The following is a 72,089-nucleotide window of genomic DNA, read 5'->3' as shown; positions in this document are numbered from 1 at the left end:
ATCATGTTTATAAGGTCCCTGTACATTGTCAAATAATCGATTGGAGAATCGGTCCCCTCCCACACACTTATTGTCATATTGCAACAGATAGGGAATTGCGTACCTTTTTTTTTCTGTTTCCATATATCTTCTTTTTATTTTTTGTAAGAAACCCACTTGCATAATTTTATATTGCTGTGTGTCCTCTGTTAGGGATTTGTTTTTTTTATCAAATTCATATGCTAATTCAATTTTTCATATAAAGTACTATATAACTGAAATACAAGCTGTTATTTGGTTAATGATGGTATTCTAGGTTAAGAGGAAAACCTCAGAGGTCCTGCAAAGTGATAGCTTTGAAAATAATCAGTTCTAGAATAGTAATGAGCGTGTGATATACAGTCGCGTCCCAAAATATTGGCTTGTTTTTAATTGCGTTTTGTTCCAAATACTCAAGATTTCCTCTAAAGGTAAGTTGAAATTAACAGCAGCAGATATACAGATCCTTTGGGGGTGTTTTATTCAGAATTTAATACTGGGTATCCTTTTAAATTAGAAGATGAAAAGAAATGGCAATGTCAAAATTATTGACACCTGTAAGGACTCAGACTTTTCTGAGACCTAATATAACAAATTATCCTCTAATATGTGAGGAAACTTCTCACTAACTTTAACCTCTCCCAAACCACACTTGTGACTTGGAAGCTACTGTAAGGGACCACACAGGATTCCAAAGCTCAAGTTTATACTCTCCTATAAGCTACAGATCTAACTGGATCCCTTGCCAACACACACTCACTTCCACACACACCTATTGCTGCCACTATCTACTGTATAAGGCCATTAGAAACCTGTAATTTAATTACTCAAACGCTCTGATACCAAAAAGTGTTGATACAGGAATTCCATGCAGATGCTTTCATTGACATAAGGTAAATTCTTGAGAATGCATAGAGCTATTTCATGCAAGATACAGCAAGCAAACGGACTTGCGTCTGAACATAAGTCAGACCCATAATGCTTTAAGCGATGTTCTGATGAGATGATTTGTTTCATCAAGACGTGTTCCATTGTCACACCAGTTATTTAGTTGTCCAAATGCTGCTTACATATGATCATGCTTGACTTGGCTGTACTCAACTAATTTGTGTTGCTGCTTGCATTCTAAAGCTCTGATTGGCTGCAAGTTGAATGACTACAATAAGTACTCTGACCCTAACAGACACACAAAAAATAAATAATAAACCTCCCATTGAGAGACTCGTGCTTTATATTTTTCAAGGCATAAAAGATAAAAATATAAACTTCTCTTAAGTTGCTGACAAGGTTGTTGACAATGTTTATATATATTTTAATGCAAAATTATTGTTTTGGCAAGTTTTTCTGTTCCATTAATCAAGATACTCAAATACAATGCAATGTTGTTTGATGTAGAACATGTAGTGATCCAAGAATATTTTGTGGTCACATTTGTTAACAACTAATTATTTTTGTTAAAAAATATTTTTAATTACATTTGTGGCCTAAATCTATGTTTGTAAAAATAATTTCCAGAGGGACAAAATCTAGCACATTGCTGTATATTAATTAAACCAGTTTTCACTTCAGTGGAAATGTATTGCGTATTGCGTTCCAGGCATATTAAATGGCATTCGTGAAATTCTGAGCAATCAATCAGTTCCGAATGAAGTACATGAAAAGTTCTACATATCTGATCACAAGCAATTCTATTTTTCACAAATGTTTACACAAGATTTAAATTTGAAAATAGAACTGGTAATAATAACCTGGGTTTAATCTAAGTGGCTCTCTAAAATGTAAATAAAGTTTTTTGTTTTATTGAATTACATTGTCTAAATATATGTAAATTTATAAAGCAGAGGAACCGATCAGTGGAGCACACGTGTGTTTTGCATGGGATGGGTGTCTTAAGAGTTGAGTCTAGTCAGCGCTACATTGTCTGTTACCAGCACTTGTATTTTACAATGCCGGGAGGTACTGACAAATGTCATATACAAAGTCTAATAGAATGGAAAATTAGATAATGTATACTGATAAGGGGTCACCTCCTAATTAGAAAAAACACAATGTTCAGTACTCTTCAATTCTTGTTAGATGTTATTTTGGGCCCTGCCCTCTCTTGGCCACAGTCTTCAAAAATGGATTTATTCCACCAAGTCCCTTGCATCTGATTGGTTTGCAGTGTGCCAAAAATATAAGTCAAAGCAAAATTCAGAAGCTGGCAAAAGAAGAACAAAGATGGTGGAAAGTGTTGGTTGAAAATATGTTGAAGAAATGCAGAGGTTTTAAGAAGTTGTGGAGTGTTAATTATGTTGTTACCATTATGATTTAGTTATTTTGGTTTTGTGATAGGCAAGTATCTTATGGTCTAATCGCTTGTTACATTGGGTGCGTGGTATAGTTGCCCCCGCCGATGATCCTCTTGTTCCCTAATCAACACTGTGGCTAGCATTGATATAAAGAGCCACTACAATTTTTAGCAATGGAACTGCTTGTGATTAAAGAGTTTACTTATTAACTTTCGATATCAGATTTATAAAGATTTTCTATGGTCTCTTATCGCAGTAATAATTGTGGCGAGAGAAAATTTTCTATTAAAACTACTCACCGAGGATGCTGGTTGACAGTGTTAAAGCTGAACATACTGCTTCACCACGCTGCGTCAGAGGCTTGCCGATTCATTCATGTACAGTGCAACTGGAAATCTGTACTTACGCTTCCTGTTCCACTTTCGTTAAAAATGGAAAACAATAATAAATTGAAAAGTATTTATATTTTTATATATTTAAAATATGAAAAAATGCTTTATTTTAAATAATGAAGTATTTTTCTTCGGCTAGCCTCTGCTATCGCCATCCAGAGATGGCGATAGCAGTAGGAGACTGTTGTCCTTGTTAAATATGTAAATATATGTAAAGCACGGAAATGCCGTCAATAGAGAGCGTGGACACCATCTAACACTGACCCGCGAGCTTTGATAGACGGAGAAGCCGTGTCACCGGCCCAAAAGCAAAGGGCTTCTCTCCCTATTGTAAGTAGTCCCCTAACAGAGTAATGCACCCTAATTCTACGTTTATTTTTGGTCCCTTTTATTAAAAACAAGCAGTTATGTGCTGATCATCTCAGATTCTATTTGTCACAATTAGCAAGAATCTCTATGAACTCACACTAATCATAGGTTGGGACATCTTGTTACTGATGTTAAATTGTAAAGGGATTGTTGCATGCTGCTCCCTTTTTAATTATTAAAATGTCAATGAGACTGTTCATGGTAATGGTAAAGGAGTGCTGTTCATTTACATTTTTTAAGTAAAGAACTGATGTGTGTAAAGCCTGAAAATGAATTCAATCAATTTGAAAGTGATACTTAGTGCACCAAAGAAATATATATTTGGAAAATGATTTGTAAATCATTCGTGTATCAAATATTAAAAAAGTTCCCCTTCATAATCTCTACTTAATCCACAGTTTTTAATATATTGTGTGCCTAATGCTTTCTTTTCTGTAATAACCAGGAAGCAGCACATCACTATTCTGTACCTGTAGCTACAATTCTCACCTGCCATGAACTTGGATCGGGAAGTGGTGGATTTTTAGGGTCAACCAAGATTAGTGCTGGTAGTAATCTTGGTTCTGCTTTTCTGTTGCGCTCTCTTGTGTAACTGACCTCAGCTAGTTTTAACTTCCCATCTGATATTTGATTGAGCCTACGCATCCTTTACCATCCAGTCCTTCACTCCAGGCAAATCCCTGAGTGTTGTGACCTGCGGACCTCGTGCAGCTAAGCCCAAACTTCTTTGCAAAGGTCCCTGGTGAATATCTGAGGGTTTGTTGGACGCTGCACTCATAGTGACCACTGAGGGTATATTAAACATATTAAAACTGTAAAATAATGAATACTCCTTTTAACAAAAGTGATCTATTTTCTACTATCCTCTTACCAGGTTATTTATGATAAATATTTATGATATTTACCTTATAGCTGAGCCAACTATCCCATGCATGGCATTATTATTAGATCCATGATAGTTTGGTTACTGTTACTCCATTTACATTAAATCTATTGACGCTAAAGAAACCCATTTGACTCTGCTGACTTGTTAAAAATAAAAAGTAGAAGAAACAATAACAGTTAAAAAAAACATTCTCTTTTTCTGCCCTTATAACTCCTACAGACCTTATGCAAAAGTATAATTTTAGGTATCCCTATACTGAGGCAAGTACATTTCTTAAATTGTATGTGATTGCTCTAATTATATTAAAGTAACTATAAGAATAGCAATAAGAAAAATATTTGTTTCATTTCATGTCTATTTTTCCTTATCAGTTTCCTACTAAACGAAAGCTCTATAAGGCCCATAATAAAAATAATTAAAAGCCAACAAGTGCAGCACGTAATTGTAAAAATAGGATTTAAATTAGAGGTTTAAGCCACTTTTGGCCTAAAAGTTAAATGAACCTTGTAATCAGTTATTTGACCTCTAATGTGAGCTCAGCAGCCAATTTAAATAACTCCAGTCAAGATTAATGTTTTAAAAAATATATTTAGATAAAAATAATTTATCTATTGGTGAGTGGTTTCCATTTCTTTCCTTGGAACTTTAAGAATAAGGTGCACAGTATTCCATTTCAAACTGCTTTCATCACTTGTACTGTAGGCTATTTGTATCAACGGACCTGATTCATTAAGTAAAGTTAAGCAAAAAATTGAGTAGATTTTCTTACTCAAGATTTCTGGACAAAACCATGTTGCAATGCAAGGGGTGCAAATGAGTTTCTTTTGCACATAAGGAAATACTGTCTGTTTTTTCATGTAGCACACACATACTTGATAGCTTATTTGTACACTGAAATTTAAAGTTTATCTAGGAAATGCCCTACCCCAACTATAAATCTGTCATCACATTTTAAATCCTCCCCCCCCCTCCTCCAATGCAACATGGTTTTGCCTTATTTGCTTGCTTTTGCTTAACTTTCCTTCATGAATCAGGGCCAACGAAGCTACATCCCATCATGTTTCATCAGGTGTGCTCGGAGTTTAATTTATCAGCTGCAGAGTACATAACAACAAGAAGCAAATGTGACAGGGTCAGCAGCTTGTGCCTTTCTGAAGTCAGTGACAATTGTGAAAAGAAGTAATAGTGAAACCAAGAAGAACGGGTGTGAGACATACACTACATAGCCAAATGTATGTGGACACCGCTTCTAATTAGTGTGTTTTGACCACACCCATTACTATCAGGTGCACAAAATCAAGCATACAGCCGTGCAATCTCTATAGTTAAACTTCAGCAGTAGAACAATGAGTTGTCCTGAAGAGCTCAATGACTTTTAATGTGGAACTGTGATAGGATACCATCTTTCCAACATCTCAGTTCATCAATCTCTGCCCTGCTCCTATTAGAGCTGCCCCAGTAAACTGTAAGTGCAATTACTGTGAATGTGTAGGAGCAACAACAGAAAAACACAAGCTTGCAGAACAGGACGACTGAGTGCAGAAGCATATGGTGCAAAAACAATTGTTTGTACTTGTGACAGGATGGACCACCTATGCCACCCTGTCTGTTGTCGCTGGGAACCAGCTGGGCTTACTTTGTCACAGCTCTCTTTAGTTATCCCAAATGTGCCCTCTCACCGCAGTAGGAGGGGCTTACAAATGCTGCCACCACTGGACTCCTTTAGCGGCATCCAGAAGCGGGTTTCCTCTGGATAACTGACGCTGCTAATGTACCTTGTTACTGGTGTACCTGGGCTGGTACTCCTGACCTCTTCCTATGGATCAGGGTTGCTGTGGATGGATCCCTCCTGGCCTATCACACTAGCCAGTGCTGCTGGGTAGCGGGCAGAGCGGTGGCACTGGATGCTGGGTCCAAACCTCAGAAACAGCCGCAAACGGATTACATTTTGGGTCTAATCTGTAGGTCACAGGAATAGAGAAGCTTCCAAGCAGGTCTTTGAAGCAAGTGATGTTTATTTCCTCATCCTGGTTGAAGGTACCGGGAAGCAGGTCAGATGAAACATGAACAACAATTTTCAATACAAGACGGTGCTTTTTCACAAATTTGAACACATCCTCACTGGGTAAGCCAGCACCCTTGAGGTCTGAGCTATTTTTAGAATCAGGATGCAATTTGTTTACCTAAACATGGGATTTACATGCAATGCAAAGCTAATAATATTTACACTTATCTGTTGTATCCCAAAACTTGCTGTGATTTCCTGCATGTTGTGCTGTGTACAATGTTCAGACAGGTTCTAACACTCTGGACAAAAGGCCACACAGTAACGACCCCCTGCTGGGCCTTCGGCCAGAGCAGGCATTTGACACTTCATCTCAAAAGACTTAGTTACTATTTCCTGCAATCAGACTACCTCCCCTCATATGCCTAATACATACAATATCAAAAATAAGTACATTTGCAATTATATGAATAAGCTCCCTGCGCTATTTCCGTTAAATAAATTTATACCATAAGCTACTTATAAGTGATCCATTCATTCCAACTGCTCATCAGCTGCTTCATGGACTGGATTTGGATGCATCTAGGCAGCTGCACACAAGCCTATGTGTGTATGTTAGGGGATTTAGATTGTAAGCTCCAATGGGGCAGGGACTGATGTGAATGAGTTCTCTGTACAGCGCTGCAGACTTAGTGGCGCTATATAAATAAATGATGATGATGATGATGTAACTGCATGAGCTGTTTATTAGATATAGAAGGTTTTGAAAGACTTCTATATCTAAAAGTCAAAGATGTTCTCAATTGTGAATTTTTCTTTCTGTGATTCCTGATAAGCTGAAACTGCTATTGCTGGAAAGATAACATTTCACTTCCATTGCGACTTGAATCACCAAACCAGCACAGTATCTTGAGCTGACTATACGGATGGATGCTGGTAAAATCATAGGAATATTGGCAATTCCATCTTTCATCTGCCACATTGATCGGGATTTCACATGCTCAACAGCATACCCGCTTTTATAAGTGATTAATTATGTGAACTGCGTAGTGGATTTATATTTTCTTAGGTGAACAGAAAAACGAAAGTGTTATTTATACCTTCCAGTCTTTCAAGCAAAACATGATATAATTACATTCATGCATTGTGGCTTTAACTAATTTATGAGCTGCCTTGTGCTCCTCATACAAAGTAACAAACATTAGCACATCATGTTTCTTTAAACTAGCACCATCGCTACATATTACTCATTAATGATATTGAAATATTGCTGTGGTGGGATTTATTATTTTCATTAAGTTTTATAATCATTATTAATAAATATTTTAGGATTTTTTTCTCTACTAAATCAAAGTCTTTTGTTCATAATTAATTGTAACAAATGGCTGGATTAAATTTATCGGGTACTTTGTGTTGATTAGTTGGCATAAATTTGAAATAAATCCATCATGGTGCCATGTTGCAATACAGCAAAATGTGAACAAGTACAAGGGGGTGAATACTGTTTATAGCCCTGTAGATAATACTATAAATGGAAATACATATGTATCGCCTCATACAGTACACAAAATATATTACAGCATTAATAACACTATACTATATGTTTAAGGTGTCTCAACTTTTCATTCACATGGGACATATCCTCCTCGTGGTTATTGTGGCTGTATTTAGATACAGTAGCCAGGGGCACTTTGGATGTTGGGTGGGGGCTGGTGGGCAGTGTCTGCACCTGGGCAGTTTGCAGAAGCCCGTGGGCCCCCAGAGATGGAGCAACCATAGATACAGTAACATAATTATTCTACCCTGAAAGGGGCAGATAAGTTATTAGAAAAGGCTGCTAACTCAACCAATCAGCATTTGGGAATCCACCAGCGGATCACATTTGAGTGTGGTAGGTTCTGGGCAATGGGAAACCACTCATCTGCCCTGGGAACTTCTATGCTTAAGGGTTCCCATAGTTGCATCATAAAGACATCAGCAGATTGTCATCTAATTAATTATAAAACACTTCTGCATTGAAAACATATCATTTTGGGAGCCTGGAAATGAATCCACTGGTAACTGCTCCCTTTCTGGGTCCTTAGGCTTTGGTTGAATGACAACTTGAGTCCAGAGATTCTATAGTACTGTGCACAAAGCCCATACATAACATCACACTAGACGATCCTCAAGTGGTTAATACTCTGTCACACTAATCAATAGCCCACCGAGTAAATGACACAGAATAGTTATACAATGGTAATTAACAGTCATCCAGTCATTCAGCTTATTGCCTTGAATCACCTAAGGGATTAAATCTTAAAATTACACTAACACCTGGAAATTTAATTCCATGTTGTGGGTTTAAATCGCTTCATCATTCCCCAGCCTGCGTAAACAGCAGAACAAAATCATTTTGCAAATGTATAGTGTACAGACCTTTAATGAGCGCATTACGCTGCAGGAGAAAATGTAATTCACAGAATGCAGCTGAAACTGGGCTTTGCAGACACAAATAATTTTGTTGACATCCGTCAAGTAACTGTCCAGACTACTTTCTTATTATGCCTTTCAGCACTTGCTAATAAATGTAATTGTGTTATATTTGTGCAGTTTTGTATACCTACAGTATTGATCAGGAACAGTTGCATATATAACTTGAAAAGAAGATTGATGTAATTATTTATCAAGTTTATTAAAATATTATACCATTATATCCTTAATGACTGGGACTGTTTAAACTGAAGAAAACAGGCAACATATTTCCACACAATCCCCTTAAGTTAGCCCAAATTTTTTCAGCTTCTTACAACTAAGTATAGTAATACCAAGGGTTTTTTTTTTATTAAAAGGAGATAACAGAAGGATCTGGCATATCTTTTTATTTATTTATTAATATTATTATCTTTTCTTCAAAACACCTGATTACATTAGCCTTTAAGATGGGAATTTTAATGGACAGCTCCATTGATGGGCAGATAAAAGGGAGCCGATTTCAAGCAATTGAGTGTTATCTTTTTTTTGTCTTACATTCAGATATTTGTTCAAGTTCATTGCAAAATGCACCAGTATCACACATATTATGTGATACTAAGGAAAAGTGGAAACACAAAGAGCATATACTCTTTGTCATATCATACACCCTCCTTCTGGAGAGTACTTCTATTTCTAAGGTAAGCACATTGATGTGTGGGCCACACTTGATTTTCCTATCACTTTTGAGATGGCTGAGATCTGGTCTTATCTTATATTTTTAAGGAAGTTGTCTATTCTTGGACAATACTTTTTTTAAAAAGCATATCCCCTACGTATAGCAAACCTGCATGGAAGTGCCCTTATTAACTTAAGCCAGAAATAATGTTACACAAAATGTGTGCCCTATAATGTCCTCAGCTCTACTTTTGTGAGTTATGGATGGACTTAGAAACTAGGGGGGTTTTCGAAGGACCACTGTTATTTACTGTATGGATGAGTCATGTTTTTATGAGAAGGATTGTCCAGATGTGGACAATTCTTTGAATGGGACTTGTCTGAGTTCCACTTTTGTGGAAAAACATATATTTAGGCACACTTCCACCAATTTAACCAAAACATTCAACACACAAAAATAACGTATCTAATAAGACAATCCCAAAGTCCCCGCTCTCAAACTTAAAATACATAAATTGAGCTAATCCAGTCAGTTATTTTGTAGAAAAATAGAGCATTTTAATAAATGAAGGGCTTTGTCCTACACAGGTGGCCTTGGGCATAGGCAGCATGGTGGCAAAGTGGTTAGCACTTCTGCCTCACAGCGCTGGGGTCATCAGTTCAATTCCCAACCATGGCCTTTTCTGTGTGGAGTTTGTATGTTCTCCCCGTGTTTGCGTGGGTTTCCTCTGGGTGCTCCGGTTTCCTCCCACACTCCAAAAACATACTAGTAGGTTAATTGGCTGCTATCAAAATTGACCCTGGTCTCTCTCTCTCTCTCTGTCTGTCTGTATGTATTTGTTAGGGATTTAGACTGTAAGCTCCAATGGGACAGGGACTGATGTGAATGAAGAAAGAATTTGTCAAGACACACCACTACCAACATCTTCTAGACTATAAAGTACAGACATTGACTCAAAATTGGGTTTCAGAGTACTAAAGTGCACATTACATGAATATCAGACTCACCAAGACGTGCTTTTGAAAAAGAAATACAGTATTAGTGTCTGATAACATTATTTTGTATGATTCTGCATGGATAGAGGAGACCAAGAAAATGTTTATATAGGATAGGCATGCACACCATGGGTCCCCAATCTGACCAAAGAAGTCTAGATATTCCTTGCTGAATATTCTTTAGAAAAATGGAAGTAATCCAAATTGGAAGGGTCTGGAATACATAAAGAAGCCTTTGGAGGACATTCATCTTAGTGGAAGTTTTGTTCTTGGCATGGATCAGAGCTAATGCTTTTTAGGAGATATCCACCGCTTGCTAGCCTGGTATAAAACTTACTTGATTTGGGTGCACAAGGAAAGTGATGACTAAAGTTAACCTGTTAGCTAATATATTGAAAAATAATTTAAGATCAATATGTAACAATGAGATCGACCATAAGTGGCCCATAGAGATGGGTCACATCCTTCTTTTGGGATCACAACAATCTGAACCCTGGTTGTGGCCTCAACAAATTTTCTTCCCCTAAGTATTGAATTAAAAAGTCTAAACAATAATGAGGAAAATACAAGCCCAAATTGTTTATAGTAGATAACTGAAAAGCCTTCAGCTACAGCGGCCGCTGCTTCCTTGATTGCCTGAGGTAACTCTTCTGCTGATATCTCTTTATCAGGTCTCTTAGATTGAGAAGATGTTAGTCGAGGGAGATGGAAGCATCTAAATAGTGTTTGCTCTTACCAGGAAATTGAGTTGGGGCGGTTCCATAAGGATGTAGGTCATCAAGGGAGGAACTACACACATTAAATAGTCAACAATCCTTTGATGAGGGCATTTGTGGAGACTTTAATTACTTGCATTCTATTTATTGTTTGTTTAGCCCTTAACTTATGAGCCTGGATGGTGTGTGCCTTATCACCCCATTCATAGAATTTTTCTGCCGCCATTTGCTGAGTCCTGTTCTCTTTGGTAGAGTGCAACTAGTTGAGCTGACCCTTAAGAGCCAAGAGCTTACTATATATTTTTTTTTGCTTTGGAAACCACTGATGTAGAACCATGAAGGATGCTATGCATGTATCTAGTACTGCTACTAATTGATGTGCAGCCCTATTGTCTATCAAGGCCAAACTAATAAATACTTGGTACAATATTATCTAAAGCTGGGTACACACTACAGAAATTTCAACCAACTTTTTATGCCGAGCGATTTTACATGAGATCGATGGTCCGATCGCTCGGTCCATGGACTGCATACACACTAGCCTTGTTTAGGACGATAAAGGGAAGAGCGGACGTCCCTTTTGTGACTTTTTACAGCCATGTTGTCGTGAGCAATGATTTTAATTTCGTACTCACTGCAGCGACATTTGCGGGACATGTAACGAGATACCAAAGACATTAGCATAAAGGGGCAGAGCTTTCGCTATAGTTAACTCCCAAAACAGCATAAAAACAGAAGGCTACACTGTCTCTTCATTCATTCCTATTTGTAAACCTACAATGGCTACAGTAGTACAAGAACAAGCAACTGCACTTCTCCTGCTTGCTGTGGCAAGAAGACTGCAGGTATGGTACCAAAGAGAAAGACGGAGAAAGAGTAGATCTTGTTGGAGCAAAGACTGGTTCAAGAGGAGAGACACGTTCTCTCATATGCCCCTGCTACAGGAGATACGGGACAACAACAACAACAACAACATGGTAAAATTTTGCTGTGTACTATGTCACCCTGTATGGTCTCCTGTTTGTATTATGTACGGCGCTGCGGAAACCTTGTGGCGCCTAACAAATAAATGATAATAATAATAATAATAATAATAATAATAACAACCCAGATGACTTTAAGAATTTTCTTCGTATGAATGATTCAACTTTTCAGGAACTGCTCCAACTAGTAACCCCTCTCATCCAGAGGGAGAACACCCAATTAAGGAGATCCATACCGCCAGAGCAACGACTGGTGGCAACACTACGATTTTTGGCAACAGGGAGAACACTTTCAGATCTTAAATACAGCACGGCTATTTCACCTCAAGCTCTTGGCATGATAATACCTGACACCTGTGATGCTATCATCGAAGCTCTCAGTGAGCAGTTTATGAAGGTTGGTGAAAAGCAATAGTATTTATTGTAAAAATAGCGGTTTATTAACATACATATTACCATATATAACATTGTAAAAATACATTTAACTTGTAACGTGCAATGCATACATTATTTGGACCAGAGCAACAGTTTATAATTGTTGGTAGTGCAAAATTTCGCTTGTGTCCATTCCTGATGTGTCCCCTGAGTAATGTGGCATCCTTCCTGATGCTATTCATGTGGCTGTCATACAAGGTTGAGACATTACGCTTTGTCCACCCATGGTACCATGCTGCAACTGTGCTGTGTGAAATGTGTATAATTGTATGTGTCTGTGGTTAGATGGGGAAATAAAAGTGTCCGGCCACAAATCTTCAGTGGTTGCCCTACACATGAGGTCGCACAGCAGCCGCTCCATTTCAGCTTGTATGCGCTTGCTACTACTTCTCATTTTGCTAGCTATTGTTGCTCCCAGGAAATCAAATGTGTCCAGTTCCTTTGTTTATGTTATCAAAGTGTTTGCGCAATCAATCATCTTTTCTGCTAGTGCATCAGTTTCTTGTATTTCCTTTATTCTGCGTCTCTTTCGCTTCTGATTGTTTTTTGCTAGCGAACCAGCTTGGGTCACGTCCTGGTTGTTAGCAGTTCCCTGGCTTTCACGTGCAGTGCTATTAATTGTTGTACCATCCTGGTCTTCAACATCCAGCAAGAACCCATCAGACAGTAGTGCAGGCTGAAAAAAAGCAAATGAATGAGGGAATGCAATTGCATGCATGTTCAAATGTTAACTATTTACACATCTTTATGTTTCAGTTTCCATCGACAGAGGAAGACTGGAAAGTGATAGGCCAATGTGGAAAATAATGCAGAGGACATGGAGGTAGTGGACTTGACACCATTAGAGTGGGGACACTCTAAAAATAGTAGTACTTTGGCAAAATGAAATCGGGAAGCGTACCTTACGTATTTCAACGGTGATGGTGTCTTGCCATGGCAGAATGATTGCTTATGACAACTGTTTTTATACATGTTATGTATTGTTATTGTGTTGTTGATTTTTTGAACATGAATAAATTTGTTACATGGCAACATCATAATGTACTGTAGTTACTGTGCTGCTTGTAGGTATATTGTATGCTTGCTTTACTTCTGTGGATGAACTGCTGTCTGTGGGCATGCTGCTAGTGGACGTACGTAGTGTTTCTTGGTCCCTCACAAAGTGTAACAGATCAAAGTACCATAGCTTTGGCACATACACGTCTTCAGCTGCAGCTCCGGATTTTTTGGGTGCTTCAACTTTATTTAATTCTTTTTTATACACAGTCCTAAGGTTCTGGATCTTGCTTTTTGCCCATTCAACAGTTGCTCCAGGGTGATATGGCAGACACAGCTCTTGCATCGCCATGTTTTGCATCATTCTGTTCGAATACTCTTTGGATTTGGCTTTCCACAAACATGGGTGAGCCCTGTAGGTCTCAATAAAATCCTTCATTAAGTCAGCATTTCTTTCGTAAGCCATTGTGTTCTGTTTGGGTATAATAAAAATAAACATATGTCCCATCTGTGCTGTACAATAAACAGATTCAAACACACATGTATGCACCAATCAGAAATAACTTACCGTATATGTGAACGGATCAGAATCAGAAGAATCGTTAAATCCCTTCTTATGTAATGGTGATGAACGGGTTAAAGTTATAGAAACAAAATTCCATACACGAGGTTATTATACACGAATAGGCATCACCCACAATGCTCCATTCTCTGCGGGTATCATCACTGATTGGTACACAGCATAAACAAACTGAGTGTAAAAAATTATAGAATAGCCTGACAGGTGCAGAGGAACGTGAGAAGATGGCAAATGAAGAGAAGATGTTACTGGGGGTTGAGGCAATGGAGATGGAGACGCAGTCACAAATGGTGCTGGAAGGGCCAACAAATTCCAAGTCCAGAAGAGGTGGTCGGACCTTAAAAATAAAGAGGCAAGGAGACTAGAGCGAATCCGTAGAAACATTAAAAAAAGTGAGTAGCCCGTGTAGTCGTGTAGTGTACCTGTTTGAAGGACTTAATGTATTTCATTCTACTGTCACATGAACCAATGCAAAAGTATGATTATTGTTTTTCAGAAGCAAGAATTAACGGTGAGAAGGCCACTGTAGATACCACTGATGTAATAACACCTGTTATCAAACAAGAAAAAAAAAATGTGCCAGTGGGACCACAACACAAACTGATCTCGAGTAGTGTGCAAGGTGAGCACATTTCAGGTGTTGGATTAAAACTTTTATAAACTTTATTACAGATATAGAACTGTAATGGTAAACATTTTTTATTTTCTTGCTTCATAGATACCATCGTCATATCCGATGAAAGTTTGGAAGAAGAAAAAAATGTTGCCAAGCTCAACGATTATTTTAAAGAAATGAAAGGAAATATTGCCAACATCAAGAAAAAAATTAAAAACCTTGATAATACTTTTGATGACATGTATATGCTGTTTGCAACTGTTGTGCCACAAACCAGTTTTCACGTGTCATATTGTACTATACAAATTTTATATTGTATTTTTTTTATCTGCAATAAAACTGTTGCATTAACACTGTGTGGTTTATTCAGAGTATTTTACAAATATTAGTTAATAAAGGTTAATATGACTTTATAACTTTAATAGTTTTTAAACTTTCTAAAGGTTAAATGAGAAATGATTGCCAACATAGACGCAAAGGGTAATAACACACATGCTTTATACACGTGTAATGGTCTGCAGCCAGACAGGTGCAATACACATCGATACAAAACACAAGTCAGTGATGTGCGGATTCCGCACCACGTGGGACTGGGACAGACATCAAAAATTTACATACACGCCCCCCAGGTCGAGGAAGTATCGCAGGATTTTAGTGGATCGGTCGTAAGTTTATACACACTACACAACGGAAACAAGATTGTAACAAAAATATTAGGTGGTACGACCAACCAAATGAGGCGACAATCGTCCATTTGGGCAGACTTTCGACCATTGTGTCACTACACACACTGACCCGACTTTTGAACGAGCGGTCGTATGTCGGCTGATTGAGACGATTATTGGACGAAAACCGTGTAGTGTGTACCTAGCTTTACTTGCCTCGCATTTGAGAGCATGAATTGTGTTTTCTGGTTCGTTATATTCTTGGACTTTAATAACTACTTGGGAGATTTTATCTATGTTTTCTCTATTAATAAGAAGAGTATTGTTTAATCTTCAGCAGCATAGGGTGCCTGAGATGAGGCAATTTCCATCTTCAGAACTGTCAGACCAAAACACAGGATAGATCTTGGAAGCCAGAATGAGCCTGTTAGTGCTGTGATCAATGTAAAGCATGTCAATCCGTGAAAATAATTTGTGGGGGCAGAATAACGTGAATAGCATAATAAGCTTAATTGTTTCCCTAGGTTATCCTACAAAGATTTTGGAGGGCCAAACAACAAAGCAGATAATGAAACAGATTAAGAGCAGCAGGCTGGGGGCCGTAGGTGAAGGCTCATCAGGCCGCTGGTGGCCTGAGTGACTCCTTTTGCTTACCACTGATCTAAGAGTATTTTGGAACACTTCATATAGAAGGTAGTGGAAAAACAATTGTAGATGGTGTTGGGGTAAGTGTGCGTGGCTACTATATGTCAGAAGCATTAATAGCCACCAATATTAAGTCAGCACTTTTGTGCAGCTGCTGGTGGTGTCTTACAATATATTATATGTTATACATATATCATAGATTATTTTGTTAAATCTATATTATAACTAAGAAAAAACAATAGTGCATTAAGTTTTTGAACATACTTTTTTTTCTTATTTTATAGTGCATAGGTTTTAAAACTTCACAGGTTTATTCTTTGTACACTATAAATATACACAGTGGGGTTGATTCAGAGTGAGACATACTCCTGCTAGTGTATGTATAGCGTATCTTAGGGGGGTATTCAATTGACGGCGGGATCGCCGCAAAGCCCGCGCTCGAAAAATATTACCGTTAATACGGTAATATCTCGCTGGATTTCAGCTCGCAGCTCCTCAGTCTCACTCTCACCTATTCCTTAGGCTACAGATTTAGCCGGTCCCTTTCCCATCACAGGCCCACACTTCTACACCTCTGTGCAACCGCCAACAGCTATGTATAAGGCCTGTAGCAAACCTATGACTTACTTATCCAATTGCGTACACTCTGCGCTAAGATAGCTAAAAGAGTTAACACTTCCCACACTGGTATTTAAAAGGTTAACACAGCCAAGCACTCAATCTCTTCTAAACAGAAAGAGCATAAGGACAGCACTTAGTACATTTTCAATTTAATATACAAAAAGTACAATGCTTACAGGTTATAAAAATAATTAATAAAAGATGACATAGGACACACGGAAAACATTTAAAATAAAAGGATAAAGTTTAAGAGTATAAACTTACGAGTTGTATAATCTGCACCAAGAGAAATTGGCTTGGAAGTTGGACAGCTTATCAATGTTGATTGATTTCACAAAACAGAGATGTGCATTTATCTTTTTTTATATATGTGATTAAATCATTGGTATATAATCTCCAGATTCTCTTTTGGTTGTTTTACTTGGAGATTATTGTATTGACTGACATCTTATCTATGATGTTTGTCTTGGTCTGAGATTTTCCCAGCGCTGTCTCCACTTTTTGTACCATATAATGATTTCACAAAAGACTGACAATCTGCCCCTTCACATGCAGGCTTTTTAAGTAACTGAAATGGGCCGGTATTCAGAGGGGCAGTGTAGATGCTAATGTAGGGGCGGAAATGTCCCCTGGGGGTCAACTATAGTTTGCCCAAAAATATTCCAAAAGTTTTGACCTTACTTAACTTTTCTCAGATATATCACAGAGACATAACTCCCCCTTCAATGAACTCGTACATTTAAATACCATATCAGGTGCGAAAGACATGTGAGTTGGTATCTATGTTTTACAACCCTTGTGGGGCTTTTGTTCCGGAGTAGGGAGTGGCACACTAATATCCCAAAATATGAAATATGAAGGCATGTTCTCTGAAGTTCATATTTCTATATACCTGCATAGATAGCCCTCCCTATCCCTAATTTACACTTCACACCTAGCGGTTACTTTATTTTTACGCTGCCTAATTAGACAGTCTCCTCTAAGCAGGAAATACAGAATCAATGACAAGGCATGGCTGTGATCTGCATATGTTAAGCTAGCGTCCTGACAGAATGTTTGCTGAACCTAATTACCTCCCACTGGGCTAATTGACCAAATGTTTTAAAGAAAAAAACTTTTATCTTAGGGGCATTTACATTTCAATTTATCAATTAAATATTGTATTTGGGGCCCTGACATTTAATATTCTATTTAGGCCCTCATCCTGACAATACCCATTAACTTGTGTGTGACTTTTTTCTTTTGAAGTTGCACTTACACTTGCGTTCTATGTTATTAGTGCAGCCACTGATGCATATAAATATCAGGATTCCAGTGAAAAAGACAGACCTACAAATTTCTGTGCACAAAAATGAGAACATCCTAAACTATATACAATCATAATAAAAAGCAGGCAATTCAATCGCTCATTAACTGTAAAAAGTACTGTTGTGGAGCCACTTTTATTTTTTCGCCTAGGCCTGTGCAAAAACCTAGGACCTCTTTTAGTCCTAGTGTTTCACTCTTTCCACCATTCACATTTTCAGGTGGATCCTCAAACCTACATCGACAACAGGGGCAGATTCATTGTCCAGGGGCAGATTCATTGTCCAGGGGCAGTCCAAGGTTTGGGAAGTCGGAATACGATCTAATGTATGCTTGGTGAACAAGTAGGCACACTTGTGCAAATAAGGAAGCAGCGCAGGCTCTGCATTTTTTGTGTTTCATAAATGAGTCTCACTGTCTTGTTGCTTTCGGGAAGGAGTTAGAAAATGATCAGTTTTCCATTATATCTTTTCTTCATTAATTATTTAATCAATAGCAGCTATATGTTCAGTTAGACCTCTTTAGACGTATATCTTTTCCAGATCCACTTTGTAACGTTTTAAACTGTACATTTCCCAATAGCAACCTTTTCCCACATTGATCAGAAGGATCTTAGTAAAGAACAGGAATCTTCAAATAGAGATGTACAGAATGTCATTTATTTCCTTTTAGCCTTGCAGTAACATCATTTCCATCAATCTATATGGAGCAATTATTAAAAGTGCTTGAAGCCAGTTCCTGAGACTTTAAGAGTAATGCAGGTTACCTAAGTTTAACCTGCTAAGCAACTTGTTAATAGCAATGGAATTGGACTGCGTATAAACAAACTATTCTTAAACATGTCATGTGATTTTATGAATTCTGTCATTAGAAAATCATTGAGGTAGGGCCAATAAATGTTGCACATAACCTTGACAGCTTATTTTCCTCTGTGTTTTAGTCTTTGTTCAGAATTGATCATTGTTTTAAATAGACAATTGCAATGCTTTGCAATCAATCACCAGCACTGGAAAGTGCAGGAGCTACTCCTAACCTGGTGGTTACATAAAGAGACCTCCCCAAAATGAGGCACCTACTCCACCTCACTAGGATCCCTGTTTCATGGACAAATGTTTCACAAGATATAATTCCCATTATTTAATGGCCCCAGTGCTAGCCAACCAGGAATTTGTATTATGATTTTTGGACGTCTCACAATATTAAGTACCACCAATTACAATGGGATGATTGGGCTGCTTTTAGTTAATAAAGGTAAATATATAAGGTAGCAAACCCTCTGCTAAGTACAACCAGGTGTGCTGAGAGGGGGCAGGCAGGTGCCCACTACACAGGCAGGAACCTGCCTGGGGGCTATGGCCTGCCTGTGTATTGGGTGGAGTCACAAATCTTGTGTGGCCCCACCCCCGTCTGTGGCTATGGGAGTGGCCCCAATAAATTTCTGTGTCAAGGCCTGAAATTTCTCTTGGCCATCCTGAATACAACTGACCCTAGCATTGAAAAGCTCAGGAATGCTCCTGACCACCAAGGGTGGACAAGGGTGTGTAAGGTAGGGGGCCATCTGCCCCAGGGCTGATACAGTATATGGCTAATTATTTGGCTACTCAGCACTGTGTTACTTGCTTTTATAATAGGGGGCAAATAAAAGAGAGTGGCACCAATCTACTAATTACAGCCAACCCTAGCACTATTGTAACTGAGTAGTTGAGATGTGTTTGGAAACCTATTAGAATCTTTGCCACCACTATCAGATTGGATGAAGCTTTCAATTAATCTGAAATCAGAGTTTACTTACTGATTGTTTATTGAGTTTGGCTGTTTGAGCCAGCAATCTGAATCTTGCTGCTTCCTGGCTGATTTCCTGTGCTTTGACCAGTGACTTACGGATGACTACATCTATGGCTCCTGACCCCTGGCTCTCAGAAAACTTCGGATTTTGCACCAGTCGCATAGCAGTTGTTTAATGTCCTATGTCGATGAGAAGGTAAGTGTACATTTTAATTATGTCGTAATTGGAGTCTTCGGGTTTTATTTGTAGGTGTAGTTGGTTTCGGTATCCCAAACATTGGGATACCGTACCCAACCCCTTTAATATGAAGTTGGTCTCCCTTTTGCAGCTATAACAGCTTCCACTATTCTTGGAGGGCTTTCCACAAGGTGTTGGGGTGTTTCTGTGGGAATTTGTGCCCATTCAATTTGTATAGCATTTATGAGGTCAGGCACTGATGTTGGACGAGAAGGCCTAGCTCGTAATCTCCATTTCAGTTCATCCCAAAGGTGTTTGATGGGGTTGAGGTCAGGGCTCTGTGCGGGCCAGTCAAGTTCTTCCATACCGAACTCATCAAACCATGTCTTTGTAGTCCTTGCTTTGTGCACTGGGGCACAGTCATGTTGGATTAAAAAAGGGCCTTCCCCAAACTGTTGCCACAAAGTTGGAAGCATAGCTGTCATGATCGCCCAGCCTGTCTCAGATACAGCAATCTGAACAGCTGGTCGTGACTGGAGTCACCTTAGTAATCCCATCCCTTTTCATACTAGGTACCAACATTTGCTTTTAAAAATTATATTTCTGTATATAATTCAAAATTGTATAGTGCAGATCCATTATACTGGACACTTTACTATTATTTAGGATCAAGTTAAGTTTGTTTTAGACTTGTGTAGTGCTTAGAGCAAAGGTCATCCAAGAATGTGTATGTGTGGTGTGTGTTAGTGTAAATATATGCTTTTTTTTAACATACCTTTTTATCTATGAGAGAGTTTTACAGACTGGATGGTAAGATTGTTTATAATGTTTTAAAAGAACTGGTAGGTAATGGTAATTCTAACATTACAGTAAATAATGAAAGTGAGGTACTGTAGTTGTACATTGGAGAGTATCTGAGCTTTTAAATATGTGGATTTATTGTCTTCACAATGCTAGCTTTTTTAAAACTGACCAACAACCAATTTTTTTTTGGAGATGTATTCAATTATTAGCAACTATGAAATAGGTACAAAAAAAGCAAAATACAGTACGGTAAGTCTATGTACTGTAAGTATATAGACTGCTATGTTCATTTTATCGCTACCAATAAACATTGTCCAATGCAATTATTGTGGTTCCAATGCACAAAGAGATTTAATTGCAAAATAAAGCAGGATTTACAGCAAGCCTTTATAACGCATAAAAGGTATAACAATAAAACAGGAAAGTATAAAAAAAACAAATACATTACGCATGTGCTTCCCCTGGATACAGGATCAGATACAGTCATGTTGACTGTTGTCAGGAAGAGAGAGAACAATGGCCGAGGGAAGCTTGCTTACATGCAGGTGCAGTTAACAAAAAATACTGATGATGTCACTATGTACACAGATAACACTCAGATAGGTCTTCATTGGTCCAGGGTTCAGATCAGTCCAGTATAATGCAAATCATAAGTCAGTTCAAAGGATTCCTCTGAAAAGGTATGGCTAGCTCACAATCAGGGCCATCTTTTCCATTGGGCATGATGGGCAGCTGCCCGGGGGCCCCACGGGCAAGGGGGCCCCATAGGCATGGCTCTTAATGAGAATAAATAATCCTGCAAAAGAAAAAAACCTGCAAAAAAACCTTCAAGGGTCACTGAGCAAGTACATCTATCTATCTCTATCTATATATATCTATATCTATATCTGTATCTGTATACATCTATATATCTATATCTATATCTAGGGGCCCCGATGCACTGCTTTGCCCGGGGGCCCATAATGTTGTTAAGATGGCCCTGCTCACAATCCATTTTTACCAACCTATTTGCATTCCAAACACAATATTATTTTGAGTATTAATCCTTTATCTTCCATAATTAGCGATTGCAGGAAGCGATCGCTTCACCGATAGTAGCGGATTCCTGATGGTAATGTGCAGATCAAAATGACACTAAACATGATGCATTTCCTATATCCTGAGCCTTAGATACCTTTAATATAATATCATTTATGTATAAATAATCTCTAATACATTTTACTAATAAATAAATGTGGATTGGAACCTTAATAAATGTGTATTATGTACAAGTGTAAGTGTGAATGTAAATGTGTGTGTTATTAGTCCGTGCAATTGCATCACTACACGGGACATACTAATTGCAATCGCACAGTAAAACAATATTAATTAATTTAGTTTACTTTATCCATTTATTTGACTTCCACAAGACTTACAGTACTGTAAGTCTATATAATTAAGACTGTTTACTGTACTGTAAGTCTATATAATTAAGACAAAGTAGTCTGTTTATCAAAATTTCAAAAGGTTGGACCAAACTCGCTGCTGGAAGGGACTGGTGCATATCCCCAACACTTGCAATACAAAACAGATAAAAAACAGCGCAGAGGATGGCCAAGCTGTAGATATAAAAAGTACCAACACAGTGAAAATTAAATAAAAATATTAATATAATTAATATTAGTAATATAGTATAATAGTATAGTATGGCCATACCATCCAGACACATCATGACACCCCATCTCCAAACACATCATGACACCTCCTCCCCAGACACATTATGTCACCCCCTCCCCAGACATATTAATGACTCCCCCAGCCCACTGTACTTACCTATGCTGTTCTGGTGCTGCTGACATCCATCAGGGTGGGAAGGAACTTCCTGTACAGTGAGCAGGAAATCTCTACGTCTCCTAGGGACTGGTAGAAGCTCTCAGCTCCCTCCCCCTAACCTCTCCTCCACCTTTACCCCCCCCCCTATCCCCCCCTCACACATGCTGTCCAATGGGGGGAAAATGTAAATTAAGTGGAGGCCCGGACCATGGTACTTTGTGACCACACTCCCCCCATCTTGGCACCCCGGGTTACCATACCATTAATTGGCATGGTCCACCCATCCACTCCACTAATTATTGGAGCTATTGTATTCCTCAAGGGTAGGCTTGAAACTAAATTGAATAGTAAAAATCTGCAATAGAGAAGTAAATTTAAAATTATATTTTGTTGTATATTCTAGCTTATATACTTTTGATTTCTAAGTTTTACTTCTGAGGTGTGCTTTTTGTCTGTAGAATGATTTATAATGACTGTCAATTAGATAAAAAAAAAGTGAATTGCTTACTTTCAAATGTCTGCAGCTATTCAACATCTTTTGAGAGCTTGGGTATTGTATACGCCAACTGTATGCATCTCTTTCCTTTGTACATATGTTTAAATTTCTCCCACTCTACATCTGCATGTGCACTGTATGCAATTTTGATGTTTCTCAATGTAATAACATTGTATTTATAATATAGTCCCATATTCCTGTTGCTAGACCATTTTGTTCTATTGTAACAGGCAAAACTTTATATATGTGATTTATCAAATTTTTGTATGTTTTCTCAGTGACCTAAACAATTTAATCACTGCCAGCTCATCTTTGATTTTAGACAATTCTGAATATGTCAGACTACCTATAATACCATTTAAAAAAATATATAAACAATTATTATTATTAATAATAATAATAATAATAATAATAATAATAGCAAAGGCATATTGGAAATTCTAGATTATAAAACTTTACAGTGTACAACTGAAAAAATGTGTTTGATTCCCACTTACTCAGGAAGTATGAATACCCAACTGTCAACTGATGCCAATTCCATTGAGAAAACTGCTGAGGTGCAGTGCTTTGGTCATGGTTTTGAAAAGATGGTGACCCAAAGTGTATGATTTCTGCATTTAATGAGCAATGACCTCACAAACTGTTCTTGGAAAATATTGTTTATCCATAATGAATACAAAAGACTAACACCCAAAATTGGAAACAATCAATCTAAAATTCAGCACGCACTGGCTACCATACAATGTTTGTGTATGCTGAAGCTTGTTGAACTATAAGCACCAGCATGCCCATGGTTGACAGTCCTCGCTATCGAATATGCAAATGAACACGCACACAAATGGTTAAAGAAACTTTTGTTGTAATATAGTGAAAAAGATAATATCCCATTTTTCATACAGATATCCACACATGTCCCTGAACATTACTCTCCTCCTCCACCTTATATGGAATGATACTATTCTTTGTTCAAACTGTGAGATGTTAGATGGGCTTTAGACTAAAGACCATTTAGGTACATATGAATTGGCCTGGCTCATATCCTGTACAGGGACACCACCCACCAGGGCCGGACTGGGACTAAAAATCAGCCCTGGCATTTAAAGTACACAGGCCCACCTGCTGTAGGCTCCATGCATGATATATATTTTATAAGTAGCAAGGCTTGTGTGGTAATTATTTATGTATTCTATGCTCATCAAATCTTCCTAAACAATTACTTAAACGCCCCAGTAGCTCTCATTGATTCTCAGGAGGCATCCATGATAATGGACATTAAAATCTTTGCCCATCATGAGAAACCTCATGCCCTGTAATTGAACATATAATTCACTGAGATCACACTAATCTTATACTAAGCTGGAAAGCTAAGCTAAAATGTTCACCTTTTAAGAATGTATAATATTTGCTATCTAAGAGGTCACATTGCAGCTGCTAAAATTGCCTTAAAGTGTATTTTTTTTTAACAGGAACATATCTTTATGACAATCTACAAATTGGGATAAACTTTATAGAAAGTTCTGTTTTTACCACAATACATTTCTTAGTTTAATTAGACCTACTACATATTCCAAAAACTATTGCAAAAATTGGAAACAAAAATTCATATGGGTCAGAGTTTGCATCAATCTCTGGATTCTCAGCAAGCAATAAAGTGTCAACATTTTCTAAACTCTGCAATATGCTTTTCTGTCACCTAGAAAGGTCCCTTTGTCATATAGGAAACAGCAGGAATTTTCATTAACATTTGGCGCAGATTCAATTAGTACAAAAATCGCAGCGTAGTGTCTCGGAACAGCCCGAGAATCTACACGGTGAATTTTTTAGTGAAAGTGACGCTTACTTTTGTTTGCGCCCCATAGAGGTGTGAGCAAAAGTAAGTGTTACTTTTTACCATATAAACTGTAATAAAGTGTGTAACATGGCGGCCAATTGAATCTGTCCCTTTGACTGCTTGCTAAAGATTGCTCTCTACAGTCCATTTTAAACAAACTGGTTTACCAAATACTGTATATGTTGCTGCGGATTTTTATGTGAAGAAAAAAATAAAAGCAAATATAACATGTGTCAGTCAGGGACAGGGGCGGATCTAGAACTACTACTACTGTACCCGGGGCGATTTAGGGGGGCGATTTAGGCCCCGCCCCTTTCTAAAATCTTAGGCTGCCGACGGCTGCACACTATGTGCAGGTCCGTCCAGCCGTGACAGGCAGGGACAGTGTGCTGCCCGGCTGCTCTAATTGTGTTTTAAACACAATCAGAGCAGCCGGGCAGCACACTGTCCCTGCCTGTCACGGCTGGACGGACCTGCACATACTGTGCAGCCATCGGCAGCAAATGTCTGCTAGGGGGGGCGATCGCCCCGATCGCCCCCCCCCCTGGATCCGCCACTGGTCAGGGATTGGGTAACTTTTTTCCACTACAGCAGTTGTTGAAATACCTTCCTATAAAAGAGCTGTGTGAGCATCACATGAGGAACTTCAGTTCTTTTTTGGGAGATCACCAATCTGTTGCCAACTTGGCTACATAAGTTGGTCAAGCTGAATGACTAGCTAACAAAAGGCCCTCATGCTTTAAGCATAGCAGATAACTGCTCACACTTACAATATTTCAGACCTGGATTTGATCTGGCAGATCAGATCTTTACAGGGACACACTACTCATCGTCCCAGTGGAGGCAGCAGCTTGCCCACATAACGGCCGTCTCCAGTGGTCCACCTTACGTTTAGTTGTCCTTGCTCTAAACATTAACCAGCAGGAATTTACAACTGCGTACAACTTTGAATTCTGGCGATTTATTTACAGTATGAGTGCTAGCAATGAAATGAGATTTAGCTACCATAATATTAAGAAACTACTGCGTCACCATTTAATCTGTCTTTTTGTTTTGTATTGAAGTGTTCAAGCGCAAAGCGCACTTTCTAACGCTGCAAACACAAACAAACCACTTTTCTATCACAAATAGTTCTAGCAGTGGATAGACCTGCAGTGAATGTACATGAAAAATATATTTATTGTATTCACATTGATATCTGGAAACTATCAAACATTATTTGCTGCAGTGGGATATGAAAAAACTGTGATCCTTACCCCCTTCAATTAGGGTACACTGATAAAATTATATCAAGTACTGCATCAAAAAGTTTTATTATACTTAAGCAACATGACAGCATTAAAAAAGCTTGTATATTAGTGAGGCAGAATCATATAAATATGAAGGATAATACAATAATTAACAGACAATAACATCCCCTTGTATAAACACCTAGATTTTCTGTATAGAGGGAGATCAATACATATAGTATGCCCGGGCAAAAGAACAGATTCCCTATATTTTAATTGACTCTGTCAGAATCCTGTCAAAACTGCTGTATCATGTCGGTGGCAAAACCAAAACCAAAGAGCTCAGATAGTGAGCCTCCTCACTCAACTTTAATATCCCCTCCCCTTCCTACACTTACCATCTTTTATCCCGCGCTGCAGAGGCCGGGTCTTCTGCCTTCTTCTCCCTTCTGCAGACGTGGGGCGGCGCGCACATCATGTGATGCGCGCTGTCACATGATCTCACAAAACGAGAGAGTAGAGAGAAGAAAGCAGGGGAGGGTCGGATCATTACGATCCGTGGACACAAACATTAGTACAGTTGGTGCCTCTCCCGGCACTAGCCTGTCAATCCACCCTGTGTACGGGGCTGATATCCAGCCCTGGTGCCAGGAGTTGCTGCTGCACGAGCCTACAGGGGGACGGATTGGCCCATCTGACCATCGGCCCTTCTGGCATTTGCCAGAAGTGCCAGATGGCCAGTCCGGCCCTGCCACCCACAATAGGTGAGCAGGAAAAAGATTTAGGGGTAAATTTATCAAGCTGTGACTTTCCAGCCAGTTGCAAAAGTGGAGATGTTGCCCATAGCAACCAATTAGATTCTAGTTATCATTTATCAAGTGCATTCTACAAAATGAGAGCTAGAATCTGATTGGTTGCTAAAGGCAACATCTCCACTTTTTCAAATTTGCAGCTTGATAAATTTACCTCTTAGTTTCAGTCTATCTTGCTCTTACTGGATGGATTCTAAAAACACCACATCCATCTCTTTCTCTTCCCTTTCCTGCTTCAACTGATGAATTTTCAAAAAAAAAATACTGGCTTCAATATAAGGCTGAGTGTGAACAAAGACTGTAAATATTGTAACATGGGAATTGTACATAATTGTGTTGGAGGTTAGTAATAGGGGTTGTAAATAGTTTGTGTGGATATGGGGAATTGGGAAAATTGCTTTGTGATGTATACACTATATTGGAGTAGCAGTGATGCACTGCATTAGATTGTCCATGAATGTTGTAAATTATATGTTTAAGTGGAATTGCTAGATTGCACTTGAAATAGTTTGTACATGTCTCATTGTGCTGAGGATTGAGAGTTATAGTTAATAACCATCAAGTGGAAGGCCCAGAACAGGCTCCCCGGGTCAAAGTTCTGCCCATTGTACAGCAATGGGAGGGACCCTAATTTCGCTAAAACCTGGCCAGAATCCAAGGGGACCTCCTCACATTGATTTTATCCCAATCAATACAGGGGTGTCTGAATGCATAACTGGACAGACAAACAAACAAACAAACCAATGATTTAAATATATAAGATGTCATCCAAATTCATCTAGTGGAAGGGTCCAGAACAGGCTCTCTATGTCAAAGTTCTGCCCAGCGTACACCAATGGGAGGTCCGACCAGGGTGTATACTTCTAATATGTCTCCTGGGATCCAATGTTACCACTCTGTGAAATTTTTGCCCAAATCCATCCAGTGGATGACTCAGAAGAGGCTCCCTGGGTCAAAATTCTGCCCCAAAAATTATATTTTGAATATTTGTTGCTCTGTCGCTTTGCTTTATTGTCGCATTTTCACTAAATGGTCTAATAGTATATTTTTTTGTCTGTAGAATGATACTTAATAACTATGTCAAATTTGGCAGCTTTACCTTGAGAGCTGTGGAAGATATTTACCAACAAGGAAACAAACAGACAAATAAACAAGCAAATTTCTTACTTTATATCGAGATTCTCTTGGCCCTTTTGGTATTAGCATTCATTTATAGCTTTAATAACATTGAGAAGATTTGAGTAGTAAACGGAGATGATAGAACGGGAGTGAAAGGTCCAGGTGAAGCATATGGAGGGATTTGCTTTAGGATGGGACCAGCTAGGCAAGTGTGAAAAGGTGATTTTCGAGGAAGTGTTTGAAATATTCAAAGTTGGGGCCAAGTTTGATTCTGCGGGGCATGGAGTTCCAAATATGGGGAGCAGTATAGGAAAAGTCCTGAGGGTGAGATTCTGAGGTGGTGATAGGTGATGAAGAGAGGTGAAAGTCATTGACAGAACGTAGTGGGAGATTAAGGGAGTGTTTATTGACAAGGTCAAATATCTATAGGGGGAGGCATTAAAGAGGGCTTTTTAAATGATGGTAAGCAACTTGAAATGTATTCTGGAGGGAATGAAGATTCAATGTAAGGTTTTACAGAGAGACATAATGGTAGAGGATCATCAGGAGAAGAAGATTAGTTGTGATGCCGCACTTGGCACAGATTTTAGGGGGGACAGACATTTCTCAAGTAAGTCAGAGAGAAGAGAGGATTGCAATAATCGATGCGGATAACAAAGACCATGGATATTGGTCGTGGTGGCATCCAGGCAGAGGAAAGGGGGTATCTTGGCAATATTGTGAAGGTGGAGGCAACTGGAATGGGCAAGGGACTAAAAGTGAGGAGTGAAATTGAGGGCAAGGTCAATGATGATACCCAGGCAGCGTGCATGGGGAGTAGGGGAGATTAGAGGAGGGGATGTGATGCTAGGTGGTGGAAAGATCATAAGCTCAATTTTGGATATGTTGAGCTTCAAGTAACATTCAGCCATCCAAATGGAGATGACAGAGAGTCAATCGAACACACGAGAGGAGGGAGGGAAAAAAGTCAGGAGAGGAAAGGTAGATTAGAATATTATCAGTGTAGAGGTTCAGCATAGAGGTGATATTTGAGGTGAAAGGAGTTGACCAAAAGAGTAGTTTTAAAGAGAGAAAAGTAATTGGCCAAGGGTAGGGGAGCAAATATCAGAGGAAGAGACACTGAAGGAATGATCGAATAGGTAGGAGATAAACCAGGAAAGGACGACACTCAAATGCAATGCCAAGGGTGTCATGGAGGAGTGAATGGTCAACTATGGCAAAGTGGCAGAAAGGTTAAAAAGCAAGAACAGGGAGAAGTGCCTCTGTGACTTAGTTAAGAGTAAATCACTTTTCACCTTTGTGAGGGCAGCCTCAATTGAGTGGAGAGGGCAGACGCCTGATTGTAAGGGATCAAGGAAGGAGTGAATGGTGAGAAAGTATGTTAAATGGTTGTAGACTAGCCTTTCAAGAAGTTTGGAAAGGAATCAGTAATATTGAGATATTGGGCAGTAGCTGTAGAGAGAGGAGGGATCAATGGAGGTTTTTTGACAATGCGAGTGACGAGTGCCTGTTTGAAGTCAGAATGTAAGATGCATGAAGAGAGAGATAGGTTAAAAAAGTGAGCTAGTTGACTGCAAAGAGAGTTGAGGTGGCAGGAGGTGCTGAACTAAAGGGAGTAGTGAGAGGACCTCAGAGTGAGTGACAGGTAAGACATGCATGGTACAGTTATTTTAGATGCAGTAAACAGTAAGGAGGTTGACTAAAGATGTACTGCATACTCCAACATAAGGGATTACAATAACATCACGGGTGGGGTACCTTATAAGGGTAGTGACAACACAGACTGTCAAGAGGCCTACATGATTACACAGAAGGTGTAATCCAGACAGGCTGATAACACTGACAGGTTGAAAACTACACTTGAAACAGCTCCAATAAAGCAACATCCAGGCAGGCTACAATGACGTCAGTTTCAAGTTCCCCACTCTCATTATGGCTGTTAAGGTGGTAATTAAAGGAAGCGCTGGCTGCACAATCATGCAGCCCGGCGGTTCCCAAAGTGTGCACCGCGGCAGCCGGGGGAAGAGAAAAAAATACAAACCCACAAACTTACCAATCCCCCTCCATCTCCGTTGACTCTGTGCCCCCTCTGCATCCTGGGGGCCAGGAAGAAGAAAAAAGCAAAAAAAGCCAAAAAAACTTACCAATCCAGCGGGTCCTGGGCGCTGCCGGATTGGTAAGTTTTTTTGCTGTTTTTTTCTTCTTCTTCCTGGCCCCCGGGGCACAGAGTGAGGGGAGATGCAGAGGGGGCACAGAGTGAGGGGAGATGCGGAGGGGGGCACAGAGTGAGGGGAGATGCAGAGGGGGCACAGAGTGAGGGGAGATGCAGAGGGGGGCACAGAGTGAGGGGAGATGCAGAGGGGGCACAGAGTGAGGGGAGATGCAGAGGGGGCACAGAGTGAGGGGAGATGCGGAGGGGGCACAGAGTGAGGGGAGATGCAGAGGGGGTACAGAGTGAGGGGAGATGCAGAGGGGGCACAGAGTGAGGGTAGATGCAGAGGGGGCACAGAGTGAGGGGAGATGCAGAGGGGGCACAGAGTGAGGGGAGATGCAGAGGGGGCACAGAGTGAGGGGAGAGGCAGAGGGGGCACAATGTGAGGGGAGATGCAGAGGGGGCACAATGTGAGGGGAGATGCAGAGGGTGCCACAATGTGAGGGGAGATGCAGAGGGGGCACAGTGTGAGCTGTAGATTATTCTTTGACAGAAAAATAATTGAAAAAAATATATAAAAATATTATTTTCCCTTGGATTTATGTGTATTATTTTTGCATACAACTAAATAAGTATTTCTGTCCTGAACTAAATACGTATTAAGTTTTTTTGCCCCAACTGCTTATAAAACAGGACTGCTTGGTTATTATTTTGGAGGGGTGCCTTGAAAAAATTATGGAGACTCTAAGGGTGCCGCGAACTGCAAAAGTTTGGGAACCACTGTTGTAGGCTTTGTAAAGAGCAATGTACAGCCAGCGCCTCCTTACATTAGCAGTGAATGAAAGTGGGGAACTTGAAACTGACGTCATTGAAGTCTGTTGGGATGTTCCTTCACTGGAGCTGTTTCAAGTGTAGTTTTCAACCTGCCAGTGGTATCAGCCTGCCGTGAATTACACTGTCGGTGTAATCATGTTGGCCTCTTCACAGTCGGTGTTGTCAGTATACTTATACTGACTACCACCGAACATCACTATCTCCAGTGATTTACTCCACTGGTCCATTAGCTTTATATATAGGTTTGAGATGCATTTGTACATGTATTTGTATATGTAAAAGTAATGAACCAAAATGGAAATGTTGAAAAGATCCCTCTGCTGCGCATGTTGATTAATAAAAATACAAATATGTGTGGTCTCATTTGGTAAAATTACTTTATTTTTTCTTTCATTTATATGCTTTTTACTTCTAAAAACTCATGCTAAATGCATTATTAATTATACCAGAGGGTAAGGTTTGTATATTTTCCATGTTTTCGTGGGTTCCTCCGGGTACGCCGGTTTCCTCCCACAGTCCAGAAACATACTGGTAGTTTATTTGGCTTCTGACAAAGTGGACTGCGTATGTCATGGGGAATTTAGATTGTAAGCTCCAATGGGGCAGGAACTGATGTGAATGATTACATATACACTGCACATTACTGCATAATGTAATTGATGTTGTATATGTTGCATTCATAAAATATATTAGTAATAGTAAAAGTAATAATAATGTATCATTGTCTTCTATACTTATTTATACTGTATGAATGTCTATTGTGCAAATAAGACTTTAGTTCAGCACACAACATGTACACATACAGTACTTTTTTGTGATGAACGAGCTCATTTATAGGATGCAACAAATAAACATATTTCTATTTCCAAATAGTAAGGCTTTCCCTTGAGAATTCCTGAGAAATACTGTTTACTTTACCAGTTCATTTTCTAAAGGAAAATGTTTTCAGAAGGCACACTGGGGAAAGCAGTTTGTAAGTCACCGTGCCATGTTGTTATTATGATTTATTTAGTAAAGAAACCTTAGCATCTCTGTTTCCAAAGCTGTGTTTGTTTTCAAAATGAATACCCTAATAAAAATAAACAAAACCAATATTTTTTTCGGTATGTAACAATGTTAATATAAGGGGTATCTCAAAACCATCATTCTGCTTCTAGCTATTCAGGGACCAATGGAATATTGGGGGCCTGGAGTGCTCAAAGCTCTAGAGAGGTCTAACCTCAGGCATAGACACAGAGACATCTACATCAGGAGAGTAGGAGTTGGATTCCTCTTGCGTACTGACAGTACCTATATTTCAGTCGACAATATTTCTAAAGCAGTGATAGGCCCTTTATCTCAGTAATATGTTAAAACAATACATTTAATGAAAGAAAGAAGTACTTATCTGTAATACCATAGTAGGCATTTTAAAAAAGTGTTACAAGCTACAACAAACAAATCTGAAAATGAAGTAGGTATAAGTTGGGGGCCGCAAGTAAAGGCTTGGAGGGTCATATGTGGCCCATCACTGTTCTAAAGGAAAGCATATCTGATGTCCATCTTCTGGTCTTCAGATGTCTATTGCAGATATTAAGCTGTGTCAAGGGTGTCATTAACACTAGTTTTATAACTCACATTATTTTAGTTTAAGGATGTGCCCCATTTTGAAAGTCCTGCTATCAGTACCTAACCATGTTTTAGATGTTGGTGAATAAACACTTGTGCGCATGCAATTTTCATACAGTTTGAAATGTTTATTTAACAAAAAGGGATCAGTCCAGGTAATTTTACCCTAGAACCAACATAAATGTTCCGTAGATTTCCAGCTTGTAACTTTTTAAAACAATACCACCCTTGAAATTGCTACATCATTAGACTCCAAGGTGGCATAAGGATTAGAATTACAATCTTGCAGCTCTGGGACTTTGCATTCATTTTAAACCAGTTTACTGGTTTGAATGTTCTCCCCATTTTTGCATAGGATTCCTCCAGGTCTGCCGGCTTCCTCTCGCTGTCCAAAGAAATATTGATAGGTTTATTAGCTTTTGACTAAAGTGGTGTGAGATTGTATACCTGTTGTAGGGTAAGTTGATTTTAAAATTCCGTGGAGCATGGACTGTTGTAGAATAAAGTTTAATGAATTGAATGGAGCTGTGTAATATATGGTACTACATACATAAAGAATAAAAATATTTGAACCAATACGGCACAACAGGGGTTATCAATTAATTCCTCTAATGAAGGACAGACACGGCTGCGGTCAGACACTTTAGGGTCCAGTACAAATGAAACAGGCAGCCCCCCTCCCACACTTAGTCCCCACTTTATCTGTTTTCTTTATTTAAAATGTTAATCAGTGGATAATGAGATTACCTTCCTATATTTTATGGGTGATTTGATATTCTTGTTTTGTCTTTTTGTATCCTCTAATGTGTATCTGTCTAGGTTGTGAAAGTATGGAACATTCAATAGAAAATTTTGAAATTGAAAATTGGCTTTTCTGGTGCAGGATGTTTGTAAAACTTTTTTTAATTTACAAAGACTGCTAAACAAATAAGGAGAATAAACTGATACAAGAAGTAGGCCATATACTCACTGACATTTCATTGCTTTTTTACGTGCATTTTTTACATTTGTAAAATGCATGCTGGTTTGGCATTAGAAATCACTGTATTTAGTATTACAATACCCATTGTTGTTTTACCTGCTTTACATTTTTCTGAGCATTTCAATGTATTGGAAAGCTTACAAATACTAGTAAAAATGTAAATAAAATGTCAGTGGCTATGTGGCCTGCGGTTGGTAAATGTTGTATGAATTGACTATGGGGAGGTTTACGTGAGCAACATTTACCTGAGGAGGGAATAGTAGCTGCACTATCCTCTACTCTGTAACACAAGTCTAAAGCATAATTAACAACTATAGCAGTAAAAATGTTGACTGCCAGTACATTTTATAAATCTATTACTACACTTTCTTTGCAAGTTGACAAACCTGTTCTGTGTTAAAGAGACGTGATGGGGTGGGGCTTAAGAATCCAAAGGTATCATACCTATAGGCTCTGATAATGTAAATCCATCCTCTCTAACAGGAAGACCCCACATTCAAAGAGCACAGAGTGATTTCAGAGAGTGGAAGGGAGATTCCTCTGTACAGAGTACTTGATCAGGCTCTAGATCCTACTGTTCAACTCAGTAGAAAGTGCTAGCTCCAATTAGTCAGCTTGGTAATATATAACCTCTGATAAATTTACTTGCGCCATTTGCAAGAGTAAGTATGTCAGAGATTAAATATCACCAAGCTGACCAATAGGAGCTAACACATGCTACTGGGTTGAAGCACAATTTAAGCACAAGCAAACCTTAAGCAATTTCATCACCTGTTATCTATTTTCTTACACTACTTCAGACGTGATTAGTGTTTATTTATGGTGAATTTGAATTCTAATTTCTAATTGATTTTAACAGGATATCTGCTATTAACTCATTAAGCAGTAATAGAAAATGCATTATTTTGGAAAATCTGTGTGTCTCAATGGATCCCTTAGATATCTTAGCTTTTACACTCCCATATGAAACCTCCCCACATACCATCAAACTTCTCAAGACCTTCCAAATAATGTACTGAACATTAAACCCTACCCAATTCCCTTACCATTCCCTGCTACCATTTTTCATATCCTGCTCTCTCTCTCTCCTTGACATGATGTGGTGGCTTCTAGATACTGATACAGTGTACCATCAAGCAGGGGGAGATCCAGAGGGAGTGATTGAGTTGAGCCCCCCCCAACCGCCTAGCACAATGCCGCTGACAGTGCCTACTCAATGCGTAATAGGACAGTGCCTCACTCCAGGTCCAGCACCCTGCTACTACCTCTTCCTTCGTCCATCTCACCGACTGTCGGGCATGATGTCTTCATCACATCCCAATGCTTTAATTAAGGAACCATGTTGAGAGGAACCATGTTGAGAGGAGCTGCTGCCAGAAGAAAAGAAGATCATAGGAAGGTAAGTGGAGAACACGATGAAGAAGGGGACAAAGTGTGGTGAAGAAGAAAGGGACACAGTGTCGTGATGAAAGGAGGGTGCACAGTATTGATGAAGAAGGGGGCACAATGTGGTGATGTAGAAGAGGACACAGTGTGGTGATGAAGGAGGGGGCACAGTGTGGTGATGAAGAAGGAGGCACAGTGTGGTGATGAAGGAGTGGGAGCAGTGTGATGAAGGGGGGGAAACAGTGTGATGAAGGAGGGGAGCAGTGTGTTGAAGGGAAACAGTGTGATGAAGGTCAAATAGTGTGAAGGTTGAACAGTGTTATGAAGGAAAGGAACAATGTGATGTGTATATCTATCTATCTATCTATCTATCTATCTATCTATCTATCTGTTCTGTATTTACACGACATGTCACTCCAGGATTACATAATCAAATGTCCAATTTTATTGTCATGATGGTAAGGATAGCAGTTTGTTCAGCATGTAACAACTCCTATATCCATTCAATATCCCTGTGACCCTGTCACTCTCTAGACATGCATCTTCTGCTTAGTCACCGGCCGACGAACTGGCTTCAGTCTCCATGCCCACAACAAGCAAACAGTCTTTTGTTCTCCTCCCAAGAACATGTTAACCAATAAAGAAAATAACAAACTAATTACACCTATGTAGTGCACCTATACAACAACTTTGTCACTTGGTTGGAAAGTCATTATTTCAGTCGACCTATCATAGTTCTTTTTTTTGTTGTGCTTGCGCCTCATTCATATGCTGCTGTACCAATGGGGTGATTTTTCCCAACCTGTCATACAACTGGGACACAAATTGTGTCACATTGAGTGCGTTAGGACCTTGTTGCTCCTGGCGGTGGTAGTCGATCCTGACAAATCAGACAGCCTTCAGTCCTACAAAAGAAAACCGATTTGTGAAAAAAACAAATGCAATCTAGAGAAAGTTACCTGAAAACCGAATCTCCAGCTTTCTGATGGAACCGTCATGCTGACAGCCAGTGATTCCGAACACAGGACTCCAGCACTTCTATATCACGTTGGTGCGACTCACATCAATGTTAATTTAAAGCGGAAATGTGTGGACCCCGCAGGCTAGGTGAACTGATAGGAACCAGGTAGGACTGAAGGCTGTCAGATTTGTCAGGATCGTTAAAATTATATAGCTAACACTGTAAGTAGCTTAAGATCTCTAACACTGTTGAGAATAAATTCAATTGTAGAAAATAAACTAGTGTACCAAATACACAGATACTGATGTATGAGATGGTTAAAAGTTTTGCAATGATCAAAGAAAAAGTAAAGAAGTAATATATATATAAAAAAAACACCTGTAAATAGTTTTAATATGTGCTATGCTGCAATGAGGGTATTTAAATTGAATATTCAAAAATAGCTTATCATAAATAAGCTATACTAGACCGGTATAAATAAGCATAGTGATTGATAAATGAAATCAGTAAAAGAATATCCATGTGTTTAATAACACTGGATATGTTGTAGTTTCTACTTATCCTGAATTCTCTTTTGATTAAACGTGATTACCGTCTGTTGCACAGAGCTCTAAATATCGGTCTAATATATAGAGTGTTTAATGCTGCCATTAGAATTACAGAGATCGTATACCCGTAAATATAGATTTCATGGTAATGACCAATAAATATTGGTAATACAGAGGAAATTGTTAAATAAACTATTCATTATTAGATGTTATATTCTTTTGCTTTGCTAAACCAGCCGGCTTTCAGTTAAAACATCTTATATTTCAATAGTACAACACTTACATTTTTTATATAAAAAAAGAAAAAAAAATGTATAATTTATACCAAAGATTGATGTAAGTTTAGGTCAATAGGATACTAAAGACAATATTTGAAAGTTTATAAGAGAAGAGAAGATGTTGTTGTGAATTACATAAAACTGTTTTTCATATAATCACCAGAACACTAATAAGGCTTAATCTCCCATTAGCTTACCAAATATATAAGAATTCTAAAATACCAGAGATGTTAATATACTTTGCTGTTACATAAGGGTCAATCCACATTTTCTGTAATTGTAATAAAATAGCTAACCTGCTGTTTTAAAGTTCCTGATCATCCATGGAGTTTAATAGGCAGCAATATTATTAAAACTCGCAACTGTAACATTACACTCAAAAAATGATTAACTCTTTATCTTATTATTACTACGAAAAAGATAATTAATAGACAACTACTGATATATTGCAATGTAAAATGAAGAGATTTCTCTCTCTATCAAAGTATGAATGCTATTAGAGAAACCTTACTCTTAGGGAAATCTTGCTCTCATCTTAATAAAACTATGCACGAGGATATTAGTCATACGAAAAGAGAATATACAGTGCATCAAATGGATTAAAATATCTGTATAATATCTGTATAATCTCTATCAATACCACCATAAGGCACGAGAGATTTTGTCACTCACCGGACCGTGAGTGCCTCTTCCCGGACATTTAGGAACCGTGGCCGTCCGCCATCCTGAGGGTCTGCGCATGCGCAGCCCTTTTCTATACTTCAGTGTATACTCCTTTAACTTAATTGGCAGATCAGGCAACCTCCCTATATTAAGCACCTGTGGTCACCGCCACGTTGCCTGATCTTGGAGTCTCATTCCTCATGAGTCTTTGAAGGTGTTCCTGTATTACTCGTGTATTCAGCGCTGCTGATTCCTGTGGTTTCCAAACCACTTCTACTACTGTGGTTCCATACCACTTCTACCATCAACTGTATCATCATGACTGTTTGCTGATTCCTATCCGCTGCCTCTGGGCACTACAGTCTTCTACACCACTTCAACGTTATTTTATATCAATGTGACTGTTTGCTCATTGCTATCCGCTGCCTCCGTGCACTCCAGCCTTTACCTCACTCACCTGCTTCTCATCAAGTCTGTTTGCTGATTTCTATCCGCTGCCTCCGTGCACTACAGTCTCCTGCTTGTAACTCGCCTGTGTTCAACATCGTGACTGCCAGCTGACTACTATCCGCTGCCTCTGTGCACTACAGTCTCCTGCTTGCAACTCGCCTGTGTTCAACATCGTGACTGCCAGCTGACTACTATCCGCTGCCTCTGTGCACTACAGTCTCCTGCTTGCAACTCGCCTGTGTTCAACATCGTGACTGCCAGCTGACTACTATCCGCTGCCTCTGTGCACTACAGTCTCCTGCTTGCAACTCGCCTGTGTTCAACATCGTGACTGCCAGCTGATTACTATCCGCTGCCTCCGTGCACTACACTCTCATCTCATCTTTGCTGTGACTTCCTCGAGACTGCCGCTTTTCATTACCATCTGCTACCCTTCGTGATCTACAGCTCCTGCCCTGCGCTGCACTCCTGTTTCCCATCGCTGTTGGTTCCTGTGGTTGCTACTGGTTACCTCCGTGTGCCGCTGAGTCCTGCCGCTGTGGTCAGCGCTATCGTCCATCTCCTGCTGATCCACTCTCCACGCCTTCACGTGTTCCACTGGTCTCTACCCTCCTGTCAGCATTGGATTTGTATCTCTTCTACTACCCTCTGCTGGATCATCTCCATTCTCCTGGGTTTCCTATGAGTCCAGTTCCACGTGTTGCTGACTCCTGTGGATTCGTGTCCCTGTCGGTCTACTCACCTGTGCGCTGCACCTGCTAGACCGCTGCTTCACCTATCCAGGGACTTCCTATCCAGTCGGCCTCCAGCCGCTCAGGTACCGCTGCAATCCCATCTGACTGCTACTGCTGAACCACGGTATGCATACTTCTCATTGACTGTGCTGTGTATTGCATATCTTGCTGGACTGTGTTTGGTTCTCTCTGGAGTCTGCTATCCGCTGAGTCTATTGCCATCATTGACTGTGTTATCATTGTGCTGGACTACTTCAAGAGACTTTCTAGATTGCAGACCTGATCAGTCATTTACATATATATATATATCTATATTGTGCATATTACTGTGGATCGTGTATAAGGTGCCTGTGTATATCCTGTGTTGCAGTCTTCCCCCGTGCACCTCCTCACATATATATTCAGTGGTACAACTTGCTGATGTCAGACCACTGATCCCTGTTTCCGGTATCACCTGTTCCATTATCCTCTCACATAGCAGTGGTACAACTTGCTACCGCAGACCACTGACTACCTGGATACCTCCACTTGGATTCCATTCCTTCACTCAGACAGCGGTACAACTTGCTACCCGCAGACCGCTGACTCTCATCACTTCCTTGTTTCGGTTGGACATTCCTCCTCACTATAGCGGTGGTACAACTTGCTATCGCAGACCACTGACTACCTTCACGTGTCCTTGTCCATACAGTTCCTTGTGTATCATTACCTCATTATTACCAGTGTTGCTAGTCATAGACTTTCCTGAGCATCTCATCGGCCACCATTTCATGTTCCGTGATCACCCAGCTACCAGAGTACCCTATTACCATCTACATTGCTCTGGTAAGCCTACCATCTGGTGATCCCTGGGTAAAGACTCCTAGTGCCCGTGACAGTAAGATCAGGCCATGACAGACCCAGATGTGGAACCTACCGCCAAAGAGATGCTGCAACATCTGGTTAGCCGTGTGGAGCAACAGGATGCCCGCCAACAGCTGTTACTTCAGTGTTATCAGTCATTAACCTCCCAAGGAACATCTGGACAGACTGTGACAGCTACTACTGAAGCTCCTGTGCTTTCCTCCGTTTCCCCATTGCCATCCCAGGTGTCTATAGCTTCCACGCTTCACCTGCCTACTCCGTCAAAGTACGATGGAGACCCCAAAACTTGTAGGGGTTTCCTTAACCAATGTTCAGTCCATTTTGAGCTCCAACCTCAAAATTTTTCTACCCATCGTTCCAGAGTGGCCTATCTCATCTCTTTGTTTTCAGGACAAGCCCTGGCTTGGGCCTCCCCTCTGTGGGAGAGGAACGATCCAATATTACAAGATAGTGCCAAATTCATTTCTACATTCCGAAGTGTGTTCGATGAACCAGGTCGGATGACCTCCGCTGCTTCCAGCATCCTCCGTCTGCGACAAGGATCTCATACTGTAGGCCAGTACGTCATTCAATTTAGGATCTTAGCCTCTGAACTTCAGTGGAACACTGAAGCCCTAGTTGCCGCCTTCTGGCAGGGGCTTTCCGATAAAATTAAAGATGCACTGACTACCCAAGAGCTTCCTTCGTCACTTGAAGATTTGATCTCTCTATGCCATCGTGTTGATATGAGATTTCGTGAAAGAGAGGCTGAGAAAACGACTTCTGCTAAAGCACCTTTTCGCTCTAACCCTCAATTTCGTCCAGTGTCACCCGCTGTGATTCCCATGGAGATAGGACGTTCCAAGTTATCTTCTGAGGAGAGGAAACGAAGAGTCAAGAATAGACTCTGTATCTATTGTGCTGATTCCACTCATGTCCTCAGCTCCTGCCCTAAGAGATCGGGAAATGCCAGGCCCTAACTAGTTCTGGAGAGGTGAAGTTAGGGTCCCTGGAGTCCTCTCCATCGTCTATGAAATCTAAAGTCTGCGCTTTTGATGTGACTATTTCCTTTGCTACCAAGACCTTTGAGTCACAGGCATTGATTGATTCCGGAGCAGCAGGAAATTTTATTTCCAAATCGTTAGTTAATCAATGGTCTCTACCAATGATTACCTTAAAAACTCCCATTACTGTGACGGCTATCGATGGATCACGTCTCATCAACGGTCTCATCACCCAGAGTACGTCTCCAGTAACCCTTCAGATTGGTGCTCTGCATCATGAAGAGATATCGTTTTTAATTCTTCCTGTTACGACAAGTCCGATTGTCCTAGGCCTTCCATGGCTTCAGTGTCACTCTCCCCAGATTGACTGGCGCACCCCTCAAGTCACGTCTTGGGGGCCTGAATGTCACCATCATTGCCTTTCCCAAGTCATCCCTCTCAAGGTACAGCAAGCTTCCATCTCAGCTATTTCACCGGGACTCCCTCCTCAATATGCTTCATTTACCGATGTTTTTGATAAAGCTCAGTCTGAACGTCTTCCTCCTCATCGTTCTTGGGATTGTCCGATTGATCTTCTTCCTGGCAAGACTCCTCCCAGGGGCCGGGTCTATCCACTCTCGTTACCTGAAACTCAAGCTACATCTGAATATATACGGGAGAACCTCCAGCGTGGGTTCATTCGACCTTCCACCTCGCCCGCTGGAGCTGGGTTCTTCTTTGTCAAAAAGAAGGATGGATCATTACGCCCTTGTATAGATTTTCGTGGACTCAATGCCATTACTATCAAGAATCGGTATCCCATTCCGTTGATCACTGAGCTATTTGACCGCATCAAGGGAGCCCGTATTTTTACTAAGTTGGATCTTCGTGGTGCCTACAATTTAATCAGAATCCGTTCCGGTGACGAATGGAAGACGGCGTTTAACACCAGAGACGGGCATTACGAATATCTGGTAATGCCTTTCGGGCTATGTAATGCCCCCGCTGTTTTTCAGGGCTTCATCAATGAGATTTTTCGGGACTTATTATATGTATGTGTCGTCGTCTACTTGGACGACATATTGATTTTTTCACAGGACCTGCCTTCTCACCACCAACATGTGGCAGAAGTCCTCTCCAGGCTACGGAAAAATTCATTGTTCTGTAAATTAGAAAAATGTTCATTCGAATTACCCCAGATTCCATTCTTGGGGTATATTGTTTCCGGAGTTGGTCTGAAGATGGATCCTGACAAAGTAAATGCTGTACTACATTGGCCCCAGCCAACTACTCTTCGTGCCATCCAGCGTTTTTTAGGTTTTGCCAATTACTATAGACGCTTCATTCAAGACTTTTCTTCCATTGCATCTCCTATTGTGGCCCTGACTCGAAAAGGGGCTAATCCTAAGCAATGGTCTACTGAGGCTATTCAAGCCTTTCAAACATTAAAAGAGTCCTTCTCTTCGGCTCCAATCCTTCGTCAGCCTGATGTGACACTCCCCTTTTTTCTAGAAGTAGATGCCTCTAATGTGGGCTTAGGAGCTATTCTCTCCCAACGCTCGGAACAGCAAAAATTCCACCCTTGTGCCTTCTATTCTCGGGGTCTCCTACCCGCAGAGAAGAATTATACCATCGGAGACAAGGAATTACTGGCTATCAAAGCCGCATTAGAGGAATGGAGATACTTGTTGGAGGGAGCTCGCCATCCGGTGACGATCTTCACGGATCATAAGAACTTGTCATATCTCCAGTCTGCCCAATGCTTGAACCCTCGTCAAGCAAGATGGTCTCTTTTCTTTTCCCGTTTTGAATTAATAATTACCTTCAAACCAGCTGCCAAGAACAAAAAAGCTGATGCCTTATCTAGAGCCTTTGTTACGTCCTCTGATATAGAAGAGGTTTCCAACCATACCATTCTAGACCCCAAATGTATCTCACTGGCTGCTTCATCCACCAAAACGCTACCATTTGGGAAGACCCTCGTGCCTCCTACTCTAAGGAGGAAAATCCTTTCGTGGTTCCATGCCTCTCGTTTTTCTGGACACGCCGGTGAACACAAGACTTTTGAGATCCTCTCTCGAAGTTACTGGTGGCCTTCAATGAGGAGAGACGTCAAAGAGTTCATTGCTTCCTGTGAATTATGTTCGCAATTCAAATCCTCCCGCAGAACCCCAGCAGGGTTGCTGCGACCACTACCCATTCCGTCCAAACCATGGACCCATATTAGTATGGATTTCGTTACTGACTTACCACCTAGTAAGAACCATAACACTATTTGGGTGGTAGTGGACAGATTTTCGAAGATGGCTCATTTCATCCCTCTGTCTGGTTTGCCTTCCTCGTCTATCCTGGCTGAACATTTCATTAAAGAGATCTTCCGTATCCATGGATGTCCATCTGAGATTGTGTCTGATAGAGGAGTACAATTCGTGTCCAGATTCTGGCGAGCCCTTTGTAAAACCTTGGGCATACGATTAGCACTCTCATCTTCTTACCATCCACAATCCAATGGACAAACCGAACGTGTCAATCAAGATCTTGAGACTTTTATAAGGATATTTTCATCAGCCAATCAAGACAACTGGGTAGAGTTACTCCCTTGGGCTGAGTTCGCCCATAACAACATGTACCATGAGTCATCATCCAAAACTCCATTCTTTGTGGTCTACGGTCACCATCCGTCTTTTCCGGAATTTCCTGCCCTCCCGCCCACCCAAGTTCCTGCAGTGGAAACGGTTTGTCAGACCTTTAAAAATATCTGGTCTCAGGTCAGAACCTGTTTAAAGAAGACATCTGTCAAATATAAATCTTTCGCTGATAAGAAGAGGCGGGCTATTCCACCACTAAAAATTGGAGATCGTGTCTGGTTATCCACAAAAAATATTCGTTTGAAGGTTCCATCCATGAAATTCGCCCCTCGTTTTATTGGTCCATATAGGATCATTCAAGTTATCAATCCAGTATGTGTGAAACTCCTTCTTCCTAAGAGTCTTCGGATTTCTAATGCCTTCCATGTATCTTTGCTCAAACCTCTTATTATCAACCGTTTTTCAACTCCTCCCTCAGCTCCGCAGCCAGTTCAAGTTCATCAGGAGGAGGATTTTGAGATTACCGAGGTACTAGATGCAAAAATTTCGCGAGGAGTCCTCCACTTCCTCGTTCATTGGAGGGGCTTTGGTCCTGGGGAGCGCTCTTGGATCAGAGCTGAAGATCTTAATGCTCCTGCCCTTTTGAAGAAGTTTTACTCCAAAAATCCGGACAAGCCCGGTTCCAGGCGTTCTGTGCCCACCTTTAAAAGGGGGGGTACTGTCACTCACCGGACCGTGAGTGCCTCTTCCCGGACATTTAGGAACCGTGGCCGTCCGCCATCCTGAGGGTCTGCGCATGCGCAGCCCTTTTCTATACTTCAGTGTATACTCCTTTAACTTAATTGGCAGATCAGGCAACCTCCCTATATTAAGCACCTGTGGTCACCGCCACGTTGCCTGATCTTGGAGTCTCATTCCTCATGAGTCTTTGAAGGTGTTCCTGTATTACTCGTGTATTCAGCGCTGCTGATTCCTGTGGTTTCCAAACCACTTCTACTACTGTGGTTCCATACCACTTCTACCATCAACTGTATCATCATGACTGTTTGCTGATTCCTATCCGCTGCCTCTGGGCACTACAGTCTTCTACACCACTTCAACGTTATTTTATATCAATGTGACTGTTTGCTCATTGCTATCCGCTGCCTCCGTGCACTCCAGCCTTTACCTCACTCACCTGCTTCTCATCAAGTCTGTTTGCTGATTTCTATCCGCTGCCTCCGTGCACTACAGTCTCCTGCTTGTAACTCGCCTGTGTTCAACATCGTGACTGCCAGCTGACTACTATCCGCTGCCTCTGTGCACTACAGTCTCCTGCTTGCAACTCGCCTGTGTTCAACATCGTGACTGCCAGCTGACTACTATCCGCTGCCTCTGTGCACTACAGTCTCCTGCTTGCAACTCGCCTGTGTTCAACATCGTGACTGCCAGCTGACTACTATCCGCTGCCTCTGTGCACTACAGTCTCCTGCTTGCAACTCGCCTGTGTTCAACATCGTGACTGCCAGCTGATTACTATCCGCTGCCTCCGTGCACTACACTCTCATCTCATCTTTGCTGTGACTTCCTCGAGACTGCCGCTTTTCATTACCATCTGCTACCCTTCGTGATCTACAGCTCCTGCCCTGCGCTGCACTCCTGTTTCCCATCGCTGTTGGTTCCTGTGGTTGCTACTGGTTACCTCCGTGTGCCGCTGAGTCCTGCCGCTGTGGTCAGCGCTATCGTCCATCTCCTGCTGATCCACTCTCCACGCCTTCACGTGTTCCACTGGTCTCTACCCTCCTGTCAGCATTGGATTTGTATCTCTTCTACTACCCTCTGCTGGATCATCTCCATTCTCCTGGGTTTCCTATGAGTCCAGTTCCACGTGTTGCTGACTCCTGTGGATTCGTGTCCCTGTCGGTCTACTCACCTGTGCGCTGCACCTGCTAGACCGCTGCTTCACCTATCCAGGGACTTCCTATCCAGTCGGCCTCCAGCCGCTCAGGTACCGCTGCAATCCCATCTGACTGCTACTGCTGAACCACGGTATGCATACTTCTCATTGACTGTGCTGTGTATTGCATATCTTGCTGGACTGTGTTTGGTTCTCTCTGGAGTCTGCTATCCGCTGAGTCTATTGCCATCATTGACTGTGTTATCATTGTGCTGGACTACTTCAAGAGACTTTCTAGATTGCAGACCTGATCAGTCATTTACATATATATATATATCTATATTGTGCATATTACTGTGGATCGTGTATAAGGTGCCTGTGTATATCCTGTGTTGCAGTCTTCCCCCGTGCACCTCCTCACATATATATTCAGTGGTACAACTTGCTGATGTCAGACCACTGATCCCTGTTTCCGGTATCACCTGTTCCATTATCCTCTCACATAGCAGTGGTACAACTTGCTACCGCAGACCACTGACTACCTGGATACCTCCACTTGGATTCCATTCCTTCACTCAGACAGCGGTACAACTTGCTACCCGCAGACCGCTGACTCTCATCACTTCCTTGTTTCGGTTGGACATTCCTCCTCACTATAGCGGTGGTACAACTTGCTATCGCAGACCACTGACTACCTTCACGTGTCCTTGTCCATACAGTTCCTTGTGTATCATTACCTCATTATTACCAGTGTTGCTAGTCATAGACTTTCCTGAGCATCTCATCGGCCACCATTTCATGTTCCGTGATCACCCAGCTACCAGAGTACCCTATTACCATCTACATTGCTCTGGTAAGCCTACCATCTGGTGATCCCTGGGTAAAGACTCCTAGTGCCCGTGACAGATTTGTTTATACTAGCAGACAGGCTCTGAAGGAATTTGAGAATATATGGTACAGATGGTTAGAGTCTCCATTCTATCCTATCTCATCTAGTACAGATGCTCTATCTACTTAAATGTATGGCTACTGTAGTTCTTATAATAAGTATCTGAGTCCAGAGCCGTAACGACGGCGGTGCGGGCGGTGCGACCGCCCAGGGCGCAAGCCCAAGGGGGCGCAGCCGCCCGTTACCTGCCTCTGTGCCCAGAAGAAACCACGCTCTAATTTAAGCAACAATTCATTCAGGGCATCAGAAGCAGTTCAGTGGAACGCATGTGCGTTCCACCGAAAGCAGGAAGTTCGGCATTTGGAACGCATTTGCATTCCAAATGCCGAACTTCCTGTTTTCGGTGGAACGCACATGCAGTCCACTGCTTCTGATGCCCTGAATGAATTGTAACCTACCGGATACACAACTTACTCACAATTCCCGGATACACAACTTACCAAAGTGTCCCCTGTATATCCCACACGGTAAGGTTGTGACTTTTGTAGATCTTTGTTACAGATATTACAGTGATAGGAAACGGAGGGTAGTGGAGGGAGCTGTATGTGCCTGGGATCTCCCCTCCAGACAGGATTTAGTGAGCAAAATATGAAGTTGCACTGACTTTCTTATAGAGGATTTGTCTCTAATGCTTGCTACTGATAGTAAATGTAGAATTTAGCAGATTATATACATCCAATATGATTCAGATTGTTTTGGTGAAAGGAAAAGTTGATTTCCACCTCTATAAAAATCATGTATTCTCCCCTATAAAATATCCTGTTTTTGCTTCTGTCAGTACCTTTTTGATTAAGATCTCTCATGAGAAAATGTCCTTTGATTTTCCATCTGTCTTCTAATATCAATAATTTGGTTTGTACTTTAATATAGAACCAGTGCCATATATCTATATAGATATAAATGTATATACATGCATTTAGCTTTTCATGCATTTGCAAATATGTGTAACAGAATTTTTTCAGTAAAGTGCCAACTACACCCCCACATTAAGCTGGCCACACCCACTCGGCAAATGTCACGCCCACTTAGATGGGGGGCGCCGGTGCCCTGTCTCGCCCAGGGCACTAAAATGTCTAGTTACGGCACTGTCTGAGTCCATGTAATAAACCCTGCATGTGTAACATACTTATGTATAAGCATTTACGATGTATGATCCTGAATGAATATAGCACATTTATTATTATTATGCTTTAATGTAATCTTGTAAATTCCGTCATTTAATTCCGATATGTATGCGATTGTTTTTCTTTTCTTTTTGTTGTTTAGTATGTTTATATCTTAAAAAATTTCAATAAAAATACTGGATTTAAAAAAAATAAATATCTGTATAAATTAAAATGTAAATATTAATAATTGAAGCTTTATGCTTAATCTACAATTTAACCAAAATCCAAATCTATTGTTTCATTGAGTCCCTCTGGATGCAGAGTTCTAAGTCTATGCAAACAGAAGGCCTCTCTAACCACAACCAACAAATCTGATCTCCTCCCATAGGCAGAGGCGGATGTACTCAATGCACATGATCTTAAGATCACTAACATGTACTTCATAAACAATTATGGGAAATACTATGATGTAGGTATTTATTTAATACGTTCTAGCTATACTCCAAAAACCTAATTGTAAGACCCTAGGAGATTTACAATTAATTGGAACTGAATGTTCCTGTCACAGACTTACCTGATCCCCGCCGCTCCGTCCAGCCGCACTTCCGCATTCAGGACCATGTGACCGCACCCGGAGGCGGTCACATGACCACAACCCTAGAGGCGGGGATTTTGAATCCCCTTCAGTATAAAAACCTCACTCTGACACTCGCTGAGTGTCAGAGCAACACTTACCTGTTCCTGGCTCCTGCTCTTCGTGGATTGCAGTGTCTTCCTGTTTCCAGTGTCTCCTGTGTGCTGATCTCTGCCTGTTTGACTTCCCTGGCTCTCCTATCCCTGTGTACCGACCCGGCTTGCTGACCATTCTCCTATTCTTGTGACCCGTGTACCGAACCTGGCTTGTTGACTCCGAGTTGCCTTCTGATTCTGCCTGACTCCATTCCTGTGTACCGAACCGGCTTGTTGACTCCGCTACCACCGCTTCACTCCGCTGTACTACATCTTGAGGCGAACCTGGGGACCGCGACCCGCGACTCCTGGCAGCGAAGCCCACCCCGCCTTGCGGCGGTTCTTGGTGAACACCGGGGAGATCGTTAGACTCCGCACCTCAGGTAAGCCAGTGCTAATCAAGATTAGTAATATAGTATCCAGAATCTGTTACAGTTTGCTCTGACCATGGATACCACAGCTAAAGATCTGTTGGAGCATTTAGTAGGAAGGATGGATAAGCAAGAAGCTAACCAAGAACAACTTTTAAAATTCCTCAATAGTCTATCCACTCGGTGGATGTTGTCCAGAACACCCTAGTGACTGGTGGATCACCTGGGCCGGCAGTGGCCCCTGTACCTCAGGCCGCAGCAGCAGCTTCTTCCTCGCAGCTACGGTTACCTAACCCACCCAAGTTCGATGGAGACCCTAAAAATTGCAGAGGATTTTTAAATCAATGCTCCATACAATTCGAGCTTCTACCTGGGAACTTCCCCTCCGGAAAAACGAAAGTGGCCTATGTGATTTCGTTATTGTCCGGTCAAGCTTTAGCATGGGCTTCCCCCTTATGGGAGAGGGACGACCCCATTCTACATAACTTCAACCTCTTCTTCTCCACCTTCAAGAAAATATTTGATGAGCCAGGAAGGGTGTCCAATGCCGCTTCCGGCTTACTACGTCTCCGCCAGAGAAACCAGTCTGTGGGGCAGTATGCGGTCCACTTCAGATCCATGGCCTCTGAACTTCGCTGGAACGATGAGGCCCTAGTAGCTACATTCTGGCAGGGCCTTTCAGACCGAATCAAAGACGAGTTGGTATCCCAGGAACTCCCTACGTCTTTGGACGACATTATCTCCCTCTGTGTCAAAATTGATTTGCGTTTCAAGGAACATAATTCCGAGAAGGAACAGTCGCGGCGTAGCATGATTCGCTTGGCCCCCAACTTCCAAACCCCTGTTCTTCCCCCTGACGAGCCCATGCAACTTGGGAGGACCCGCCTATCAGCCGAAGAGAGGGAGAGGAGATTTCGGAACAAGTTGTGTTTATATTGTGGAGAGAGTGGCCATCTTCTGAGTTCTTGTCCCAAATGCTCGGGAAACGACAGGGCCTAACGAGTTCTGGAGCTGTATCGTTGGGCCTCTTTTCTCAGTGTCAGTCAGTTCCCAATAGTAATGATTGCCTGTCTATTCCCATTTCCCTTCAGTTAGGACAAAAGACCTTCCCGCAGTCAGCTCTTCTAGATTCCGGAGCCGCAGGAAATTTCATTTCTGCCACAGTAGTTAAACAATTCGCTATTCCCACACAAGCCTTGGAACAACCCATCTCTCTGATGGCCATTGATGGGGGAAGAATCCCTGAGGGGTCCATCCTGGTACGCACTATTCCTCTTCTACTTCAGATAGGAGCACTTCATCGGGAGAAGATTTCTTTTCTAGTAATACAGAGATCTACCAACCCAGTCATCCTAGGACTTCCTTGGCTTCGTGTCCACTCTCCCACCTTGGACTGGAAATCTGGTCACATATTGTCCTGGGGACAGTCCTGCTTCTCTCGCTGCCTACAGAGTGGTTCCCCCGAATAGTCCCAGACGTACCCAAGAATTTCCTGTGACTCTCCTGCCTGAGTCATACCAAACCTTCTCTGATGTTTTTTGTCAACAAGAGGCCACTAGACTTCCCCCTCACAGAATCTGGGACTGTGGCATTGATCTGATACCTGGTAAACCCATTCCCAGGGGCCGTGTTTACCCCCTTTCCCTCCCGGAGTCTAAGGCTATGGAGGAGTACATCCAAGAAAATCTAAACAGGGGCTTCATCCGTAAGTCTGCCTCCCCAGCTGGGGCTGGCTTCTTCTTCATAAAAAAGAAAGATGGGGGCCTCCGCCCTTGCATTGATTACAGAGGCCTGAATGCCATTACCGTTAAAAATCGGTATCCACTGCCACTGATTTCTGAATTATTTGACCGGATCAAGGGTGCCACCATCTTTTCTAAACTTGACCTCAGAGGAGCGTATAACCTTATACGCATTAAGGAGGGGGATGAATGGAAGACGGCGTTTAACACCCGAGACGGCCACTTTGAATACCTGGTCATGCCTTTCGGGCTATGCAATGCCCCAGCCATATTTCAGAGATTTATGAATGAGCTGTTTCAAGACCTCTTGTACCAATCTGTAGTCATCTACTTGGACGACATTCTCATCTTTTCTCAAGATCTAGCATCTCATTGTACTCATGTATTGGAGGTCCTCTCTCGTATCCGAAAAAATCAGTTATTTTGCAAATTGGAGAAATGCACCTTCGAGCAGAGACAAATTCCCTTCCTGGGATATATTATTTCGGGCACCGGTCTACAGATGGATCCCACAAAATTGAAAGCCATACTTGACTGGCCCCAACCTTCGGGCCTTAAGGCCACTCAACGCTTCCTAGGATTCTTCAACTATTATCGTCAATTTATCAAGGGGTACTCCTCTCTCGTGGCTCCCATCACAGCATTGACCCGCAAATCTGCTGATGCTGGTATTTGGTCCTCTGAGGCTATCCAAGCCTTTATATTATTAAAGTCTCTCTTTTCATCTGCAGCCATTCTTCAACAGCCAGATTGTTCTCGTCCCTTTGTCCTGGAGGTAGATGCCTCTTCTGTTGGCACAGGAGCCGTACTATCACAGCGAGGTCCTTCTGGAAAACTTCATCCCTGCGGATTCTTTTCCCGTCGCTTTTTACCTGCTGAGAGGAATTATGGGATTGGCGACAAAGAGCTCCTGGCCATCAAATTGGCTCTCTCCGAATGGAGACATTTACTAGAAGGAGCGCAATTCCCTATCACCATATATACCGACCATAAGAATTTGCTTTACTTACGCACTGCTCGATGTCTAAACCCTCGACAAGCAAGGTGGTCCTTATTCTTCTCACGCTTTGATTTCAACATCACTTTTCACTCAGGATCTAAGAATACAAAGGCAGACGCCTTATCTCGCTCTTTTGATCCAGCTGACATGGAATCCTCGGAAGATAAGAAATTCATTGTAAATCCATGTCAAGTATTGGCAGCTACACACCTGAAAAAGGGTTGTCCTCCAGGCAAAACATTCATCTTGCCACATCTATGCACCCGGCTCCTTCACTGGGCTCATCACTCACTCTTCTCTGGGCATGCCGGCATTTGCAAGACCTGGGACTTATTGTCCCGAAGCTACTGGTGGCCTTCCTTGCTGGAGGATGTGAAGAGATTTGTTGCTGCTTGTTCCAAATGTGCTCAACACAAGACCTCTAGGAAGAAGCCTTATGGATGCTTGCTCCCATTACCCATTCCTGATTACCCTTGGTCACAGATCTCCATGGATTTTATCACGGACCTTCCCCCTTCCAAATCCTGTACTGTAGTGCTTGTGGTCACGGATCGCTTCTCTAAAACAGCTCACTTTATTGCTCTCAAAGGCCTTCCTTCTTCCTCCTCCTTCTTAGCCGATATTTTTATTAAAGAAATATTTCGCCTCCATGGCTGTCCTCAACATATTGTCTCCGATAGGGGATCACAATTCATATCAAAATTTTGGCGGTCTTTTTGCAATAAATCCGGGATTAAGCTTGACTTCTCTTCCGCATATCATCCCCAGTCCAATGGGGCTACTGAGAGAACCAACCAAGAATTAGAGAAGTTTTTAAGAATATTTATCTCTAGTAACCAAGACAACTGGGTGGACCTTCTCCCTTGGGCCGAGTTCGCCCATAACAACCATTTTCATGAGGCCATCTCTAACTCCCCCTTTTTTGTTCTGTATGGCTGCCATCCTAGACTACCCACCTTCTCTCAAGTCTCATCTTCTGAAGTTCCAGCAGTGGACTCTCTGGTTCATAATTTCTCTGATATTTGGGAACAAACCAAGACAAACTTAAAACAAGCAACTACTCGTTCCAAAAAATTCTACGATAAAAGGAGAAGAATGACTCCAAGTTTTGCAGTTGGTGACAGGGTATGGCTATCCACCCAGAACATTCGTTTAAAGGTTCCCAGTAAAAAATTTGCTCCCAAGTTTATTGGCCCATTTGCTATATCTGAGATTATTAATCCCATAGCCTTTAGATTGAGTCTGCCTCCCTCTTTACGCATACCCAATGTCTTCCATGTCTCCTTGTTAAAACCGATGGTAACCAACAGATTCTCCACCTCATCCAGAACTCCTCCTCCTGCTGTGGATCGGGATCAAGTTGAATACGAGATTAAAACTATCCTAGATTCTCGTAAAGTTCAAGGTGCCATACAGTTCTTGGTGGATTGGAAAGGTTACGGCCCTGAGGAGCGCTCATGGGTAAGAGCCATTGACCTACATGCTCCCCGTCTACTTAAATCCTTCCATAAAAAATTTCCTTTGAAACCCTATTAGGTGTTCGGAGTCCACCTTTATGGCAGGGGGTACTGTCACGGACTTACCTGATCCCCGCCGCTCCGTCCAGCCGCACTTCCGCATTCAGGACCATGTGACCGCACCCGGAGGCGGTCAAATGACCACAACCCTAGAGGCGGGGATTTTGAATCCCCTTCAGTATAAAAACCTCACTCTGACACTCGCTGAGTGTCAGAGCAACACTTACCTGTTCCTGGCTCCTGCTCTTCGTGGATTGCAGTGTCTTCCTGTTTCCAGTGTCTCCTGTGTGCTGATCTCTGCCTGTTTGACTTCCCTGGCTCTCCTATCCCTGTGTACCGACCCGGCTTGCTGACCATTCTCCTATTCTTGTGACCCGTGTACCGAACCTGGCTTGTTGACTCCGAGTTGCCTTCTGATTCTGCCTGACTCCATTCCTGTGTACCGAACCGGCTTGTTGACTCCGCTACCACCGCTTCACTCCGCTGTACTACATCTTGAGGCAAACCTGGGGACCGCGACCTGCGACTCCTGGCAGCAAAGCCCACCCCGCCTTGCGGCGGTTCTTGGTGAACACCGGGGAGATCGTTAGACTCCGCACCTTAGGTAAGCCAGTGCTAATCAAGATTAGTAATATAGTATCCAGAATCTGTTACAGTTCCTTATTGAGTTGCTATATTGATCCAAAAAATGGTTTGCTATCATCATCATCACCATTTATTTACATAGCGCCACTAATTCCGCAGCGCTGTACAGAGAACTCATTCACATCAGTCCCTGCCCCATTGGAGCTTACAGTCTAAATTCCGTAATATACACACACACACACAGATAGAGAGAGAGAGAGAGAGAGAGAGAGAGAGACTAGAGTCATACACACATATAGACAGACACACTGATTCGGGTCAATTTGTTAGCTGCCAAGTAACCTACCAGTATGTTTTTGGAATGTGGGAGGAAACCGGAGCACCTGGAGGAAACCCACGTAAACACGGAGAGAACAAACAAACTCAACACAGATAAGGCCATGGTCGGGAATTGAACTCATGACCCCAGTGCTGTGAGACTGAAGTGCTAATCACTTAGCCACCGTGCTGCCCGTTTGCTATACTATTTTGCTTACCAACAAGTGTACACAATCCTATTATTTTTATATGTATTATGTCTGTTGGTCTGTTCAACTGTTAAAATTTGATTCACCCAAAATTGTGCTCATAGAATATGAATTAAAAAGAATTCACTCATAAATGTTCCAAATGATTAGGTTGTCCTAAGAGTGATCTATGGTCTTAAATATTGAAAACGTTAGCAAAATAATTTTGTTGACAATGCTATTAACAGAAGATAAAGTACTAATGCTTTACATTAAACAATCCAGATAAAATGTTTATTTCACTTTTTTTAAATACAGTATATTAATCAACACTAATGGTTTCTCCAGAATTGGTTTTGCTAATCATCTCAAAGTTTGTTACTGGAAGTGTCACAATGAATGACATTGACACTAACTGTAAATGTAGGTCATCTTAGCACTAATATTGGTATATTATCCACTCCTCGTCTTAATTTCTGAATCATCTTGCATTCTGCATCCAATCCTGCTTTACAGCCAGCTTATATGTACAGTTCAATGTTTATAGTGGGTGATGGGATAGAACATTTTCAAAATGGGAGTTTGATTTTAAAGAGAACCTGCCATTTCTGAGATGAAGGACATTTTACATAGTGCCTTGCGCACCATGAGCTTCATTTACTGCCCAATTTTTCACTCCCGGTCGATATGAAAGTATTCCTATTGCTGCTTATTGCAACAATAGACAATCTTGTGTGAGTGATAATCAGGTGTGACCTAAAAAGAACCAAGTACCCCACTGCTTCCTATGACTGGGAGAGAACATGAAATTTCCACTACATGCACATGCAGAATGTCAGTTGCTGAAACAGACTCATGGTGACTTCTTACTACGTCAAAGCTCTCCTGCCTTGTGAGCATGAGTTGAACTCTGCAGCTGACATTTGCACTTATGTGTTCTTATGCGCATATAGTATGAGAAGATATTTCATGCTCTCTTCGAAGCATAGGGAGCATTGGAGGATTTAGTTATTTTCTGGTTATGCATACTGCATAAGGTACTATATAAAATCTATGTAAAAAAAAGCAGATCCTTGGGAGTCATGACTTAGTTGTCAGTAATACGCTTTGGTTTAAAGCTGCTCTACCATCTAGTAGATACTTTTTACTTTTAGCATAGTTCCACTCTGTAACAAGCTTCATCACCGAACATCAGGGTATCCCCTGCTTTTCGTAACTAAATCCCATTAATCTAAGTTGACCGGATAGACCACCACCACAGCCTACCTGCTGCCTACAGACCACCTAGTTAGCCAATAATAAGTGTATATTATTACTAAAGAAATATCCAAACTAAATGTATGTTGAGGGCCTTCAAAACTAAATACATGTATAGGGACCTTATTATTACTTTTATTACTTATTATTACTTTTATACTTTATTACCCATTATTTGTGTAAAGTATCTCCCCGACTTTAAAAAAAATCACAATACAGCATTTAAAAATAGCTTTCTTGTGAAAACCCACAAATACATATACTGCATTAATCTCTTTCCGCTTCCCAATTAAAATGTCAGAATAAAATTATTATAATTCTGGATCTACAGTATTGCCAATAGATAGATACCGAGGTGTGCTGTCCCACTATGGCCCTGGTTATGCCTCTAATAGAATGTTCTAATGGAAGTTTCCAATGGACACTGACACACACACACACACATATATATATATATATATATATATATATATAGTAACAAAGGGAGGCATTTAGCTGACAAGATGCAGAGAAAGCATGCAAGCAGAGTAAACATTGGTGCAGTTATGCACCTAGATTGATGAGAAACCAGGTAAAGACTTATGTGTGACAAACAACAGTTTAAGTTTGGTTAACTCACATGGTTTGAAAGCTCCTTCCTCACTGCAAACAAACAGGGTGTGTCTGTGTAAGCAGAACCATTGATGAGAGGAAACTCCCTCTTAAAGGGAAGGTGGGTGTGTCACCTGCCCATCAAGCTAGGGCTGGGGGAGAAGTATCATGTATAAAAGCTTGTATCAATTGTTAGTGAGACCAACACTGGGGAAGCTGGCTGATCCTTAGAGAGCTGGTCTATGTCTAGCTAGCGTGTAGGGTCTCCAGAATTGCTGTGAAATTCATATGGTGTCAAATACATTTTTCCATCCTGACAATAAAGCTGCATAAAAAGAAGAAGTTGTTCGCGTGTGCTTCAGCAGTAGCGGGCTCTTGCCACAAGTGGTGTCAGGAGTGGGATGCTCTGGGAAGCAAGTTTCCACTACCCAACCCGTGCAGACGTCAACATGGAGGAAGTACTGAGAACCCTCGTGAATGTGGCCGCTGCACAGCAAGAGGAGCAAGCTCAGATGCTACGAGTCGCCGAGGCACAGGTGGAAAACACAAGGCTCTTTAGGGAAGAGTTAAGCTAGGTGAGGCATGACAGAAATTAACCACCTAGTCCGGTTCTGCAGAAAATGTCAACAGTTAATGACGTAGAGGCATATCTGGTGTCCTTTGAGAGACTTGCAAAAAGGGCAAAATGGCCTCCTAAAGATTGGGCTGAGAGGCTAGTGCCATATCTGACTGGTGAAGCTCAGTGAGCTTATATGGATCTAGATGAGGACCGGGCCTCTGATTGTTTGTGTCTAAAGTCTGAGATATTGGCTCGCATTGGGGTTTCTGGGCCAGGCCGAGCCCAGTGCTATCACCAATGTTTTACTCTGCTTGCATGCTTTCTCTGCATCTTGTCAGCTAAATGCCTCCCTATGTTACAATATATATATATATATATATATATATATATATATATATATATATATACCGATGGCTCCTCACACAGTTCTTTCTGAAGCACTTTGACGTTGATTTACTTGTCAGGATAAATAAACGGTCTTGGCAGGGTCTTCAGCACTCAAATCAAACAGTCACAGAAATAAACACAGTCCCATAGCCCTAAACTTTGGCTGTCACAGTTAGGTCCCTAACTGGTCACTGGTCACTCCCACACACTGATCAAACCCAGCTTCCTGTCAGACATTGCTCTGGCTGAATCCTTAATTGATAAGACCGGGTGCTCTACCTGGTCTCCTGCTCTGTGTGTGTGTGAGAGAGGATGTGTGTGTGTGTGTGTGTGTGTGTGTGTGTGTGTAATTGCATTCATATGCTTGTGGGGACATTGAACTGTTTACACACCAACACTGTGGGGACCTGAGTCGTAGTGGGGACAAAAATTGAGGTCCCTACAAAGCTTCTCAATTCTAATCAATGCAGGAGACCTTGCTGATATGCTCAGCATAAAAATCTGGTATGTTCCTGTGAGTCACATTTGTCGGAACAAAAGTGTACGTGTGTCCAATGTGGATGGGAGAAAGTTTGTGTGCACCCCACCACTAGAGGTCACTATTCCGTCCAAATATATAGCAGGAGCAGGAAAAGGAAATGACTGCATCCTGCCCGCGCTTTGTACACCAAGCGGGTAAAGACACAGTCAATTCCATCTGCTGCTGAAGGTAAAGCGGTAGCTTCGACTATAGCCCAGAGAGCAGTGGAGATGAGCATGCCCCTGACACTTCGGAGGAAAGTGGTTCAGACACCAGCGGTGATGCCCTGTTACCCACCAGCACAGCAGGGTGCAGATACCCAGATATGAGTTCTATGTACGACCATTCTCAATCTTCTGGAAGCTGTGTTTTAAACACAGAGGGTCGGAGAGACAACGCAGTGTCTGTCCAAACGCTTTCCAGAAACAGTGATGGCTCCAGGACGTATAACAAAAAGCAGTACAGCCTGTACTGTGAGAAGCTCCTCTTAAAAATTGCCCGGCACATCTTCGCAATAGGGGCAACTTTGCACACAACGCTAAGGCAATGAGGGCAGGCCATGGCTTTCTAGTCTCGTGCAAACTTTCAGACAAAGAGATGGATGGTGAAGGCTTCATGCACTGTGTAGCCTGCCAGGGCTTGTTTGCAAGGAAATAAATGTGGCGACACATGAAGAGATGTAAATTAAACCGAAGGAGCAACTAGCTCACACCTGGCAAGAACAGAGTCCAATCACTGTGCCCCTTTGCTCAACCTGTTCCACCTGACATCAGTGATGGCTTTTGGAAGCTCTTGAGTGACATGACAAATGATTTAGTCTTACTCGCAGTCAAAAATAATCGATGCATCATGCAGATGGGACAGCATCTGTTCAATCGGGTCGGATCATATGTTGGCAGGCACGAGTACATCCGTCAGAAGCTTAGAGAAGTGGCCAGGATACTGCTACAGGCCAGAAGAGCTATCCCTTTGGAGAGGATGGAAGACTTTACCGCCCCATCGAACTTTACGCATGTAGTAGTGTAGTAGCATGTGAAGTTGGTAGCTGGCTATGATGAGGAGACAGGTACATTTAAGACGCCCTTGCTGGCACTCAAGATCAGGTACGGCCTTCTTGCAGAAAAGCGTGACAAATGTGGAGTGGATAGCTAAAATATCTACATGTTCGCCAGATCAGCTGTCTTGTCACACTTCAGAGGCTCCGATTGGATATGACTGTTGGCCCGAAAGTGAGGGGCCAAGCATCCCCACACGCTGTCTTCCACAAAGCTTCGAGAGCACATTGTCACTCGCTTGAAGGTCCTCAACCTAAGTGACACAGAACTGGATCAGTTGGCAGACTTCCATGGGCATGATATCAGGGTGCACCAGCAGTATTACTGCCTCCCAGAAGGTACCCTCCAACTCGCCAAGATCAGCAAACTGTTAATGGCTCTCAAGAGTGGCAGACTGGCCAAATTCAAAGGCAAGAATTTGGACGAGATGCACATTTATCCGGACGGTAAATGGAAAATCTGGTATCTGATGTATGCTTTTGACTTTTACCTCAGTCATTTACATATCTGTTTCTTTTCAGAACTGGTCCAGATACAGAGCGACATGGCGGATGATGTGCAATCCCCCGTGACAGAGGGACAAGTGGCCAAGCGTTTAGACATGGGTCCTCATGATGCAATAGAAACAAGTATATGTGTGTGCGTGCATGTGTGTATTCTGACTTCACCCTCCCTGCACCCTTAGGCTCTTTCCTATATTAGATGTTGGCAAAGTGACCCAATTGCCACAATATATATATATATATATATATATATATATATATATATATATATATATATATATCTTGTGGCAAAAGCCCGCTACTGCAGAAGCACACGCGAACAACTTCTTCCTTTTTATGTAGTTTTATTGTCAGGATGGTAAATGTTTTGACACCGTACAGATTTCACAGCATTTCTTGGAGACCCTGAACGCTAGCTAGACATAGCTCAGCTCTCTCAAGACCAGCCAGCTTCCCCAGCATTGATCTCCCTGAACAAATGGCACAAACAAGCTTTTATACATGTTACTCCTCCCCCAGCCTTAGCTTGATGGACTGGTGACACACCCACCTTCTCTTTAAAAGAAAACACCCATCACTGGCTCTGTTTGCACAGCCACACCCTGTCTGTTTGGTGAGAGGAAATCATGTAAGTTAACAAACTTTAAACTACACTTACGTTTTTACCTGGTTTAATCTCCACCTAGGTGCATAACTATGCCAATGTTTTATTCTGTTTGTATACTTTCTCTGCCTCTTGTCAGAAAAATGCCTCCCTTTGTTACATTATATATATGTATTGCAGCTTTTTTTTCAGTATATGATTATATGGCATCACATCCTCAGAAATGTTTTCAATACGTGCCTTATTTATTAAGTTACTATTATCCCCTGAATTCATTTAATTTTTATGGGCATTTTGGCTGTTGGTGAGATTATTAGTAAAAGGAAAATGTTTATATTGTTATTAAACCTTAATTATTTCTCAGCTTGCAGAGCATTTAACAACATAGATCTTGTGCGTGTAGCTCTGTAGGGAGCTTTATAATAAAGTAATAGACACTTACTCTACTTACCAGCAATTAGAGATAAGTGACAACAAGATTTTTTGGCAGATGAGTCAATATGTAATTTTACAGAATTCCGTTGAGGCACAGACTTATTTCATTGTATAATAGAAAATAAGTTGCCTATATGTGATCTCATTTGTTTCCTTTGTACAACCCATTAACAGGGCTAACATATACTATGTCTTAGTCCTGGAAAAGCCCTGATGTTTAACACTGAAGTGTTTAATACAATTTATAGTGAAATTCTTCTTGCACCTAGATTCAGTGCAAAATCCTAAGTGTTTTGATGCCCCAGCAGTGTCCCCACACTGAGCACCGGCTGCTGACATAGAAAAGAAGCAATCAACCTGTGAGTCTGCTGACTGCTGCTCCTCAATGTCACAGTTACTCTGGGAGTGCGGATCTTGGCTAAGATGTCACAGCCAAGCAGGAAACTTACAGTCTCATGAGGAGTGAATGCTGCCCCATCTCCTGCATGCTAAAGTAAGTGTTGCTTACTTGGGGTGACTTGGCCAGCTATGCACACTCTGCAATTTCATTCTCACAGAAAAAGGGAACATTACCGTTCAGTCCCCTCTAAGCAGATTTGAATTTTGGAGCCCTGGAATTCTGGCTCAATGCTGGACCGGTATCCTGGGGCTTCACATTTTTAATGTTATTGGCGGTCAGAGATCACTGAACTTATTAAGCTCCCTGCTGAGTTCTGCTAACACCACACTGTTTTCTGCTGATGCTGCGTGTAGCACATTTCATTTGGGTGTGTGCACCCAAGGAATTATTTTTTTTAAAGGGGAACATTTATTGATTACTCAGTCATAAAGGACATTATTTTCATTCAAACAAGCAAACAAACAAACTAACTAACTAAAGAAACTAAAATGTAACTTTCTTTAAATTAACAAAACAACTTTATTTTAAAAAATGAGACACAAAATTCCACATATTAGCTGTAGTGATAACCAGGCAGATTCTTCATCTTCTTGTCCTAGAAAATGAAATGTTGTTCACCAGGTGCTATGGACTTAATTCCTCCATCACATCATTGTAATTAACAAAGCCAATTCTTGTTCAGTGAGTGAATAGAGGCGCTGCTGGGTCATTGTACTTCTTTGTTTGTTTTTTACATGTGTCAGTTTTGAAAAGACTTTCACATGAACAGCCTGTAATAGGTAAGACTGCAAAGCACTGAAAAAATGTGTTCATTGGCTGGAACAATGAAGATCGAGTCCATTCCTTTAGCCAATCAAGCCTCTCTCTGGTGGTGATAATAGTGCTACCTTTAGAAACAGATCCATCTTAAACCCTAGCAAGCGATCTTTAGTTTCCAACTCATCCACGGGCAGCATTGTGGCTTACTGGTTAGCACTTCTGCCTCACAGCACTGGGGTCATGATTTCAATTCCCGACCATGGCCTTATCTGTGTGGAGTTTGTATGTTCTCCCTGTGTTTGCGTGGGTTTCCTCCGGGTGCTCCGGTTTCCTCCCACACTCCAAAAACATACTAGTAGGTTAATTGGCTGCTATCAAAATTGACCCTAGTGTCTCTGTGTGTGTGTGTCTGTGTGTGTATGTTAGTGAATTTAGACTGTAAGCTCCAATGGGGCAGGGACTGATGTGAATGAGTTCTCTGTACATCGCTGCGGAATCAGTGGCGCTATATAAATAAATGGTGATGATGATGGTGATGATGATCCCCGGACACTTTAAATTTTTTGGCAATGATTCACATTTCATCTCTTCCCATTGCAGTTGCCAATTTACTTAGTTTCTTGTTCAAATCGCTGTCCAAGTCGAGGAGTTGGTCAAATCAAGGTATTCTCTCCTATTCCTTGTTTGTAGTGCAGTTATGCTGGGACCTAAACATGCCATCAGTACGGGTAGATATTTTTCTCTTCTTAACTGGAGGAATCAATATATCTTTCTTTGCAGGCACTTTCACACTGTCATTGAAAATTTATTGAAAATGTTCTAGGCCCCTTCTCATTTCAGTCAATGAGTTCTGCAAGCTTTTCACCCCTGTCATTGCAGTAAGTTAGTTGAGATCTGGGACTTGAAGAGCCTTACTCATTTTTACCACCATTTGAAGAATAGAACATCATGGCCAAAGATGAACTTAAATGACTTTAGTTCATGGATGAGGTCTCCGGCTTTTAATCTAGTGTCAGCACTGAGATGTTTTGATAACCTCTTATAAAGCATGTAAAATGACAGATCACACCCAGCACTCCCTGTGCGAGGAACCCTGACATGCAGTGCATCCAGTGTGCTTCATAAACTAGATCCATGGGTGACTGACTGTGTGTGGGCTGAGGAAATGTCATATTAAAGGCATGGTTTAGCTTTCTGTTGAAAATAAAATGTATTTCCTGCACACATCTGTTTGTCTGCTTTCCCCTTAAAACTTCTGTTCGCCTCCGTACTTTTTAGTTTAGCTGCATGTAAACACGTAATTGAAGTTGGCTTACAAATGGGGCCACTTGTCTCTGCACAATTACCGTAGAGTATGTGATCTCACTAAACTGAGTAGAACTTGTTGTTGTATTTTTGTATATATGGACAGCAAAAGCTTAAAAAAAAGCTAAGAAAAGTTTAAAAAAATGTGAAAAAGTTGAAACAGTTTTTGCAAAGTGAATCCACCTAACTAATGAATCTGTAGAGAATAATTAACCCACAGAAAATAATGGTTTGCAGCTGGTCCGTGGAGCCAAATTGAATGTTGTTGTTTTCACTGTGAAAAAGAGACATTAAGCTGTCATGAAGTGTTTTTTAGCAGTTGGTAAATAGATGAATTGTTTCTGCTCTATTGAGTTTGTTCACAATCTGAAGCAAGATCGAAAAGGTTTAGAAAGCTTATCACTCACACCCATAAGAGGCAATTACAGTCTGAAAAGGAGAAAAGCTAATTGTGGGTGCACTAAATACTATATTCCATTTTAATAAATGGACCCCTAATTCAGCATTAGGTAGTACAAAGAAGAAAGAGAAAAAAGCAACTGTAAAAACACATTGTACCCTGAAAAATTTATCCTGGCACCAATTTCATATGTTGAGCTTCTTTTTTCACAGTAAGCAAAACTGTGTGATAATAACTATAAAGAAAATTGTAAATGATAATGTTTAAAGTGTATGCTGTTAGTAAACTTCAACAAACAGTGTTACATGGAAATGTATCCCATGTATCAATGCATGTAAAAATATATAAGCTTCAATCACTCTGATTTGATTTTTGTATTTGCAACTAAGAAATGTCATATTGGATCAAACGTTCATACCAGTAAATAATTGTTGCCTGGTGATATATTGTCTTTAGTGCTACAAATAAGACTATTACACAGTTGTGTAATTAACTAATACCAGACATACTAATGTTATGTATTTTACAAGTACAGCAATGTATCCAATTATTTAAACCATTTTTCTTGATAAACTTAAGTTGAGATATGTTATCATGTAAATCATATAAATTGAGCTATATTATTAATATTTTTTTTATTATTATTATTATTATTATTATTATTATTATTAATATTCTGATTTATTTATATATAGCACCAATATACTCTACAGTGTAGAAGTGTTAAAATGCATAATATTTTCGGAGAACATTGGATTTACAAAATTAAGCCAATGATGCTGTACTTTGTCTAACATTTATTCTGTTGTGATTGTTAAATTGCTATTGTTTATTGCTGTTGTGTATTGTACATTGTGTTAGTGGGTTGCAAATGTAGGGGAGTGGTTAGGGTTAGTATAGGTAGAAAGGTTTGTTCTGTTCACAGGGACCAGCTAGTAACCCCAGGGAGACCTTGCTTGTAGAGCACCATCATAGAGCTGAGTTAGCAGAGGTGGACAGTGTCATCTGCATAGTGGACCACCTTCTCTGTATACAGTTTGGTGAGGGCTGTTCATGGTCTGCACTCACCTCGTGGAACTGCCCTCCCATTTTCCCTAGAGTAACACAAGCCCTGATGTGCAAGACAAGGGTTCACTTCCCTTACCTAATTCAGGTAGCTCGGATATCTGTCTCTCCCTCTTTGGTGTGGATGTCATCGGTCCTGAATAGGGCCAGATCAAAGCACGCTGAGTCAGTTATTTTGTAACTTATTTTGTTTCCCTCCATCTTTTTATCTAACCTCTCTCTTCACCCTTTTTGCAGATGTCTGGATGGCAGACATGTCAGAACATATATCCAACAGGTCATCAAATCAAGTTTCATAAGTGTAGTCACAGTAATAGCTGAGGTCAGGTCAGGTCAGGTAACAAATGACTTAATTATAGTCAAACACTTAAGAGTAAAGCACTCAAGGACCATGAAACATTACATTACTATAATTGGGCAGTCAATAAGAAACAATCCCAAGCTTACAAAGGCCCAAACAGGAAGTAGATGGTATTCAGGAGAATGTGCGTCATTTATCTTAGTTGAGTTCAGATACCTTTGTTGTACTGACCTCTATGGTTGGGAGGCCTGTCTAGCAAGCAAGATTGCACCACAGACTTCAAGTCACTGTGAGTGGATGCTGTTTATCAGATTGCAAAAGACTGGATGCAGAGCCCAGTGTATTGATATAAAAGGGATCTAAAGACCTGTGCACATAAACGCCTAGAGCAGAGAAACAGACAGCCAGAGAAGCCAAACTGTTCTATTAAATATATCATCAATCAGGTTAACAAGCACAACCTCCAAAACATTTTGCTATGCAGGAGATTTATCTGATGGAAATTAATGAATAATTTCCGTGCATGCAGAAAATTGTGCATTACGACAAAATATTGTTAATTTTTGTTCATTTATATTCTGGGTAATAGGTCAGATGCTCTCAGGCATTCACATAGCTTCTCATTGAGAAGCCAGGATAATACCATGTTAGTCCAGACAGTAACACCCCAAGTTGCCATGCTTTTGCATAAAAATGTTGCCATGGCATGCAAAATAAGTAGCAGATGCAATGACTTAAAATATGTGCAAATGTGCTGTCATATGGACGCTGCATCTGCACATCATAAGTAACCTCTCAGATTTTGCATCCTGTGCGCTGACATTTGTTGTGAGCTAACACATAGAGCCCCAGTAAAAGACACAGCTTTGCTCTGAAGTTGCTTAGTCCTGGTGCTCTAATTGAAACATTTAAAATGTAATGCTAGGTTGACTGTACACGTACTAGTCTGTTTAAAAAACATTGACTGTGTCCATTTGTACATAATGTCTACAGCATGAATTGAAATCACACATTAAAGTAAGATACTGTGGGAATATCTTGACTTTCTCGGTGCTCATTGATTTTCTTCTAAACTCAATTGCTGAAGACCCCATCATATTGCTTTCCTCACTGTCACTGTTACTGCACTTAATACACAATTAGAAATTATTTATTCATTGGTTTTAAACTGGATAGAGACTTGTCATTTTATTATCATCCCCATCATCATACATCATTTTTACAATTATAAGAATAAAGGATTAGAAAGCCTAATTATATTTGTACCAGTAAAAACAGTTTTTAAATTCATGCCTGGCTGTTATTTTATCTTCATATTTTTCTCATTTCCTAAAATGCTGAATCTGGATTTTTTTTTTTAACATCTTTCAAGTAAACATTAGAGAGCATTGCAGGATAGTACATGTGCAATCCATCTCTAAGATTGCTTTTTAGATTATTTACTAAGGCTGTCAAGATTTTTCACTGTGTAAGAGCATTCTACATAATTGATTTGGTTAGCGGTTGTTTTCTGTTGCCTGTGACATTGATGGAAAATTAGATTCTTCATTTTTGCTCAATGCCAAATGAACCATTTGGAATAGTACGTGATTCCGAGTTTTAAGTCGCTGCATGGACATTATGCGTTTATTTAGCATCAAAGATGTATGCAGCCTTACAGCAAAAGAACACAAATAAAATGGTACACAAAGCTACCTAAATGTAGCTGTAAGTTTGCAATAAGCTCAGTGATTGCCTGGAGAGCACTGGTTGCTTTTATGCTTGGTTTATAGTTGCATCTTTGCATTGAATATACAGACAGGATTCATGATGTTCTGATGAGCGAGAGGTACAGAATACCACACATACAGAAGTATGTGTAAAGAAGGTTTACGTTGAGAGAATGTACTGGTAGTGTGGGGTGTAGACCTCTGCAGGCTTATAGTAGCGGTCATACAAGTATATAAGGAGAAATAAGAAATAATAGGGGATAAACTGAGTGGAGGTGAATGCAAGTTTCGATTTTGAAGACAAGAGCAGCATTAATGCCAGTTAGTAAAAATATGCAGGTAAGAGTGTTGGCAATTATAATAGTTATAAATGGAGTTTTCGGAAGTAAATAGTAGATTTTAACAATATTCCTAAGAATAATATTACAGGCTTTAAAGTTAGCATGGTTAGAAAAAGAAAGTGAGAAGTGACATAACATTGTGACAAGCATTGTGAACAAACCACTGTATATAGTACTGATAACAAATAAGATATTGAATAAGAATTGGAAAATGAACCTAGATCAGTCTTGGAGATATTTATCTGCTGACAGCCAACTTTATAAAGTTGACCACACACTAGAAAGAATATCTAGAAGTTAATGACAAATTTGGGTTCCAGGGATCTGGTCAGAAACCATCATATAGTATTCCTGCTAATGTGATCACTGTACATAGCATATAAAGTTAACACTATGTATAGCTTAAAGGATGAATCTTATCGGGTTTCCCCCAGTGTAGTAAAGCCCAGGATGCTGCAATAAAGATCTGTTTTCAAATCGCTGCTGCCCGTCAGCAGTGATAGACACAGTGTAGCCTGCATCTAACGTGTCTCTTAGCCTGAATCTATCAGTGTTGACTGTAGAGGACACCTGAGACAGGTGCTCTGGTTAAAATAAATACATAAAATAATACAGTTTGAAAAAGTACAATATATAAAACAAAATATTAATTTCTAGGACTTATAACTCTGCCATACTTATGTTAAATACACACATTTGGTATATCAGTATATTTTATAAGAAGTTATCTATTTCTCTATGCTAGCAAAAAAGCCTTATCTGTCCCCAAAAAATTACATTTACTAGTGTAGACAAAGCAGTTTTTTTTCTAAAATATTCTTAGATTAACTAACACAAAACTGTGAAAAGTGGTCTGGTCATGAAGGGGTTAAATTAAAGCTGCATTACAACTGTAATAGAGAACTGGAGGACAAATAAATATAGCTTAAATGTAGATGCTGTGGGTTTTTAATCTAGAGGCCAATGCACAAGCTGCAATTTCTTGATTGTGCGTGTTGTTGGCTCTCCCACTCACACTCCCTCCTGGTTTTCATCTAGGGCTGTGATGAAGTGGGGGAGTCTTGGGAAAAACATTTGCATAGAGCAAACCTTGGGGTTCTGGGTATGAGAAATCGGCACTTTAGGAATATATATTCCTTGGTGGCAGTGCAGCTTTAAGACAGAAAATGACTAATCAGGAGGAGTTCCTTGGATAATGTGTATAATGTAGGTAATAAAAAAAGAAGAGGTTGTAGTATTTATCGATGAGACAGTGCAGACAGATAAAAAGATGAAGAAGTGTCTTCCACAAGACACAACAAAAATAGCAGTCAGTTGCCTGGCATATACCACCTTCTAAGTTTCCTTGGATACATGTGATTAACACATGCTCGGTTAATCCCATACTCTGCATACAAGCTGCATGGCAGTATAGATGCCATATATAAATACAAAGAAAAACCAAGTTCTTGTCAGCATTTATCCTAACCATTGCAATTCTGTATGTATCTTGAAAAATCAAAGTATGAAGAATTTACTTTGAAAAAGTGTTTATTATATACGTACAAAATGCATAATAATTTTGTTGCTGTAAGTGCACTATATTAAGGGGTCTGAATGGGAAATGACCCTAGAAGATACATCTGATATATATCATATACATATATTATTGGGATATATTTTTTGATTGAAACAGTATCACGCTATATTTTTTTGATGTTTGTTTTTTTCACATGATTATCTACATGAAGAGAGATCTTCACCAAAGAAGAATCTGAACTCCATTTTGAATTATTATTTTGATTTATTTGTTATGTAAGAACACCAATAGAGCTTGAGGTTTTATCAATATTTGTTGTATTTCATTATTTGAGAAGTATATATCTTAATTTAGAACAGTAGAGCTGCAATTGGTAGTAGCGCAGATAGACATTCAGTTTTTCTATCACATTTAAGCTTACAACCCATGGGTGAATCAAGTTTATGAAATAATTTATGAGGTATGAAAAAACCCCATAGAGTATTATCCCACACATTGTATATCAATGGGGTTATTATGAGCTTAACTTAAAAAAACTGAAAAACAAAGCAGGACCTATGGAAATATGATACAACTTGTTCTTCTGGGCCTTTTGCATTTATGTCTCTTCCAGAAATTGGGTCTTATGTTGGACAGATTCGACCTATATCTGTTGCAGAGTATTGTAAAATAGAACAGAATTGAATTAAAGATTCTTGTTTTACTTACAGCTTATGGACATTTTAAATATGTCACATATGAAATGTATGAGCAAGTATGACAGTTAGCTATAATTATTGCATGAAAATGTACAGACACCACTTAACTAATAGTACTGATATTGTTTTAGCTGCACAATATTTAGTAGGAATAATGTTTTTTTGACCAGTCCAAACAAATATTCAGATTAGCGTATGCTATAGGTTTAATCATTTCCACTGTTGCCCAATACTTTCTACAGACAGCACATCTATCTGGCAGGCTAGGAGAAGGTACTGCACTTCATTAAAAATACTCTGACAAGGGGCAATACATTACATTTTATTTTAACATCTGTAATTAAGCAAACCAAAAAGAAAACAGTTCTACTGTTTCTTTCCATAACATTGTTATCATTAGAAAATTATTGGTGGAAATGTTAAATATTGCAAAACGATGACATAAAATATAATAAAAAGTAAATTGAAGGAGATTGTTGCATTAGCTGAGAATATTTAATATCTGTACATAATTACACATTTCTGGCTCAATAAATCTAACCATCACTCTAGATTTTAGTTGTCTTCTGATCAAGTTTGCCACTCAGTTTAACTTTTTACTTGTGCTGTTATATTTATAAACGTTATAAATAGTCATTGTCAATCTACTGTCATGTCTGAATCACTGCTTTGACTTATAAAAAGCATTCAGTACTCTAAATCCTTGCGCTTCTATATGATTACAAAACTCATCGATGACTTTGAATATTCATATGATTTCTAATATCGAGGACATTATCCGATATATAATTTGTGAAATCAAAAACAAACATGATTGGGTTTGTGGTTCGTTGCAGTCGGACTAAAAGAGATTTCGACCCAAACACACCTCTATTTTCCCAAATACCAGAATTGCGCAGGTCCAATGCCTGGAACTTCTGCCTTTTAGGAGATACTCTTGTGCTGTGCTCTTCAATGTCCTGTACTTGGGTGGACATTTCTTTTAATCAATCCCCAGTCCTGTAGAAATTTAATAGCACATTGTATAATTCTAGGACATAATAACTTACAGCACACAATTGGAAACATATAGATGACCCAATTCTAAGCAAGACTATAAATGTATAATATTGCAAAATGTAAGATCTCATCTTCACTGTAAGCACAAAGTGTATCACTGGTCACCAGAGGGTAGAATGTAATAGATGAGCTCAGAAACTACCTATAAACAACTGTGGCAGAAACCATGAACCAAAAATAAATGTTTTTCAAAACATTTAATTATATAGTAAATAATTTTAATCCCTGAAAACTTTGAGCAGATAAATATAAGAGATGTATCATTATTTTTTTTAGAACTTAATTCTCAGTGATGATAATTGAGGTGCTTAAGTAGTTTTATTTTTATTTTTTTAAGAACTGTGTGCTGCATTTTTATCAACAAGCTCACATATTACCCTGATCCAAAAGCCGCTGCAGCTGGAAAGTTAATTAGCTATTTCAAGACTTCACGCTTTGGCACCAATACAGTACCTGCCAGCAGTCTGAATATGGATGCACAAACTAATTTGGATCCTGTTTGTTATTGCTTCAAAATGCAGACTTTTTATTTTCAATGTGACATGGGTAAGTAATAACTTGTGTGCACTATGGAGTTATATCTATTATAAGAGCTTACTAAAATAAATAAACTAAATTGGTGCAGTACTTTAGCTAAGCTATCTCCATGGAAGGCATATAATTCACAGTTAAAATACATTTTAGTGACAAGCACTTCTATCAATATATGCACTTATGTTTGTAATTTGTTTAAGAAAGTGAATGCTGTAACTTCCCATACAAGAGTTTATTTACTACAATTTAATTAAAATATGGGCCTTGGGTTTCTAAAATATATTATTCTTTGTAATTTGATTTTATACCATATGTCAGCACAACTAGATTGGTATGAAGCACTTCATATCGGAGCTGGATGATTTGTGGGAAACGGTTGAAAGTATGCGGTTTACCTGAGATCAGCAGGTTCTGAGTAGAGATGTTCACTGACCCCCGTGTTTTGGCGTTGGTTTTGGTTTTGGATCTGGATTAACTTCATGTTTTGGTTTTGGTTTTGAATTTGGCAAAACTGCCCTCGTGTGTTTTGTTTTTGCTTTTGTTTTTGGATCCCTATTTTTTTTTCTAAAATCCCTATTTTTTTTCTAAAATCACATAATTTGGCTCTTTTTTTGCTCCTACACTATTATTAACCTCAATAACATTAATTTCCATTCATTTCCAGTTAATTTTCTGTATGAGTAATGGCACGAAGCAATGACACTGGAGACTGGAGAGAGAAAAGAACACTGCTAACCATGTTTCTGTGTGAGCAAAGGGACTGAGCAATGTCACTGGAGAATGACTGGACGCACACCTGTGTCTGATCACGAAAACAAGCCGTTGTGAGCTGCACGGACTACGAACCACAGAGTATTCAATGTAATCGCAGTAGTACAAATAGATCAGTTGAGTTGCATAGTGTTGAGATGATTTGAGTTGATTTTGTAATAATTAGTATAATGAGTGTACTCTGCAGAACAGTTCTTGGGTAAATAACACATTATTTGGTTTTCCATTATGTAATATAATATACAGTCAAGTCCATAAATATTGGGACATCGACACAATTCTCATATTTTGGGCTCTATACACCACCACAATGGATTTGAATTGAAACTAACAATATGCACTTTAACTGCAGACTTTCAGCTTTAATTTGAGGGTATTTACATCCAAATCAGGTGAACGGTGTAGGAATTACAACGGTTTCTATATGTGCCTCCCACTTTTTAAGGGACCAAACACAGAGCTCTGGCCACTAACATAGAGAAGAAGCAGCCAGCAGTGTCTTACCAGTGATGCTGCTCCTTCGTGACTGTGCTGGGAGTGTGGAGCTTGGCTATGATGTTACAAATAAGTGTCTCACTCAAAATGAAGAGCAAACAATGCTGTCCCCCCACCTTCCACCTGCTAAGGTAAGAAGCAGAAGGGGTAGGGACACAACGCAAACTTGTTTCTGTGGTTGGCTAAACTAATTTATGATATTAGGCACCAAATAGAAGGGGTGGTTTTAGTAGACTGTGCAATGTTCACATTGGATAGGTAAGTAAAACAAATGAATTCAAACTTACTCCTTGCAAAATGATGTTTAAAAAATTAAATTGTGGCAGTGCCATACCATACACTGATATTTTATAAAACTTCTTCCACAAATTCCCCAACTCCAGACCATGGCTCTCAGATGCAGCTACAGAGCAAATGTTACTTCATATGCACCCATAGCTGGGCCGGACTGGCCATCTGGCACTTCTGGCAAATGCCAGAAGGGCCAATGGCTATATGGGCCGGCCCGACTCTTCTTGGCTTCTTGCGGGGGGGGGATGGTCATCAGTGTGAGAGAGCCAGGAGGTAGGGGGTGCTGTGAGAGGGGTGAGAGAGCCAGCGGAGTAGGGGGTGCTGGGAAAGGGGTGAGAGAGCCAGGGGGAAGGGGGTGCTGGGAGAGGGGTGAGAGAACCAGCGAGGTAGGGGGTGCTGGGAGAAGGGTGAGAGATCCAGGGGGAAGGGGGTGCTGGGAGAGAGGTTAGAGAGCCAGCGGGGTAGGGGGTGCTGGGAGAGGGGTGAGAGAGCCAGGGGGGAAGGGGGTGCAGAGAGAGGGGTGAGAGATCCAGGGCAATGGGGGTGCTGGGAGAGGGGTGAGAGAGCCTGGGGGGAAGGGGGTGCACAGAGAGGGGTGAGAGAGCCTGGGGGGAAGGGAATGCAGAGAGAGGGGTGAGAGAGCCAGTGGATAAGGGGGTGCTGGGAGAGGGGTGAGAGAGCCGGGGGGAAGGGGGTGCAGAGAGAGGGGTGAGAGAGCCAGCGGAGTAGGGGGTGCTGGGAGAGGGGTGAGAGTGCCAGGGGAGAAGATGGGTTAGGTGAGAGTGACAAAGGAGAAATGGTACAGGGGCATAGGTAAAAGAAAGTGTAAAGGGAGAGACATCTTAAGAATGGGAATGTCAGGGATGCAGCCATCATGAAACACAGGTAGTAATGAAGAATGGAGACGAGTGTTAAAAAAATTTCCACTACGCTCTGTTCCTACCCCCGACTGCCCATGTGAGCTGACAGCTGCTGATCCCTCCTCGCCCAGCGCGCCCAGTAGGAGAACAGAACACAGGATGCCATGATCAGGTAAGTTCATATATTTTCTCGTGTGCAATGTGTTTTTAACCATCCTTTCTTGAACTGGGGACACTACTGTGTATCCAATAATGTTTAAAACACTATGTATTGCTCATTATTGCACTGTAATGTTTCTTGCATATTTATGTGTACAAAGATTTTTAATAAAGAAGAAAAAAACGCTTCTTGTCATAATTTTTTTCTGTGATTGTGTCAATATATCTATTTTTGTTTGCATTGTAAATGGTGTATTAAGCTGCTCCTGGGACTCACACTCTCAGTATCTGATATGCTGTACCAATTTTTAATTGTGAATGAGTTTTTGTCTGGGCACTACTAATGATTTGTGGGCACTACTATGGCATAAATATGATTTGGGGGCACTATTGTGGCATAATATGAT

Source organism: Mixophyes fleayi, chromosome 1 (genome assembly GCF_038048845.1).
Source record: "Mixophyes fleayi isolate aMixFle1 chromosome 1, aMixFle1.hap1, whole genome shotgun sequence".
NCBI lineage: Eukaryota > Metazoa > Chordata > Amphibia > Anura > Limnodynastidae > Mixophyes > Mixophyes fleayi.
Note: the sequence above shows the minus strand (reverse complement) of the source record.